Source organism: Anabrus simplex, chromosome 1, assembly GCF_040414725.1.
Source record: "Anabrus simplex isolate iqAnaSimp1 chromosome 1, ASM4041472v1, whole genome shotgun sequence".
NCBI lineage: Eukaryota > Metazoa > Arthropoda > Insecta > Orthoptera > Tettigoniidae > Anabrus > Anabrus simplex.
The window spans coordinates 163202962-163275050 of NC_090265.1; positions in this window are offsets into that span (position 1 = coordinate 163202962).

The window sequence follows — 72089 nt, forward strand, 5'->3', positions numbered from 1 at the left end:
TCTTACACTCTTGTCATTGTCTTTTCTTCTTTTTACTGCTATCGCCTTTAACCTGGCTTCTTCTCTAACTTTGTGAAGTCCTGGTGAATTAACTACCTGTACATTTTTAATTAAGGAATCGTCGGTTTAAGAAACATCAGAATGACTGAATTTTTACTTGGAGGGGGGTTTTGTTAGTAAATTTATGCATATGGATATAACGCTTTTAAGCTATATGGCTATGATCGGAATACACAACCTTATGCACAAGAAACGAGAGCTTAAGCAACTTAACTACTGAGCAGGTACTTATTTTACCAAATGCCCATCAGCCAGTTTGAAACCAAATTATTTTTCTTACTTTCTTCTACAACCGCTATTGTATACAAAGAAGCAAATTTGTACAACACAAAAAAGTGTTTATTGTTGAAGTTTCTTACTCTGTACAGAATAAAAGTTTCTCTAACTTGCTTCTTTTGCTGAATGCACATTACACCCGTAATCTGAATAACCTTGAGGATGTCTTGAAAAAATGATTCAAATATACAAATCTAACCTAATATGTTCAATAAGTTTCTCGTTGCCAGAACACAATGCAAATCAATATCCCTATAACTGACTGCCTAAGTTGATCATGGGAAGAGTTCAAGCAGAAGTCTTTATAAGTTTACAATCTTAATATAACTGATGTCAATAAAGAAAATGTATCAGCTGATAGAGCCATGCAAAGAAGATAGGATGAGGCCAGAGAGCTTGTCCCGAGGTGAAACATCCCGGCTAGCGTAAGTCCACCAGTTCGGTGCTCATTTTCAAGAGGCGTGACCTCCGTGCCCGACTTACGGTGTAGGCTAATCGTTAGACAGCAATTAACAGTCTGCCTGTCTCTTCTCGCTGGTAGCGACACCGCGCGATTCCCCGAAAGGGGTTTGCGTGGTTCAATAGGTTTGCTGGGACCGCCGACCTTAATTAGGTCCTTCGTCCCAAAAAAACTGGTGGTTTCCTTTGCCTGGGGCAACTTTCTTCAGGAACGACGTTTCCTCTTGTAGTGAGGCGTGGCGAAGTTTTGATTGCTCCTTACGACTGGATCATTTGTGTCTTAACTTCCAATATTTCGGGAAGGTAGTGACAGGTGCGAGTGGGAGCATTTGAAATGTGGCGGTGTCGACATTTGATTTGTGGACGAGGGGTGTGAGGGTATCAGCATTGGAGGCAATAGAGATGTAGAGGAGTTGATAGGCGTGCGACGGTGTTGTAGTTGTTGTTGGGGAGGCACACAGAGCTTACGTGGGGGAAGTGGTTTAGGTTTGGGAAGGTTGATTATGTTGTACTGGTGAGGAAGGTGAGGGGGCTGAGGGTTGGGTTGTGGTTGACGGTTAAGGTTGTACGTAGGAGGGGTGTTAAGCTTTAGGCTTAGTAGCGACAATCGCATATGGTTGGTCGGTTGAGGGTGGCGTAGGTGTTTGTTCACAAGGTAATGGGCTATGATTACTTTTCTTGAGAAATGGGCAGCCAGTTATAGGAAGCGACGTGATTGCGAGTGCAGTTGGCACACTTGGCCTGTTCACTGGGGACTGGGCAGGTGGTGTGATGGTGATGGTCGCCGCATCTGTTACACCGGGTCTCGTTAGTGCAGGTAGCAGCAGTGTGATGCAGTTCTAGACAATTATAGCACATGTCTATAAGATAAGATTTCGGGCGAGGTGTGGTGTGAGAGGTGCAGGTTCGATTGGGAGGGGAAAATTCGCTGATAAGGGGAGGGGATATTTCAGGCTGCAAAATGGGTGTAGCTGGAGTAGTTTCAGATTTAGGAAGATCAGTTTGGGTAGGTGTTGTGGTTGTAGGATGAGTGATTTCAGGGTCAGTTTGAGAACTGATGTCCACTAGGGACAAAGGTGGGTCGGTTTGGATGCCACATTCCCAGAACGGAAGTTCTCCTGTGGATTCTTCATCTTCAGCTTCTTCAATGTCCTCATCTTCTTCTTCCTCGGTTTCTTATGGTCTGGGTCTTGGAGGGAGTCTGAGGGGTTTATCATTATAGGGTTGGGGATATCTTTGAGTGGGATGAATCTCTGTAGAATGTTTTTCATGAGATAGTCTCGAATGGGGGTGATCATGAGAATGTTATTGTGGGTTTCTTCTATTACTGCAATATGGGTTGGTATGATGTCTGAAATGGCACCAAGTATTGTGCACCTGCTGAGGGGCACAGATCCTTGGATACTGAGAGGGATCAGGGCTATACTGCATTTAAGTGAGACTGGGAATATGGATACCAACCTTCCCATCTGTCCACAAGGCCCCTGTTCAGCAGAGCAGATAAGGCAGCATGGGCGAGGTACCGGTTCCCCTTCCTAGTTGTATCCCAGATCCACTACCCTTGGGGGTGGGATCCCTCGCTGAGTTGAAGGGACCCTGGAAGGTAAACAGATAAAGAAAGAAAGAAAGAAAGGCTTTTTTCTACTCTGCAAGATGTTGTTTATCAGAAGTAGGGCCGAATTCTTCTGTAATTCCATTCCTTTACTTGTAGACAACTGAAAATAAAAAATGTCATGAATTGTGATTCTGATAAGGTTATATCTGTGTTTAATTTTACATATTTTTACACATTATTAGTAATATTACATAGTTTTACATATTATATGAAAAATGTAACATTTTTGTACATTTCTAGGCAATTAAAAGTTGTCACATCATAATATTTACATACTGTTGGTTAGGCAACCCACTGATCAGACTTGTCATGCGATTTACTTACCTTCTCCTATATTCTTTCTTTCACCCTTCTCACTCGCTATGCCGAACTACCCATCAGATTTCGTTCAAACCACTTCCTAAACCCTCCCAGTGATAATAAGAGCAAACTGTTAAATTTTCAGTGAAATCGGTCCAGTAGTATTAGAGTCCATTTGTGACGTACATACAAACATAAATTAATTTATATGTATATAGATTCCATGATGCAACAAATCCATAATAATGATGGCGTATGGTCTCCGTAGAGGTCTGATGCAGGTCTTTTTTCTTGTAGAGGCCTATAGGGACCTGCATGTCTTTGAGGATGAGACCTACCTAAGATAATTTCTACTTAACACATCACAAATCACGTGATACTCCGGTATCTGCAGACTTGGCAGATTTGCCTTGACAGCCTTTAGTGGACCCATGAGACTTGGGTTTGTTTCCCTGATGTTTTGTTTGGAAATGACGCCTGGATAAGTTAATTTTGAGGGAATTTGAATTAATACGAGCAAAATACGGAAACCAAGCCACATTAGGGTACTCACGGAGAGTTGCCGTAGCATATGAATTCAACGTTCCTTGACTTCTCACGGAAAATATTCAAACCAATGGACACTGAGTAGACACATAAATAAATACAAGAAGTATTAATCTCCCATAAAGAGAAAAGACTAGATGGTAGAGAAGGACTAATTTCACAGAGAAATGTTTCACAAGGAAAGAGAAGATTGAATGAAATCACGAGGGACAGGATACAGCCAGCACCTTGTTTAATCAGACAAGCAAGTCGTAGATTGGGAAGTAGGTTACCGTGAGATGAGAGAACAGCGGATATGTAACCCGCACATTCGTTCCTCCGCTTTTCCATTTCCTGCAGCTCCCTAACGGCTTAGCTTACGTCTTGGCTAAACGATCTCGCGCGTTTGCTTTTGCGCTTCTCCTTTTCTGTGTCTTCAGCGTCTACTCTTTCAGAAATAAACAATCCTATCATGTACAGTACTTCACGTGATCCTATTAGACTTTTCTCCGACTGATCGACTGCGCTAGACTACATTGCACTTGAGAAGTCGAGAAGTTGGCTACGCAGTCTGTTTCGTGTTTGTTAATAAAGAGTTCAAGAGAATATGCGGTATTTCACCGACAAGATAGTTTACGGTCTACCGAGATCGATAGCTGCAGTCGCTTAAATGCGGCCAGTATCCAGTAATCGGGAGATAGTGGGCTCGAACCCCACTGTCAGCAGTCCTGAAGGCGGTTTTCCATGGTTTCCCATTTTCACACCAGGCAAATGCTGGAGCTGAACCTGAGTTATGGCCACGGCCGCTTCCCTCCCACTCTTAGACCTTTCCTGTCCCATCGTCGTCATAAGACCTATCCGTGTCGGTGAGACGTAAAGCAACTTGCAAAAACAGTTTACGGCCTTTGTGTTGTTCGTGATTATTGCGTTCAAATATACCACTGATGGCATACGGTCGAGTTAACCCAATATCTATATCCCGATATTTGTACTTAAATTCTCCGGTGTAGTTTAATTAAAAAATTATTAAGAAATTATTTTAGCTATTCCCCTTTCCTTCAGCAATTAAGTGCAGTTCTAATTTTCGTCACACGTAGTAGGAAAAATTATGCCGGTAGCAATAATCTACCAGCTGTAATAATCTGTCTAAATACTTGGCTTTAACCTCATTTCTATCATGTCCGTTAACTTGTTGAAATAAAAATACTGTTCTCTTAAGTGCAGTGTAGAATTTTAGTGTAGTTATTTCATTAGACATGTAGTATCCTGCTTGCAATCTTTACTGTTATATAATTCTTGTTTACTCCTTTCAATACTCAGTAATTAATGACAGTTTTCCTTTCCGTTATCACACAGTAGGACAATAATAATAATAATAATAATAATAATAATAATAATAATAATAATAATAATAATAATAATAATAATTAGCCAAAGTAGAACTTTGCCGGCCCCGCGGTGTAGGAATGGCGTGCCTACCTCTTATCCGGAGGCCCGGGCTCGATTCCCGGTCATGTCAGGGATTTTTACCTGTATCAGGGCTGGTTCGAGGTCCACTCAGCCTGCGTGATTACAATTGAGGAGCTATCTGACGGTGAGATGGCTGCCCCGGTCTAGAAAGCGAAGAATAACGGCCGAGAGTACTTGTCGTGCTGACCACACGATATCTCATAATGTGCAGGCCTTCGGGTTGAGCAGCGGTCGCTTGGTAGGCCATGGCCCTTCGAGACTGTGCCATGGGGTCTTTGCTTTGGGTTTGGCTAAATAATGTTTAATGTTAGTATACAGTATTGCTTACCTCATTGTCGTGTGATTCTAGTATAATATCTTGGACAATATTTCTTTCCTTTTATTTTTTTTTAATTCACAGGATTTTATTTTTGCTGATTTTTCATTCTTCAATAAGGAAGAATAAAGAATTCCTAAGAGATGCCGGAAAAGGGACTGTGGGTGTGACCGGGCATTCAGGAGTATGAGGGAGCAGTTGGAGAGTTTGATAGAAGTAATTAGGATTCTCACGGAGGACAACAACGAAGGTAAGTCTCCGTCAAACAATGTACAATGTGTAGAAGAGGGTTGAGAACAAAAGGGATAAGCTGTAGAAGAAAGGTACGTTAATTTTTAAGGGGGAAGAAAATTGAGGTTAAAGGGCTCTATTCAGCGTCAGAATTCCGGACAAGTATCAGTGAGAAATCGGTATGAATCATCGGAGGTAGAATAGCAGAGGGAAGATAAAGAACAGAGAACTGTTGGAGATGAGGAAAGAAATAGGAGAGAGAGAAGGTAGGAAAGGGAAATGTAGAGTAGAGGATGGGAAAAGCGAGGGAGAAAGGAAAGAAGGAAGTAGGTTGTGCAGCCGGCAGGAAAACTAGCGGTGCCCAGAAGGGAGGGCATCAAATGAGGTGGGTGGGGTTGAGGCTCTGGTCACAGGGTTCTAAATTATTTGATATGTTGGGAAAATGGGTGGTGGGAAGGGAATCAGGATAGAATGTTATCCAGGAATTACGTTAAGATAGATGTTGAGGAATGTAGAAGAGAAGGAGTAGGACAAGGAGAAGGTGGCAGTTTTTCACGTGGGTACCAACAATGTAAGGCAAGCAGGTAAAGTACCAGAATAGGTGGGGATGTGTGAGAGAAGATTAAGGGAGTGGAAATTGCCATCAGTTGAATGTGTAGGAGGTATATTGACTGGAAAGTGATCGGGTATTTAAATGAGACTATAGAGTGATTATGTGGGAAACTAGGTGCGACATTAAGCCATTTTATATCAAAAATTAAGTTCCCAAACCATAATTCAATTTCATCGCTTGCAATGTTAAAGACATTCAAGATCTTAGGACTTCACAATTGTGAAATCACCAGCATTTCGCCCCAGTGTGGCAGAGGGCTCATCAGCTGGATGGTCACCCAATTTCAAAACGTTGGTGGCTAGTGGGCCATTGAGACACTATTACTACTAAAACACAACTCTGTCTCTCAGGCCAGAATGATTTGATTCGGAAGGAGATGTTCGGAGAAGGTAAGAGTGTTGGCGGCCGTGGCCTACACAAAGGAATTTTCCGACATTTGGTTTAGCGTAGGAGAATAGAAAACCACGAAACACCATTCTCGGGTCAGCCGTTGGTGGGGACCAGCCCTCTGCAAGCCACCTCTGTAGGACAACGTGACGCGGTACGTACTTCCACTTGTATAAATGCCTACCTTTAACTTGTATATAAAAAATGTTCCCAAAAGGAAACCAACGTGTTATTTCATAGATTGCAAATGTTAAAAGCATTAGTTTGAATATTATTAAGCCACTTACTCATCAGTTTGAATCCCAGCCAAAGTATGTGGAATTTTTGAATTAAAAAAACTTTATTTCTCTTTGTTAGTGTTTTAACAATAATAATAATAATAATAATAATAATAATAATAATAATAATAATAATAATAATAATAATAATAATAATAATGTTATTGGTTTTACGTCACACTAACTACTTTTACGGTTTTCGGAGACGCCATGGTGCCGAAAATTTATCCCTCAGGATTTCTTTAACGTGCCAGCAAATCTACCGACGTGATGCTGACGTACTTGAGTAACTTTAAATACCACTGGACTGAGCCGGGATTGAACCCACCATCTTGAGTTCAGAAGGCTTTACCACATGAGTTACTCAGCCCGGCACTAGATTTTTAACGTCACACCGACTTAGATAGTTTTCTGACGATGATGGGATAGGAAAGAGGAAGGCCGTGGTCTTAATTGAAGCACAGTCCCATTATTTACCTGATGGGAAAATATGAATCTACGGATTAATTTCTTTAGGGCTGCTGATGTCGGGATAAGAAGCATCCTCCGAATACAGGTGAATAGCTAGAAGGCCCTAACCGTGCAGGCAGCTCACTCTGTGAAAATTATATCCTTATAATTCGTATTCTACGTAAATCTGTAAGTTTCTGAACTATATCAGGATATCAAGTCATGTAAACAATGTTACTTTATTGATCGAAATGGGAGAGTGGGTAGGGTTAGTGGTGCTTTTTGTGTTAAGATAAAGTGCAACAAGATAATCATTTCCTATTAAAGCTAATTAGAGAATTTGGATTCCTCGAGGAATGAAAGAATCAGCAAACCAAAGGGAAGAATCATAAAGGATGTGAAGATGAAGACTTCTGTAGCTTTAGAAAACTAATACTCTCGGTTTGATCAAGGATGGTTCGAGAGGTATGTGGAAAATGAGGAAACCAGCTGAACTTAATGGATGCAATCTGAAACGTAGTTTTCATGAAAGAATGCTTCTAAGTAAGGCAAAATTTGTGTTAAATATGTGACGTCATATGCATACTCTGTTTCAAGACGGCGGTGTGTTGACGCTGGAGGGTAGCTGTCGTTGTGAATACATCGTGGTCAGTTGCACCACGTTCTATAGAATTATTTTTTTCTAGTTGCTTTACGTCGCACCGACACAGATACGTCTTATGGCGACGATGGGATAGGAAATGGCTAGAAGTGGGAAGGAATTGCCGTGGCCTTAATTAAGGTACAGCCCCAGCATTTGCCTGGTGTGAAAATGGGAAACCACGGAAAAACATTTTCAGGGCTGCCGACAGTGGGGTTCGAACCTATTATCTCCCGAATACTGGATACTGGCCGCACTTAAGCGACTGCAGCTATCGAGCTCGGTAATTAAATTTATTATCAAAATAATATTTGTCTTTTTATTTCTAATAATTAAGTCTACTAAACCCTAAAAACCCTGCGGCCATTACAATATTGACAGTCTACCGCCATTTTTCTGATAATAACGCCACACGAAAAAGCTCAAACTTTTTTTTTGTCGTATCACCATCCCGTTGTTGGAATGATATTCGCCAGTTCATTGTGTCAATATTTCATCCCTTGTTTCTCAGGTGGACATATCGTGGGGCTACCAGAAAGGATAATTAATGAGTTTCCACCTCACCTACCTTGCGTGCTAGTAATAGCTACATTTAAAATGCAGAAAGGAGTGAGGATTCTAGTTTCATGTTGCCCCCTTATGAAGTACGTCATTCTTATCAGTAGGAAAATCTTAGGTAACAGGAGCCGCTATTGAAATCACTCACGTTTGGACCTCCCTTTGGAAGGGAGAGAGCACAATGAATGGGATCTTATATCTCTATCTTAACAGTACTATGGACTATACTGACCTATGGACCCTTTAAGGGGCACATTGCCATGGGTTAAATAATATTTTGAAAACAAGTAATTTTACTAGAGCTGGAAATCTGTTTAACATTACCCATTCTTTGTTTTGGCTGCATTTGGCAGGTCTTGTTCAGGTGGTAGTGATTCTTGCTCCAAGCAGTAAATAACAAGATTATCAACACTTCTCAGTACTAATCACAGGAGGGAGAGTTCTGACGAATCAGCAGAGTAGATGAAGGAAGGGTCGTTGTGCTTGTAAAGGAATGAAATCGTACAGGTATGGTGAAAGAGATGCCTTTGCTGGCAAGATGTAGTGTTTACAGTGCGCTATGTCTTCTGGTATGGGCTAGAATAAAATTGTTACTTTCATTGAGCTGTCTCAGTCTCTTCCTTGGCTTTGACAATATGGCTGAGGTATGAGTGACGCTAGTAATGCCATTCCTTATGCAGCCAGTCCCTGCTACGCATGTTGTAAAAATGTCGATCGTAGGGTCGGTTGGTGCAGGCATTTCAGTGGGCTTGGCAGACTGATGTGCAATAGCAACTTCTGGCTCGGTGAGGAAAGCAACGGGAAACTACCTCACTTCTCATTTCCCTAGTACGCCTCTTCAGTGACACCTAGGTCATCTATGACAGCTAATGGTGAACCTGTTGAGGATCCGACCATCCTTCGGGATGAATACCCAACATACACAACACACATGGTGAAAGAGAACTCTGATTGAAGTAAATGGAAACAATGCCAGGCTCAGCCATATCCCAGTAGTCCCTTTTCAACGCCTCCCATATTGTCACGCTTTTGTGAGTGATTGTATAGAATACATCCTTGGTATTCTCGTCTGTATGTCTGTCGTAAATCTTGTTTATTAGCAAGGACACAGTATTCTTTCGCTTTGTCTGCAATATACCTCTTTTATTCGCCCACTGCAATGAATCAAATTCGGTTATAACAATACGAGCACCACTACAGCCTTCGTATACTCTCAGAGGCTCTCAACCTGAGAGCATGGAGTGGTGACTACCAGGTTTCTGGATGAAAGTGGGAATGCTTCCACCTACATGTGGCTTTTGTCATGCCTATCCAATCTCCTTTCATGAAATATTGTCTCTTCTGACTCTTTAAGATATTAGATTTGTGGAGCCCTGAGAGTCTTTTATTTTCATGGCCTTCATGGTCGTTCCCTTACTGTAGCCAGTAGCTTCATTCCATGAAGGGTTAAACCTTATCCTCGGTCTCCAGACATTAGACTTAAGGGAGAATGTTTATCTTGTTGTATATCTCCTAAGTCACCGCCATCACTATCACAACAGTCTTCGCCTACCCGGGTCTGTTGCCTAGAGCGATAGGCAGAAAGGTAAATCAATTTAAAAGTTTAGCTGATTACCAGATGCTCAGGGAAAAAGTCGGTGCTTCCTGCTCTAGGGATATGTTAGCCAACGATATGAGCACCAAAGCGCAATCTTATTTTATATACTAAAATATAATCTTCTATATTTAATTTGTAGCTAGATAAGTATGCGAAGCTTTCGCACTTCACTCCAACTGCATTAAAAAAGTAATTACTGCTGTGAATAGTCCATTAAGTTATTGAAATATCATATTTATGTGAAAAATACTTTATTAGAAATCAGAACACTGAATCATAACACACAGCGGTTTCAAACAATCAAAACGGAAGAAGTGCATCTGAAGTGTATTATCACAACATGTACATAAAAATATAGAAAAATATGACAGCTACCAAAGAAAACTGAGCATTTAACTAAATAATCACATACACCCCTATACGATGATATACTCTTCTATGGGGGATAAAAGATAAAAAGAATATGAATTATACTTTGTCGATTTTCCACCGCACATATTGAACCCTTGACTTACCATTCCATCGTTGGTCGGCCACAGCTGCTACAGCAGAGCAATATTGAACTCTTAAATCTTGGGGTCGTTGCGGGAATGTTTCGGTCACGATCTTAACCAAACGATGGGGTTCAGAAGAGAGCCTAACTACTTGAAATGAGGAGTAAATATGTGTTTACTAACTTTTATTAAATTCTTAATGGCGCAAAAAAATATATAAAAATTTAATTATTCATTATTAAATGTTTCAAACGCAGTCACATTGCGTAGCGTTAATTCAGTTATTATAATATCGAATAATTTTCTTCGGAGAAAATAGGAATCTCATAAATTATTGGACGGCGAAACTAAAAAAAATAGTGAAAGGAAAACCTGAAAAATCGGGCACCTATTAATCCAAACGATAACTGAGAATTAATCCACACGATCCGTGGAAAATCTGACCTTCAGCAAGTAGAACGCCTTATTTACACTTAATTAAGGTTATCCACCAGTCGAATACCATTTCGGATACGGAACACCCGCCGAATGGTCCCTTAATCGAACCAAATTGACTATCAGTTGCTTTGGATAAGTTGCGAAATATTATTGGAAAGCATGGTGTTCACTACGAGTTGACAGCAGCATTCACAATTGAAACAAAATTCCACCATATATTTGTCATTTCATGACACCCTTAAGTTATAAAATAATCCCTATGCTAAACTTGCATCACCCCAAACAGCTGTTCAGAAGGAACCAACAACGACACGATCCGCGAGGATCTTACGTTACGTCGTTCTGAAGGAACAAAACTTCGAAATGCAGGAAACACTTATTCATCACGCATTTAGAAGAAATGCCAAACACTGAAGTTAATTGAAAAGTGGTAAATCACTTGAAAAATATTATTATCAAACCGATTTTCAGGTTATAAATGGTTACGTTACGCTTAGTAAAATTACAAGTCCACATGGTAAAATAAAACAAATTACAGAATTCTTTCCTACTTAACAATGACTACCATCACAGATCCATCTACTTATTGTTTGTCCCAACACACTACCTACAAAGTTATCAATTGATCAAACTCAACTACGTATAAAAATGAAAGAACGACAAAGATCGAAAATAAAATATATTACCGGCTGACGAATCGAATCCGCATTCGTAACTCAAGTCTCACACACATACGCTGAGTGTCAACACGCATACTGCCAAAGCAAAAACGGACGTCAGAACGACAAAACAATTAGGTCCGTAAAATAAAATAAAATACTGAAGTTAATTAAACTCAAATATGCATGGCAAACTGCAGTAAATATTCAATCACCGCTAGCTCAGTATCCAAGATTGCACAACCCTCATATGCCGATAGAGGTTCCATAATCTTAAATAAACACCTTCCAGCTGTTGCGGGCTGCACACAAGCTTGGCCTCGTTATTACCGAGCTAACCCTCTTCAGATTGCGTATACTACTGCAGACAGGTCACTTCGCAAAAACATCTAATCTAAGACTTGAGTATATACAGCTGACATCCCAGACCTATCGTCGGGCCTACTTAACATATGTACACCCTAACACTAACCTCTATGTACACATACCTTCCTAATTCTATCGTTCAGCGTGAACTAGGACGTCTCATCATCAGTATACTCCTAGGATAACATGTAACGTCCTAAATCTATTGTCGAGCGGAAACTGGGTCGTATACGCTTCCCCTAGCATATCAGGCGAAATCGTAATTTCAAACAAACTCATAAATATTTCGGCTGTAAATCTGGTCGAAACTAATAACACACAACGAAACAACTCTTGCCACAGAACGAACGCAAGTCGGAAAATGGAATAAGACCCTATCTTGTTACTAAAACGTGAAATTGAAACATAAATATCGGGTGGCGAACAATACACAACTCAAACACGATCTCAGCATGCCCAATGAGTTTAGAAAAGAATAATGTCTTCCAACACACGTCTGACACTACTTGACTATCGCCCAACAATAATCATCACCATCGCGAAAATCCATACAACAGTATTAGGGTGAAGCCCTCAAATCGCCTATCGTCATTAATATTCATATCCATGACTATCCAGTGAAACGAAATTCAAGAAATTTACGCAGCCAAACATATTACTTTAATAACGTCCAATGTCTCATCCCACAATGTTTCCGATTTAATGATAAATTACCGCCTTGTAATTTATGAACTTTACTGATTGGAAACTTGTCATTACAGTCAAATAAAACCAACCGTGTATTCAAAATTCTCTTCTATCCTCGAGGTCATATTATTCTAACTTTCATTATACTGACTTTACGTGACTAATCACTTGATTTTTAGTACCAAGATTTGCAATATTCACCAGAATCGTTTTTCACTTGGGATCTTACTTGAAATTTACTGTGCCTCACACAATAATTCTCGAACCAACCATCTCAAGGTCTCATCTTTCGGATTGTTAGCGGAATATATTACAGCCTGCCACATAAATCTCACATTTAATATACAGCCTGTCTCAAAAATTCTTCCTCGGCAAATATAGCCTGTCTCAAAAATTCATTCTCATCGCCTTCTCACGGCGGTATTACGTAAAATCCAGGCTCCCTTTGCCTTCAACATTTCTACAACTCTTATCTCCACATATATAAATTCTTCGCTCTCAATCCATTTCTTATATTTCAAGACCCTCTCGTGACAAACAACTTTTATAAAAATATACCTTTTTTATTTTACTGTTACTACAACTTCCGGACCTCGAGAATATAACAATACACCGTGATTTTCCATATCATCGACATACACGATGTCACAAAATTTTACTTCCCATGAATAAAACATAACTTTATCGGATTTCACTGGAATTTTCTAGACACCCGCAAACCTTGTAGAACATACTTGTTAAATCCACTTTTAACATAGGACAATTTTATCCCACGGTAAACATTGCTATTATTATTATTATTATTATTATTATTATTATTATTATTATTATTATTATTATTATTATTATTATTTCGACGAAAATTTTCTGAATTCAAACGATATTCGAAATGAAGACATTTGCCACGACTACGTTATCACCTTCCTAAATTCGGACAATATCTCAAAGAATATTAACACAATATTTAAACGTCGCATTTTATAGTTTCTTGATGTGAATTTTACAACACTAAAGATTTTCACACGCTGACCAGAAATATAATATCTTTTCCTGATCATCACAAAATATCAACCCAACACACGCAATGAAAAATGGTAGTGACAAACAATAATCTAACTACAACATTGATACAAAAATATTCACAGACCTGCGATCGTAGACATCGTCCTGGATTCTGGCTGCATCAGCCATCAAACCTCGTTTGTTTTAGCCTCCCATGGCTATCTGGAATTTCTCCTTATATTTACACAGATAACTTAAATTACACAACACTCTACAACGCACTTTCAAAACGTTTACCAGGCGACGAGCATTCTTCTCAAATGATCACGTCCACTGCGTTCGCAAGACTGCCCCCTTCTCGCCCGACTACGGCCAGGTGTTCCAACAGATAAGAAACCAGACACAGTAGCTAACTTCAAACTCCTCTTTAACAGACACACACTGAATACCGAGAGAAATTTAATTACTCCTAAACCTTCAAAGTATCCATTAGCGGCAGCTCAGAAAATTTCTATCATCTTCCGCTTCTAACAGTATATTTGAACCATAGCCACGAACATGTAATAAGTTATTTGGAGACCAAATTTTCACACTTTTCTGCTGACGAGTGACGCGGGCTCCACCGCTCCAGTAACCAAACAGAGACTGTCAAATATACGGAGTGAGATTTCTTTTATACTCTATGGGATGACGCCACTCACACCATGAAGCATGGTTGTGTAATATGCTAATTCGGCATCCAATAGACCGATTTTCCTGAAATTTGTTTCATAACTTCGGACCGACTTACAATTTATTTCGATGTTTATTTCATAATTTTCCCATACTCGCAACAGGCGAAATAAATTATTTCTGCCCGGGCGTTTCGCGGGTTTTCTTCATCCCTCGACCTTGGCACGTGTCGCTAGTCCGCGGATCGGACGCGGATTTGTCTCTAGGCTTAAATGCATTTATATTTACCCTGGGTGTTCTGTCTTCACGTAGGGTTTAAGAATAATTTAGATTCTTTATCTCTGGATTTACTGTGTTGCCAAAATCTCTCGTTACGAAGAATTCCTTGAATCTGAAAAATTGTTGAATATTCGAAATCCACCGAAATGTCCCGGCGTTTCAGGAGCTTGCGGTCGGCTCGACACGGGGAGCTCGTTCCCACGAGACAGCCAGACTCATGAAATGCAAACATGGCCGCTCTCAAACAAGTAAATTTTATTTGAAATAAATATTGGGAAATAAAAAATTCTCATCGTAGAATTATTGGTTCAATATAGGGAAACTGTGAGACTAAACCCACCACCGCGGTTTTCGGCTCATATTTGTCTTGGCATGCTGTAGAATCTTGATCATTTCTGGGGAAAATCAGATTCGGTTAAATGCCCGGAAATCGATGTACAACAAAAGGAAAAGATTTCCAGGGTGCACTTTTCCTCCTCTCCTTCTATTCGCAATTTTAGGCAAGATATTCAGTAAAACACAACATAATCTAAATTCTTCAAACTAGTGTGAAAAAATCTACTGACCGATATCTCATTCATACGTACTGACTGTGTGTTCTCGTAGATTAAGGGATCTTTTTGAAGGTAACAATATATATGATGTATTAGCGTATAAAATTTGCTTTCGTTCTGTCCCATCTCCAGTAGGTGCTGAGAATGAAATGTATTTAATTTGGAGAGAAATGAAAAATAAATGGTATTATGCAAAATATATTACTATTCAAACTATCTCCCTATATAGCTTGTGTCAAAAGTGCACTGTGAGAGGATCATGGAACAGAGTTAAATAGTTCAATTCAATTCCGTTCTATGGAAACTTTCATCGGTTATCCTGAGAGCTTTGGAACACTGGCAAAGTAATTAATTGCTAGCTCCCTCTGTGGAACAGTGGTAGAGGATCGCCCTGTGGATTGCCAGATGGGTATTTCAAGTCCAGCACACATATAGGATATTTTAAAGAAGTTCATTCAATACTCTAAGTCGTTCGATATCATCATATAATATATCTCTGGTGGTAACAGGAATGGGTAATTTAACAGAGCTCCGGTTTCTCTGCGACCTGGCGGAGTAAGACAGAACTTCGAAAATGACACCCAGACAGTCAAAACGTCGTCATATCAAGTTGTTGTTATTATTATTATTATTATTATTATTATTATTATTATTATTATTATTATTATATTCCTATTTATTATTCATTAGTAAATTCTACGGCAATGAACAAGTCCTCATATACCAAAAGACTCTTTTTTTGTTATAATGTTGCTTTGCGTTCTTATATGGAACAGAACTTGAAGCAGATCATAGAAGAATATAGAGGAGATCTGACCCAGGAAAGAATGGAAGTACAGAGCCTATCACAAGTGGGAAAAATGTCAGACTCAGCTCGAGACCCTATTTTTGCACCCCAAGCTCCAATATTTGGGAGTTGTCCCTTTTAGTCGACTCTTACGTTAGGCAGGGATGTCTTCTCTCCCATCTACACGGGTTTAATCACCTCTGTTAATGTTGTAGTACACATTACAGCTTTCCACGTACTGGCCTACTTAAGCAAGTTATTTACACGTTTTCATGATGGCAGTATAACTACATGGTTCATTCCAAACGACAGCAGTGGACTTTCTCCGCAATGGTTTAATTTTACACGACAATGTCGAAATGAGAAACCGAAAGCGGAACGTATTGTAGCATGGAGGGTGTGTATATGATAGTAAATGATGGTACAATCCACGCCGGTAGTTGCATGGCAGAGTAACAGCCATCTCATCAAACGTTTCTTGACATCATGTAGAGGTGCCGCGTCGTACGTCATCTCATCCAGCCGCGAGCAATTGAAACATTTTACAGCGCTCGGTCAGTTTTCACTGGCTACGTCTCGAACCCCGCCCCCCCCTTCAGGGGAGGAATGAAAACATGTTTAGTAATAGAAAGAAGAGAGAGTTGAAGAATGCAGGGAAGACGGAAATAAATATAAGGATCAATTATATTTTTCGATTTTTCTCTCCCAGATGAAATACTTTGTGGGTTCGTATATAAGCCACTGCGTTAAAAGGAGAGAGACGTCGGTAGATGTAGAGTGGGTCTCGGCCCTAAAGTGGCCACGGCTGGTCCGTGGTCCGACAGCTCTGCACTCTGACCGGCCAACCGAGCAGAGGAGGGGTGGCCACGGCTCTACCGTGGATCTACACCTCTGCATTCGGGAAACCTCATGGCTGACCCCAACCGTCGGCTGTCCTGACAGTGGTTTTCCGTGGGTTTTCCATTCTCCTACACTAAGGCGAATGCCGGGACAGTTCCTAGTACAGGCCACGGCCGCCAACCCCCTCACCTTCTCCAAGCATCTCTTTCATCGGAACAAATCTCCCGGCTTGAGAGATTGCATCACCGTAAGAGGCCCGCCTCCCCCTTCAGGGGAGGAATGAAAACATTTTAAGTAGTATTAAGAAAAGAGAGGGGAAGAAGGAAGGGAAGACGGAAATAAATATAAAGATCAGATAAACACATAAACGAAAAGAGGAAAAGAAACTAAATGGGCCAAACTGGCACTTTTATCAGAGAACATTCCACATACCCTCCCTTTTGTTACGTTATCACTTTTCTTATCCCTTTGCCAGTTTTCGCACAACCTGGTTGGGTTTTGGATGCCGTCTGTGTCGCACATATGGACTTGGTCCAGTTTTACAGTCGGGTGCCCTTTCCTACTCCTACACTGTGTTGAAGGATGTATTCATCTAAGGCGTGATTCTGTGGTTGTTGGCAGTGTGATGTGTAATGAAGCTGTATGTCTTAAGACAAACACCTAGTCACTAGGAATCAACAAGGTGAGACAAAAATTCTCCAGACGGGTTGAAATCAAAATTTAGTGAACTCTGAACTGAAGGTCATTGTACTAACAATGCAGTCCAGGAGATAATCACCCTTTTGTTACGGTATATCAGCATAAAAAGTGAAGCATACGAGAAGACCCTGCTTAGAGTAGCGAATAGACCAGCATAATCGTTTCCCGTTTGAATAAAATTTATCCTTCACATTAGACTCGTCAAACCAGTGTCTTCTACCTACGTCGCTGTTACTTGGGCTTTCACTCTGGTATGCCCACAACTGCTAGCTGTTACTTGCGCCGTAAATATGCCAAATTCCGAAGCCACGTGAAAACTAAGAGCTGACTACGAGATCAAAAGTCCCTAGTGAACGATGACATCAAATGGTGGATATATATATAAAATAAGAGTTTTGTCTGTACATTGCTCAGAATTTGAAAAGAATGGTATTTCTGTATCGGTTTACTTTTCCGTAATTTCTGTCTGTCTGTCTGTCTGTCTGTCTGTCTGTCTGTCTGTCTGTCTGTATGTATGTATGTATGTATGTATGTATGTATGTATGTATGTATGTATGTATGTATGTATGTATGTATGTATGTATGTATGTATGTACATGCATCAATAGAAAACGGCTGAAGCGAATTTAATGAAAATCGGAATGTAAAGACGGGTGATGAACCGCTACAATCTAGGCTATGAATTATTTCAATCACGCTGAGTGAAATGGTAGTTTAGGGGAAGGCCTAAAATTGAATTCTCAAATATTTATATTATTAGCAGTCCTATCCATAAATATTACGTAACAAGTTATACAGAATTAAATTTACGATCACTTACTTCATACATTGTTACTATACCGGCTTTGATAACACAGATATTCATGAATTTGTATTTTTGCTGCCAAGTCCATATCAACGCCGAGCCACGAGAAAATGGGTTAACTGAATTTAATGAAGGTCAGTATATAGAGTCGGGGAATAAGAAACTACAGTCTAAGTTATAAACACCGAGCTCGATAGCTGCAGTCGCTTAAGTGCGGCCAGTATCCAGTATTCGGGAGATAGTAGGTTCGAACCCCACTGTCGGCAGCCCTGAAAATGGTTTTCCGTGGTTTCCCATTTGCACACCAGGCAAATGCTGGGGCTGTACCTTAATTAAGGCCACGGCCGCTTCCTTCCCACTCCTAGCCCTTCCCTGTCCCACCGTCGCCATAAGACCTATCAGAGTCGGTGCGACGTAAAGCAACTAGCAAAAAAGTTATAAACAATTTTATTCGCCCTGAATGAAATTGTAGTTTAGGGGAAGGCGCCTAATTTTAAATACCTATGTTATTGGTCCTGTCGAAAAGTACTACATAACAAAAGTTACAGAGAGTACAATTTCCGACCATTTATGTTTTATTCAATTTTACCGTACCGACTATGATAAGAGTGGTATTTTTAGAGTCGGAAGAAAACTAAATATGAAGGCCTACAATATTGAAAGCGCTTAACATCGATCAACAATAACATTACATTGACCATTATTTGTGATGTTCTTTGTCTCTTATGTTGCCGCTCAACTCCGTTAGATGGGATTACTGCTGCGTATCGATTATAACAGCCTGACTGAATATTGGCGGGAAATAGCTGGGGAGTTAGAAAACTTTCTTCTTTAGCATGGAATTCCTCTGGTTCATACATTTTCTGATAGCGTACTGCTGGTACGTAACTCACCGGTTCATCATAGTATTCCAGCTATTCGATCCCTACTCCGACGCGCTGTTTTGAATGAGCAGTGTGCACTCTTAAGGCAGAGACTCAGTAGTAGTAGTAGTAGTAGTAGTAGTAGTAGTAGTAGCAGTAGTAGTAGTATGATCTGGTCTAGAATTACAATTTAAGCATATTCCAAATTATAGCACCACAATTCACTAAATAACTTAAAAGTCAACCCTGAAAGGAGCCGTTTCTTAAAAAGAGCTTCTTACTCTTCACTTTTATTAAATTGTACATTCATTTTATTCATAATTAGCGGTGAAGAAGGGGTTTCTCCTCTGGCTTGGAGGAAAAAATTGCCTCCAAGTCAGATAGATTCTTCCGCCGCCAGTGTAGTGAACTGAGATTTTCCGACACATCGGGTACTCCTTGGAAACTGATTAGCAAAAGGGCATAGTTTTTGCCCTGGTACTCTCCACTATTCGACCCCACCCTTTCCGGAAAATGACTAACAGTGTTCACGGATCACGGCTGTCTGCAGCCTGGTCATTCCAGCTCTGGAACTTTGGACTGTAAGATCGGCAGCGTAGTACTCTTCATTAAAAGTGAGAAACTGTGTGGTTTTTCATTTGATTATTTCATGTGAAATCATTGCTTTTACTCGCACCATTCCTACTGACGTCATTGTAATGACCTATGTTCATTGCAGTTGGGGAAACCACTAAGAGAGTCTTTCTGAGGATGTAAAAATGCAGGTTGACAGTGACTGTCTGCCACTATAATGCAATTTCCCAACCTGATTGTGAAATATGGTAGGCAAGCGGGCCAGCCATTACAATGAAAATTCCCTAACGCAGTCTTCATTTATGAGAAAATAGACGTTTGGTGATTTCTCCGTCGTGTTTCCAGGGTAATGTTAAGGGCTATGCAATTTAATACAGTCTTGCTCACAACGTGTACACTACCTAACCTAGAATTTTGTATACAATGTAGAATTCCGTAGCGAAGCACGGGTACATCAGCTAGTCATTGATAAATATCGAAAAACACAGTGGATCCAGCACGGAACCTTGGGGAACGCCAGTGTCACATTAATTGCCAACCTGAAGACATACCATCCAAGAAAATAACCTTCTGGGAACAATGGGACAGGTATGATGTAAAGCACGAGAAAGCATTTTGGGACAATCCGGTAGACTTTAACGCGCTATGTTTAAATTACAGGAATGTAGAATGTGATGAGTTATCGTAAGGACATATGGCAAGGTTGCGCACGTAAATTACACCGCAATGTTTCCCATCCAAATTTTGTGTAAGAAGTGCGGGGTATCTTCGGACGAATAAAATATTCGTACAATAGTACAATAATGCAATTAATTACGATTACAGTTATTAAAAGGGAATATATGGGGGTAAATAGAAAGTTTTTTTTTTGCTATGGGCTTTACGTCGCACCGACACAGATAGGTCTTATGGCGACGATGGGATAGGAAAGGCCTAGGAGTTGGAAGGAAGCGGCCGTGGCCTTAATTAAGGTACAGCCCCAGCATTTGCCTGGTGTGAAAATGGGAAACCACGGAAAACCATCTTCAGGGCTGCCGATAGTGGGATTCGAACCTACTATCTCCCGGATGCAAGCTCACAGCCGCACGCCTCTACGCGCACGGCCAACTCGCCCGGTAAAATAGAAAGTAAATAATAACATAAAAGTATCAAGTTAATAACTGAAGAGTGTCTAAATTTATAGTACAATTGAACTTCATTTCTTCTGCGTCGAGGATATTTGTTGACATTATTTTACTGCGTAGCGTTAAACCTTGCATAGCATCTCACAAGAGAGCTCCAGCTGTGACTTGGATCGTTACATTGCGCTTCAGTGCGTGATAGTGAGACAGCACATGTGACATGTGAGGTGAGTGGCGAGGTTTTGGAATGGAGTTCAATGCTCTCTACCTTTTAGTGTGGTAAATGGTCTGTAAAGAGACACGAAACTAAATTAAATCGAACAACACAAATGTTAAATTCAAAGTCATTCATCGATTGGAACATTCCGTAAAAAGTTATATGTGGGTAGGCCAGCTATCTGCTATGTATTATCCTCGTCACTGACGGGTTAGTTTTTATAATTTCATTATTAATCTATCATTATTAATTGTTATCTATTGGAGGTGAGTGGCTGCAGAAGAGACAATACACACCTCAGTTAACAACAATAGTCAATCAATATACCGTATTTATTTATTTATTTATTTATTTATTTATTTATTTATTTATTTATTTATTTATTTATTTATTTATTTATTTATTTATTTATGTCTTCATAAAGTGTAGATTTTAGGGCTCTTGGCACTCTCTTACACTTAACCTCATAGACTACATTTATATTTTTAATGCATTCATTTTAAATATCATGGCCATCAATTATAATTAATAAAAACATATAAAATAAGGAGTAAAAAATAATGTAATTAATTTACGATCACAGTTAATGAAGGGAAACATATGGGTCAAATATAGAGTAAAGAGTAACAGAAAAGTGTCAAATTAATAACTAAAAATATCTAAACTTTTTCTAAGGAATATTAGGCAAAAAGAAATGAACAGAATATTACTGTTACAATTCTATTCACTAAGAAACATGTTACTATGTTAGTACCGAGCAAGTGGATGCGCGGTTTGCGCCACGTAAGCCTAGCTATCACCTTGTGTTCGGGAGATAGTCGGTTCGAACCCCACTCTCGGTAGCTCTGAAGACTGAAGGTGTTTTTCCGGGGTTTACCATTTTCACACCACGTAAATACCGGGTCTGTATCCTAATTAAGGTCACGGTCGCTTCTTTTCCGCTCATAGCTCTTTCGTATCCATCGTCTCCGTAAGAGCTATCTGTGTCGGTGCGACGTAAAGCAAAGTGTAAAATAAAAAGTGAAAACTATGTTAGTGCGTTACTTTCTCTATTCTTAGAAACCAACGCATAATCTTAAATGAGAAAAGTAATGCGTAGATGTAAAAACCTATGATAGGTACATTTAATGTACCGCATATAGAGGATACTGCTTAAAGTCGACTACATATAATCTGGAAGAATTTAGTACATGCTGTTTGAAACGTGTTAGACGAAGAATTTTAAATATCTATCGGAATCGTGTCCCGTAGCCTCGAAGTAGTGACCAGGAAGAAATGGCTGTAGGCATGTGTTCAGTGCGATGCTATTTCAAGTAATGATACAGAACGTCTATTAATTTCGTGAAATGAATAAATAAACCTAATGTTCGACGATTGAGGAAAGAAACTATTAGACAGTTTCTCCGGTCGTTTAAACGTGACTATCCTAACTTTTTGAAGAATGTTGTTAATGGTTTATTTTAAATGCTATTTGGTCGGGGCGTCGACCTACAAAGATCTTTTGTCCCTACTTGCACCATATGTGAGAAACCTGCGTGTATTATGTAAATGGCGGAAGTGTAAAATGCTGAATGTGAAGAAAGGAACGTTAAGGACGACACAAACACCCATTCTTCAGGCCAAGGATATGAATCATTTATAATTAAAAACCCCTGACCCGGCGCGAATCGAATCCTGGACCACCGGGTAGCAGGTGGACGCGTTGCACCCTACACCGCCGGGTCGCACATCTTGTTAATGTTAGTTGGCCGTGCGGTTAGGGGAGTGTAACTGTGAGCTTGCATCCGAAAGATAGTGGGTTCGAGCCCCACTGTCGGCAGCCCTGAAGTTGATTTTCCGTGGTTTCCTATTTTCACACTTGGCTGTACCTTATATTAAGGCCACGGCCGCTTCCTTCCCACTTCTAGGCCTTTCCTATCCTGTCGTCATAAGACCAGTCTGTCTCGGTGCGGCGTAAGACAAATTGTTGTTAATATCATTCTTGATATGTTTTAGAGTCTTACGATATTGTAGTCCATCACATCGCTTTCTTCCGTATCGATGGTATTAGGGCATTCGAGTTCAAGGCCTTTTCCATAATTTCTACTTCCCTCAGTCTTCGAGTAATCATTTTATCTAGTTGTTCGTATTTCAGTAGTCATGTACTTTACCTTCCTATTCAATGGCCTCACATTTTTACACGATAATTACCACTACCAACACCATTTAACGCTTTACCATAGCGAGTAAATAATCTTTCAATGTCAGCGAAGCTTGGTATTGGTCTTACCAATGAAACTCGGAATTAGTGAATATCTCCGTTGCCATATCTCATACAGAAGAGCAATACTGTATATCAGCCATAAAGGATCAAAAATTCAATGTTATACATTTTTTAAATTTACTGTCTTTATAATGAAACTAATATTTGCGGTGTTATTTACAATTTCATGCAGGGTAAAATTTATGGACGTTGGGTCGCTGTCGAAGGAAACACTTGGCTGAGGAACTGACGGGATTGGACAGGACTAGATTCCATAGTTGGAGTAAATAGGAAGCACGCTGCGTTGTCACAGTTACCACCATCTGCGGCATACAGGCTGAATGTTTAATAAAGCATCTAAGCCTAATGCAATTCAATAAACTTTGACCCGTTCCTAAGCTCGTGCTAATAATTCCAGCATTTAAGACAGAACACGTCATTGCCGATAAAATATTATGAGAGTTGATAATCACTGACAAGGTGATCAGTTTCTGACAATAACCTCAACAAATACACATGTTAAATGCAGAATAGAATTTGTAAAACTTGCCACTGATTAACTTACAAAAAATAAACTAACAACGAAAATAATATTCAGGAAATAAACACGTAAATACCTAAAGTAGCAACAACTAAGACAACTAACTCTGTACCACTCCGCATATCACAAAAGCGACTGAGAGCAAGCCAACCCACGTGAAGAATTATTCCTTAAATGTGGCATCGCTGTTATCGTTGCCATAGCAACAGACCATTTTCGAGCACCGTTAGTCATTTTTTCTCGCCGGTGGCGCTAAACGTCAGACTCAAACTCTCCTGGGCCTTAGTGTTGTTGACTCATGAGGACAGCCGAAAATCGTAAAGATTTCGCTGTGATTGTTGTCAACCTTCAGTAATGGAGAAGGCACTACAAAAAGAGAAGTGAAGAATGAAATAATTGCGAATATCTCTTGTTATTCCTCGCACGGCAAAGAAAAATTTTAGGTTCGGATATTATATTTTACACAACTTGTGTTATATATAGCCTAGTGTTTTCAGTACAGCTAATATACATTAACGGAGAACTGTGGCATTCTCTCTTTCATACCCTTAATATTGATACACTACTCTATACTAATCAAAATATCGGATACAGGCCTACCCTAGTGTACAACCTGGGTATTCTAGAACAAAAATACCAGTTTTTGAGAAATTATGTTAAGCCGTTAATAATTATAATTTTACTTACGTAGATCAATAAGAGCGAAATACTAGGACGATAAAAATGAAGAAAGCATTAATGTTGATTAAAATAAAATTTACCCTGTTTTTTACTATAGAGAGTGTAATTTCTTTCCAGCAGCTGGCTACTCATTTAGCCTTTCCTTCACCTCATACGTTTTGGTGTTATGATACATTAGAACATCCAGTTCGTTCTCATGAATCGTCAGTATACAGTGTTTTTGAATTTATGATCATCTAGGAGGAGCAGTCGGTTAGTTGTCCCTCTTAACAAAATAGTGACTTCGATCTCTTCTTAGGTAGACGGCATTTCAGAGTAATGAAATGCGAACCACCTGCGTCGTTGGCTCCTGGCACGTTCTACACACTGCCGGAAAGAAAAACATACAACATCCTCAAGCACTGTGTTCGATGGCGCCAGGGTATAATATGTCATACTGAGGGGTTGTTGTGCTAGTGATTCATTAATGACGGACACCGGCGATCAGATGGAGCTAAGAAGGTCTATCCATGCGAACTCTGTTTTGACTTTGCAGGAAGTAACTGTGCTGAGGTTAGTGTTGAACTGTGTTTGTAACATTCATTCTAGTGTACAACCATGCCCCGCCGACAAGTACGCGCTCCTGTTGAACAACTGCAGGCATTTGAACGGGGTCGCATTGTGGGCCTGCAGAAAGCTGGGTGGACGTATCGACGGATTGCTGTACATATTGTGCACAATGTATCGGTGGTGTGTCGCTGCTTTCATCAATGGTCTGTGGACCATTCCCACACCCGTAGACCGAAAATCATCTAGGAATGAAATCTGGTCACATGTTGCACCTGCTGTGTCACCAAGGATCATTGGGAATAGTCTGCTTGCAGCAGGATTACGATCACATATGCTTTCTGGCCAGGCTACCACTGACACCACGACTCCGCCAAGCACGGCTACTCTTGTGTCGTGACAGAGCCGACTGGAGAGGTGAATGGTACTCTGTCGTTTTCAGTGACGAGAGTAGGTTCTGTCTGTATTCAAGTGATGGACGTACACGTGAACGGCGTATTCCAGAGTGTATTCGCCCGCGACAACCAGGTTCCACCCCACGCTTCATGGTGTCGGGGCCATCAGTTACAACTCGCGGTCAAATCTGGTGATTCTGCAGGATAACGTAACCAGTGCAAAGGTTGTTGTCCCCATGCTACTGCCATTTCTTCGACAGGAAGATGATGTGCATTTTCATCAGGACAATGCACGTCCACATACAGCTGCTCTACGTGGTGTAAAACAGTTGTCCTTGCCAGCAAGATCACCGGATCTCTCGCCAATTGAACATACATGGGACATAATGAAGCGTTATCCAGAGCAAGCAAGAACCATTGCCGAATTGCATCAAAAGGTGTGGCAAGATGCTTAGGACATTCTATTTCAGGATGCATACGGCACATTTATGATCGTTTTCATGTGCGAATACACGCCTGTATTGCCACAAAAGGGGGTACACTATGTATTGATGCGACTTTTTTTGGGCACCCTTTTCTGTGAATTGCGTGTTTCTTCTGATCTGAATTTTTAATCATAAACTCCTGCAATGATGAACTGCCTGTCACATAGTTTGTGAATAAAATGGCCTTGTCCTTGAGGATGGTGCATGATATTTTTCCAGCAGTGTAATGATAACCTGGTGTCCATTAAAATATATAGGAATTCAAAGGACGCTAAAAGTATATAACCGGGCGAGTTGGTCGTGCGCGTAGAGGCGCGCGGCTGTGAGCTTGCATCCGGGAGATAGTAGGTTCGAGCCCCACTATCGGCAGCCCTGAAGATGGTTTTCCGTGGTTTCCCATTTTCACACCAGGCAAATGCTGGGGCTGTACCTTAATTAAGGCCACGGCCGCTTCCTTCCAACTCCTAGGCCTTTCCTATCCCATCGTCGCCATAAGACCTATCTGTGTCGGTGCGACGTAAAGCCCCTAGCAAACAAAAAAGTATATAAATTACTGTTTGGGATCTGAGGTAATGAATTCTATACAGGTGATGTTCATTTCTTATTGCCTTTCTAGTACTAAGGTAAGCGTATGTGGATACGATAGCCAAGCTTCCCAGACTTTGCAAATTAAAAGAATAATTATTGAAGAAGCTTAACTGTGTCGGTGCGACGTAAAGCCCCTAGCAAAAAAAAAAAAAAAAAAGAAGCTTAATACTGCCCTGTAGATTCTTTGAAAAATATATAACCATACCTCTTGTCAGAATTAAGTTGATTTATGAAGAAAATTACTCCTCTGAAATGCAAGAGTTAAATTGCTTAATGACATGTGGAGTCTAGGAGCTATCTTGTCGCGTAGTGCCCAAGCCAGCAATATGTACAGTGTCACCCATATAAAGTAAGACCGAACGCGCGGAGTTTGTACTCTGCAGTACGGCAGCTGCCTCAGCCGAAATTATGTCGCGCGCGGCCGCCCTGCTTTAAGCATGTATACAATGTTATATGACACTTTACCTTGTACATGCACTGTATCTGGGAACCACGTTCTGGCAGACGCGAGTGAGTTCTACCACTGTAATGTTTCTGATTTCATTCGTAATATTTTCTTTCAGTTCCTCCAATGTGTGAGAATTTGTTCGATACACTTTTTCTTTCGGTTTTCCCCACAAGTAAAAAATTACACACTGTTAAATCTGGAAAACGAGGGGGAATATGCCAGCACTGACCACTCTCTCTGAAAACCCTCCCGAGATTGTAAGAAGGGAATCTTCTACTGTATGAGCAGAGGCTGAATCGTGTTTGAACCACCCACGCAATTATTTCTTCCGTTAACTGATGAAAGAACGGCGTCTAAATGTCATTTTAGTACCTCTCTGCATTTACTGTCGTTTCGAAAAAAAAATAGGCCTAATTATTCCTCTTGAACTAACAGCATACCATCCCTCGACGCTTCAAAGAATGGAAAATACGAAGAAGAGCACGGATAATAATACCATAATGAGGGGCTTCGTAAACTCTGTTAGGATTTTCTGTACGCCAATAGCGAAAGTTATGATTGTTCACACAACCATTAAGATGAAACCAGAACGAAAATATGCTATTCCTGTGATAACTGTCTCACTATGTTATAAGCTGAGATTCAGACTGGCGACTGATGCTTACGAGGTCAAACGCGTGAAGGGCTACGCGCGAGACTCCCATAATGCAGCTTATATATCGGGGAGTGAAAACTCCACTTGACGGTCGTAGATTATATGAGAGACCCTGTATGGCGAGGAATACGTCGAAGCGGTTTGCAGAGTAGTCGTGAGGTAAGAGTGTGGAACCGGACTCAAACCTTTGACATAAAGATATAATCTAGAATGTGTGAAAATCAATCACGTTTGCATCCTTCGGCACTTCAAATAATGGAAGATACTAAGAAGAGCAAAGATAAATTTAACCTTTGAAAAACAATCACTGTTCAAGGAGATAACATTATAACTCCAAGATTTACTTAATAACATCACTGAGGTGTTTGATTGCCGAGAATCGATTAATTACTAAAAAAATGTGGATACATACTTGGAGTAACGTATTAAAAAACTAAAATTGGAAAAGTAATGTAGTGGAGAGTAGTGGAATGAAGTCGGGGGTGTGGAAAATATATTATTGGGGGCCTGAACTCTTTGATTTTCTCTTTTTTTTTTTTTTGCTATTTTCTTTACGTCGCACCGACACAGATAAGTCTTATGGCGACGATGGGACAGGAAAGGCCTAGGAATGGGAAGGAAGCGGCCGTGGCCTTAATTAAGGTACAACCCCAACATTTGCCTGGTGTGAAAATGGGAAACCACGGAAAACCACCTTCAGGGATGCCGACAGTGGGGTTCGAACCCACTATCTCCCGGATGCGAGCTCACAACTGCGCGCTCCTAACCGCACGGCCAACTCGCCCGGTTGATTTTCTCTACTGCGATAGTAAATTAATGAGTCCATGAGATCATAATATACTGTGTAGTACAAGAAAGGGGACAGATTCTGAAAATATAATTTTTCCCATCTTTTTAAGGATTCACTTATACGATAGTCAATAGAATAGTATGGTAAATAAATATGGACGTTGATTGGTGCATAAAAGAATAAAGATGACAGACATATCTCAGTTGTAGTGTGTGATCGAACCACAAATTAAGTAGTACGGTAAGTTCTTGAGAGAAGAATATTTTGGCGAAATCGCCATAGAAGGTAGGGTCATTACGATGACATATTTTGAAACATCAAGGATTCCTTCGCAGAAGTTTAGTGGCATACTTATTATTATCCATTCAGTGAAACAATGGATATACTGTGAATAACTGACATTTACTTGTAATTTTTGGATGCAATATATGTCAGCTGAAGCACAGGAAGGATGGTATTCGAGAATGTGAAATAGGTTAGAAACTCAGAATTTAAGTTATTTCGCAAAAGATCTGACATATCCTTGGAGGTTAATTTCTACCTTGCATAACATTTGAAAGGTCTGTTTCCTCAAGCGCCTTCGCTACTTTGTGGTATTTATAACTAGTGGGGACTTCAGGCAAGCCGGACGCATTCCGACGCGAACAGATAACGCCGCTCCGGGCGCCCCTAACCCCCACTACCCCTTCTTTAATTGAATTCGCGCAGGAATGCGAGGCGAGCATTGGAGCAATGGCCTCCAAAACACCATATTTTTTACTTTGTTAATTTTAGAACTTGCGTGGTTCTTATACTTAAGCAGGACCTATAAAAGATAGATGTATTCCACATAATAGACGTATGGTAAGAGAGTCTGTATCCATTACGTCACACGTTTTTAAAACTGTGTGTGAACTGCATATTTGTCTGTTTTAGCATGCTGTTTTTTAATATAGCATACCTTCTTTCTAACAATTTCTTAGAAGAATATGGATTTTTATTTCTCTGTCCTTTCCCCCCACGCAATTTTTTAAATTCGTTCCTCCTTTGCTTTGAACTTGTAAAATATAGACGTGAAAGACAAATGACAGTGTGTTAAGTACGATGTTTACCTTAGCTACAGAGCCATTATTTAAACAGGTACTTTGAGCTAAAATAACGAGTCCTTTCCGTATTGTTTACAACTTTTCATCTTCTCTCTCGCTGTGCTAATGATATAGAAAAATATGCCGGGCTTAAAATCACACTAGCTTTCTCAATCTCGTTTTATTTTTGCAAGGAATTAACTTGAAGTTGAATATTCCTTTTACTGTTGTGTTTATTGGTGTGGTTGCTAAGTGTCTGTTCACAAAGGGTGATGAATGGAGTGATTAAAAACAATTTGTGTATGCATTCTGATGGAACTCGTTATTTTGTTTACAAGACAGCCTTTCACTATAATTGTTGACATACAAAACATTTAATTACCAAGGGAAGAGTTTATTCCTCTTTGAAGTTACAAAGCCTCTCTCAATACTCTTTTGTTTAATTCCTAAAGCTGTGAGACAATTACGATTTTGTTTAATTCCTAAAGCTGTGAGACAATAACGATCAGACAGTGTATTTTTATATTATGACAGATTACTAAATGTTACTGAATCAAATGTGCGTGAAGATGTACTCTAACTAATATAATATAACTACATCACTTATGACGCCGGTAATAATAATAATAATAATAATAATAATAATAATAATAATAACAGCCATCCTCGCTCAAAATGAGGGTGGTTGATTTCACTAGGTTATGACTTGTGAAGTCACACTCAAACCATTGAACATGCGGTCACGGATTACCCTCGATGAACTTTCCACGGCACTTTAATGGAAATTTATGGTGCGATAAATGAAGCAATGGAGTGAATTAGAAGATAAGGATTCCATACCTTGTTTATTTTAGCTAGCTGGGCTAATGCATCCTTCATTGACGTGCTAGTTTTGCACAATTGCAGCAATAATGCCATCTAGCGGAGATGAGTGGCAGCAGGCCGCAATTAGAGCATGGTTCAGTGTATGGTACCAACACCAGGATTACTTGACTCGAAAAATGGAGAACATCCAAAGGAAAGGAGCACTATTTGTTATGGGTGATGTCCGACATAAGAGTAGAGTAAAATGTTGCAAACTTCGAGGTGGCAAGATTTGGGAATAAGGAGACGAACTGCTTGGCTACGCGGCATGATCCGAGCTGTCAGTGGACAGACAGCTTGGAATGCCATTAGCAGAAGAATAAGCTTGAGTAGAACTTTTAAAGGTACAAAAGATCATAATATAAAGTTGAAATTCAAGATGACAAATAGGGGCAAATATTAATTTATAGGAAGAGAAATTAGGGATTGGAATAATTTATCAAAGGAAATATTCGATAAATTTCCAAGTTACATGAATTAATTTAAGAAATACAGATCAGTGATTGATTGATTGATTGATTGATTGATTGATTGATTGATTGATTGATTGATTGATTGATTGATTGATTGATTGATTGATTGATTGATTGATTGATTGATTGATTGATTGATTGATTGATTGATTGATTGATTGATTGATTGATTGATTGATTGATTGATTGATTGATTGATTGATTGATTGATTGATTGAAGGGACAGAACCCATCTCAACAAACAATGTTATTGCTTGACTTTGAAACGCTTGCTTAAACACGTAAAATGTAATTTCCTAGAGAACTGAACTATAAGTACACAAGCTCGGCTTTATTTTGTGATAGGACTAATAATATGTCCATTATTTCTTTGTTTTAACGGATAAAACACACGATAGTTCACTAAAAACGTGCATATTTATTCACGCCATTTTGAAAATGTTATTAATAAAAAATAAGAATAGCCTGTATTTGAACTGATTACCTGAAGTATGTCCGTACCAAATTTCAGCTCCGTTGCTCGAGTGGTTTAGGCGAGAAAGAAATACAGACTATCTCACTTTTAGCTATTACATATTTTTGTCAATTATTTTGCAAATATTATACATTCAGTTGAATATCTTGAAAGAAGAAGCAGTCTTGTGACAGTTCCCTGTGTAAAGATTAATGAAATTCCTTTTTTCTATTTGTTTCACTTCGCTCTGACACTGATAATTCTTTTGGCGAAGTTGAGATAAGAAAGAACTGTGACTTGGAAGAAGTGATCGTCGCCTTAATTAAAATAGATTCCCTGCATTTGCCTGGTCTGAAAATGGGAAACCAGTGGAATACCATTTCAGGGCTGCTAACATTGGCAACAGAATGCAAGGTCCGGCGGTTTTTCTTGAATTTTTTGGGATGTGGACCGCTATCTCACCATCAACAGCTCCTCAGTCGTAATCACACACGTTGGCTGAACCTCGAACTAGCCCTTAGATTCGGGTAAAAATTCCTGACCTGGGCCTGCGGGTAAGAAGCAGGCATGCTTCCCATAGAACACGGGGCCGGCTTTGGCATGCCACAGTTAGTAAATTCAGTAAATAACTCCCAGATCGGGCACGGGGGCGGTTTTCTATGCTGTCCCCATTCACAACACCTTTTCAAACGTTCGAGAATTGAGCCAGCAAGAAAGAGTGTGCACATGGAAATAAAACCCATATAGATGTCGTGTTTAGAAACAGGGCAAGTGGACCAGATCTTAATAATATTATGTTACTGACAGCAACGATGACACGATCAGATTACTTGATTTATGAATATTTATAACAATACATAACAGCCGTAATTATTGCGCAGAATAGCAGTGATATTGTGGCTGGACTTAAAATCTGTCCTAGAATGTTCTGAAACAGTGCATATTATAATTGTACAGGAACCCATTTTGCAATTTTGAATATGAAATTAAATACATTTGTGATTTCGCAAGTGATAACGTACATAAAAAGCACTCATTTCGAGTTATTTACGTTGTGGTGCACAAAACATTACTTATTGTGAGAAACACGTAGCATAAAATCTAGTTTCCTTGCTCACATTTCAATTACAGCCTCTTCACAGATCATATTCTAGGGTGTTTTATTGAAAGGCAAACTTAACTGTATAAAAATCTCTGCATTCTTATGGAGATTAAATCAGTGTTGAATTGTAATACAGATAATTTTCAACTCCATGTTATGGTTTAGTAAACCTGGAACCTAGGTCTTTATGTTTAGTGCTGAAACTTAGTTTATGAATGTTACTCATACGATGGAGGTGAGGAGCCTACATTCGCCTTATAACGATGTCTTCCCCGCATTCCATAGCTTAAAGTAGGTTTTCGCAACTCTTATGAGCCTTTAGCCTAACAACTGCTGTCTGGTTTATGGCCTGTCTGGCTCCATGGCTAAATGGTTAGCGTGCTGGCCTTTGGTCACAGGGGTCCCGGGTTCGATTCCCGGCAGGGTCGGGAAATTTAACCATAATTGGTTGATTTCCCTGGCACGGGAGCTGGGTGTATGTGTATTCTTCATCATCATTTCAACCCCCTTCCACGAAGCGCAGGTCGCCTACGGGAGTCAAATCAAAAGACCTGCATCTGGAAAGCCGAACTTGTCCTCGGACACTCCCGGCACTAAGAGCCATACGCTATTTCACTTCATATCACTTGGTTTATGGCCTATGATAGATGCACGTTTAGTGCCATAACACCCGCCTAAACTTGAACCAGGGTCATAAAATCATGAAACGATTATATTCTATTTATCTTTACTAACTCGTTTTGAGTTATGGAGAGAATCGGTAATCGAACGCAGGATCTCAAGAACAGCAGTTGAAAACGTTTGCAATTATGATACGATTATGATATGATTCGTTTTTAGAGGAATTATAAAAAATATATCACAAGAGGAATAGTGTGTAAATGTTAACAAACTTCCGAATTCTTACGTTGAAGAGTTTTGGATTTCTGATACGGATGTGCTGGATATTCTTTGTTCCTATTAGTAATTATTGATAAAGTTTAGAATAGGGCTTCTACTTTGAGTTAATAGCCCTAACCCAAATGAGGTTTACAGAATGAATAAAGCGGAAGGTGGAAGAGAATGCAAAGTAAGCTTCCTCTTTCACATGCCTATTGATATCGTGATTATATCCATTAAACATCCAGTTTTATATGTACAGCAATCCACAACGACATGAGATTTCATTTCAAATGTTTCGCATGTACTGGTGGGATTCTACTCCAGTTACTTCACTAGGAAGCTTATAGTGATGCTAGTCAGCTATTACTCCCTCTGTGGAATGTTGAACTTTATTCATCCCTTTAAAATAAATGTAAAAACTCGTACTGTCCTGATGAGCATTGGCCTGCCAAGCGACCGCTGTTCAGCTGGAAGGCCTGGTAAATTACGAAGTGACGAGTGGTCAGAGCTACGAATTTTCCCGGCCGTTATTCTTAGTTTTGTAGACCGGGGCTGCTACCTCACCGTCAGGTAGCTCCTCAGTTGCAGTAGAGTGGACTTCGAACCTGCCCTCAGAAACAGGTAAAATTCTCTAACTTGATCAGGAATTGCACCTGGGGCCTCCGGGCAAGAGACAAACACGTTACCCGTATGAAATTAATCATAGAAATGTAGGGAATCAAACAATGAGATTCGGGAAAAGTTAAAGGATGCCTTTCCCTGAAGCGTGGCGTCCCTACCTCTTACCATATCTTGTCTCGGATTTTAATCCTGACCAGAGAATGGGTATTTGTTTCACTGATTGTTTAGGTCGGGAAATAAGTCTCACACAAGGCAGCTAATGAGCCTTAATAAGAAAGCCACACAATATAAGGAACCATGTCACATTCCACAATTTTCAGGTGATCCGGTTGAACAACAGTCGTTTTGGCAGGCAATCCAAGATCTTAACTATCTGCGTGTGTCGCAGCCTTAGTTTGGTTTTGGTTTACTGAATGGTTTCCCCTATTAAGATCGTATTCATGAACAAGATTTTCAGCGGATACAAATTGACTTGGATAGGGAAGTCTAACTTCGCTCAAAGTCTGTTTCATAGACGCTATTTTCTCCAAAATCTACTTTGGCTGAAGTAGACTTTGCAAAATAAAGATTTAATAAGCTGTATTTGAGATTGGCAATGATAATATCTGCAATTTGTAATAACAGAAAGTAAGAGAAGAGCGGCTTGCGTCAAGAAATTTCACTTATTTCTGATCAGGCGTAACGTATCGTAAATTTTCGTCGTTTTCTTCTTTTCTCAACCTGGGAAGAAAAGAAAAAGTTTTCAGCGTGTGATGATTTGACAAACTGAGGTCTTTTTCTGGAAATCGGTATAGATGCTCTTCTGCTGACTGTTGGCTGGCTTGCACTTCCTAAGTCAGCAGAAAATTGCTGAAAATTATCCATAACAAAAAATGAATCAGGCCTATAACTAGAATATTGCGCTTATTCATTTAACATAAGCTCATTGTTATGTGTGCCGGCCCCGTGGTGTAGGGGTAACGTGCCTCCCTCTTACCCGAAGGCCCCGGGTTCGATTCCCGGCCAGGTCAGGTATCTTTAACTGGATCTGAGGGCTGGTTCGAGGTCCACTCGGCCTACGTGATTATAATTGAGGAGCTATATGACGGTGAGATAGCGGCCCTGGTCTAGAAAACCAAGAATAACGACCGAGAGGATTCGTCGTGCTGACCACACGACACCTCGTAATCTGCAGGCTTTCGGGCTGAGCAGCGGCCGCTTGGCAGGCCAAGGCCCTTCAAAGGCTGTAGTGCCATGGGGTTTGGTTTTTGTTACGTGTACAGGCATTACACTAAATAAATTAATAAGTCACTTACACATGGCATAATATCTTAAACCAACTAGCAACTGTATCATTGGACTTTCTTTCATTAGTACAACTTCGAACACCGCGAAGATGTCTAATATATTTCGTTTATCGAATCTGCGCCTGGTTTTGCATTCACTATCACTGTAGGACTCAATTGTATTTTGCGCATCTCGTTTAACTTGACAAGAAATGTGCAGCTTGAATAATCCCCTGGATATCTTCAAGATCTTCCACACACTGGATTATGTGTAGAAAGTCCGCCACTGTAATATCCTCTACAGTCGAATGGATGAAGTCAAAGTTTGGGCTATTGGCGACTTCGAAGCGAAGTCTCGGCCAAAGTCTACTTTGCGCAAAGTCTCGACTATGAATAGGAAAATGGTGAATTTGGTGAGTACAAAGACGACTTTGCCTCAAAGTCTTGTTCTTGAGTACGTCCCTTAATACCAAAATCAAGTAATACGTCTTGATTCGACTCATCCTGAACTGGATTTTTGCTTGGTCGTACTTCTCCTTAAAAACGTTTATCACCACCACTACAGACTTTTATTCATCTTGTTTGTTAAACGTTACCTAGTACCATTATCAAGAAGAAGGAATAGATACGGCATCATTTTTTTACATTTAGCCTGACACTGAAACAGACAATCTGTTGGGACTGTACCTTAGTTAAGGCCAAGGCGCTCACTACCTTCCTAATTCTATCTGTTTCCAATTCCTTTCGTCGCCGAAAACCTGCCTTATGGCAGTGTGAGAGTTCTTAGGAGAATCTATAGAATATTGCAGGTAAGCGGCCTTAGATGAACGAATCGAAACAATAGCTTTTGTTCTTGTAAAAACAGATTATAGATAGAGCCTTGTGCGGGTATACCAAATATGATCCTCATCCGCCCCGCATCCGCCCCGCATCCGCATTTCCAACATCCGCGTCTGTATCCGAGGATATTGCAATTATTTAACTACGTTACACTCAAGGTATTGAAACGGATAGATCTATCAACACAATACAACAGGCCTGATTCCTGTCACCAGACCGTGTATAGTCACAGGTTTACGAGGGATTTCTCCTCGCAACAACTACCGACGTATTGAGCGGTTCCCTTACGGAGCCTTCGTTCCTTCCTTCCACTAATTGCGAGCAGGAGCCAGTTAGGCTTAAGTCAGATTTATCGGCTTTATAGTTTCATATTTATCACCATTCTCCCATACCAATGTCAAGGGTCGCCTAACCACAAGCAAATATAAGTGTATACCTGAGTGAAAATCAATAAACTTCATTATTTAGAAATTATCAGCAAAATTATTCGCACGGCCATACAGTTTGTGTCCGCCAAAACCCTAACTTCGGGGATATCCGAAGATAACATCAACATATATCCGTATCTGTGTAGGGCTCTATTTATAGAGAGGTGCACTTTTGTTTCTTATATTGTGTTTGAAGTAATTCCAAAAACAATAATATTCACCTTCAACTACTTAATGCTAACATTAGATACATGTAAGTAGTTCTTACTAATTGCCCCCCCCCCCCCCACATACACACACATATACACACAAATTGAAAAGTATAACGTTAACCTCACCCGACTGATAAAGTCATCAATGAAATACGAGAATTTGATCATCTACAGCGTGATAGAGGTAATGTAATCTGTGTAGTGGCCTGCGTTATGTGCTGGCACAGCAAGTACTACATCACCAGTCCCCCTCAATCAACATCACAGGCTATTTATCACATGGTCGCTATGCCAGTTCGTCGACAAATATCATGTGGTATACAACCTCTCCGGGAACAGGTAACGTTTGCACAATAAACCGAACTACTGCTGTATCGAGTGCCACAAGAAAACAGGTTACCTGAAAGCCAAATGAGCACCGTATTAAATTTCAGTTAGACAAATGAGGAAAATATAACTCGGCGCACACTCAACCATTGAATTGTAATATCACGGCAGTGTTTGGAGGATAGAGAGAAATATATCTGGTGATGTTTGATGTATGCAAAACTATCGGAGTACTACGGAGCGAACAGACTACATGTTACTGCTTGTGTAGCTATAAGTTTGCATTCGGGAGATAATGGGTTCGACCTCAGAATGCTTCTGTATTGCCACTTCAGACAAATACTGGGGTTCTACCTTAATTACAGCCCTGATTCCTATCATCCCTACCGGGTTGAGTGGCTCAGAAGGTTGAAGTGTTGCCTTCTTACTTGGCAGGTTCGATCCTGGCTCAGTTCGGTGGAATTTGAAGGTGCTGAAATACGTCAGCCTCGTGTCGGTAGATTTTCTGCAACGTAAAAGAACTCCTGCCGACAAAATTCTTACACCTCGGCGTCTCTGAAAACCTTAAAAAAAGTAGTTAGTGGGACGTACAGCCAAAGACATGCTATTCCAGTGTCGCAGAAAATCTAAATAAAATCAAACTAAACCAAAATACATGGCACTACAGCCTGGTCGGCCTTAAACTACCAAGAAACCACCCGAAGGCCTTCAGGTTACGAGAGGACGCGTAGTCAGCGTGGCGAATACCTTCTGCCGTTATTCTTGGATTTCTTGTCCTGGGTCGCTACCTCAACGTGAGATAGCTCTTAATTGTTCACATATAGGATAACTGGTACTCGAATCAGCCCACAGGTGAGGATAAAAATCCACGACCAAGTCAGGGATCAAACCCAGAAACTCTCGGTAAGAGACAGGCTTGCTACCCAACATTAAACAGCTGACAAAGGAAAGTATTAAAAGTGTACCGTATTGGAGTTAAATGAAGATTTACTATCTGTTCGGAGAGGAATGTTGAAAATGCATTTCTTTATCAACGCAACGCATGGTTACATTTCAGTCATATTGAAAATCCAGTATTTTTAATGATCAAATTTTCACTTGCACTTCAGTATCATTTATATATACGTGTGTGGAAGGTAAGACGATTCAGGATATCGGAAATGTAATACCACGGGGTTTCGAAGAGGGCAAGAGTTGACCAAGGTAAGTTTTTGAAGAAATTGTGGAATCAGCCCGGACCTCGTGGTTACCAATGCCCCGAGTTCGATTCCTGGCTGAGCCGAGGATACTTAACTGCGTATGGTTAGTTCCTTTGGCATGAGCATTGGGTGTCTATGTTCGTCTTAATACACTTCTATTTATCTACATACAATACACCACACTACCAACTACCACAGCAACATTGTGCTGCCCCTTATTACCATCATATCTGACTTTCTGATATCGCATTCTTTACGATGTCATAGATCAGTTAGTTGTAACTGGCTGGTATTCAAAATGAATAATCTGACGTGTATTTCATCCAGATTAGACACATGGCACCTTATGTAACGGAGGATTGTCAAAGCACTTCTTTCTAACTTATCTTTGATTCGTATGATCTCTGATTGGGGGACAATAATGGCTTTGATGAAAAAGATGGAGACGTTAGTCTACGAGATGATTCTCCTCTCATTTAAATGGTACTGTACTTCAAAAGATCCATACTTTACCTTGCATGGCTCTCTCAGATCAGAGTCAATAAACATGATTACTTAGAATCATTGCGATTGATTTCTCCAAATTCCAAGTAATTGCACTATTTATCCTTCCTTTGCTTTTCATAGCTCAATCAATCAATCAATCAATCAATCAATCAATCAATCAATCAATCAATCAATCAATCAATCAATCAATCAATCAATCAATCAATCAATCAATCAATCAATCAATCAATCCATCCATCAATCAATCAATCAATCAATCAATCAATCAACCAATCAATCAATCAATCCTGATCTGCATTTAGGGCAGTCGCCCAGATGGCAGATTCCCTACCTGTTGCTTTTCTAGCCTTTTCTTAAAATAATTATTTTAAAGAAAATGTCCGACTCGTTGGCTGAACGGTCAGCGTACTGGCCTTCGGTTCAGAGGGTCCCGGGTTCTTTTCCCGGCCGGGTCGGGGATTTTAACCTTAATTGGTTAATTCCAATGGCACGGGGGCTGGGTGTATGTGTTGTCTCCATCATCATTTCATCCTCATCATGACGCGCAGGTCGCCTACGGGAGTCAAATAGAAAGACCTGCACCTGGCGTGCCGAACCCGTTCTGGGATATCCCGGCACTAAAAGCCATACGACATTTTTAAAAAGAAATTGGATATTTATTGAACAAATCCCTTGGTAAGGTATTCCAATCCCTAACTCCCCTTCCTATAAAGGAAATTTTTGCCCCAATTTGTCCTCTTCAATTCCAGCTTTATCTTCATATTGTGATCTTTCTACTTTCAGAGACACCGCTCAAACTTATTCGTCGGCTAATGACATCTCTCCTCTGACAGCTCGGAACATACCACTTAGTCGAGCAGCTCGACTCCTTTCTCCCAATTCTTCCTAGTCCAAACTTGGCAACATTTTTGTAACGCCACTGCCTTGTCGGAAATCACCCAGAACAAATCGAGCTGCTTTCCTTTGGAATTTTTCCAGTTCTTGAATCAAATAATCCTGATGAAGGTCCAATATACTGGAACCATACTCTAGTTGGGGTCATACAAGAGACATACATGCCCTCTCCTTTACACCCTCATAACCATGTGCAGAGATCTGTACACTTTATATACAATCCAGTTTACGTGATTACCTCAGTGAAGATCTTTCCTTATATTAACATCTAGGTACTGACAGTGATTGTCATAAGGAATTTTCACCCCATCGACGCAGTAATTAAAACTGAGAGGATTATTCCTATTTGTGAAACTTACAACCTGACTTTTAACTCCGTTTATCAACATGCCATTGCCTGCTGTCCATATTACAACATTATCGAGGTCATTTTGCAGTTGTTCAGAATCGTATAACTTATTTATTACTCTATAAAAATAACATCATCTGCAAAAAGCCTTATCTCTCATTCCACTTCTTTACTCATAGCATTTATATATATATAGGAAAACATAAGTATCCAATAATACTGCCTTGAAGAATTGCCCTCTTAAATATTACGGGGTCAGATAAAGCTTCGCCTACCCTAATTCTCTGAATTTATTTTCTATAAATGTAGCAGCACATTCAGTCACTCCTTTGTCTAGTCCAATTGCACTCATTTTAGCCAGTAGTCTCCCATGATCCATTGTATCAAATGCTTTAGACATGTCAATCACAATACAGTCCCTTTGACCTCCTGAATCTAATATATTTGGTATATCTTGGTGGAATCCCTCAAGTTGAGCTTCAGTGGAATAACCTTTCCTAAACCCGAGCTGCCTTATATCGAACCAGCTATTAATTTCGCAAACATGTCTAATATAATCAGAATGAATGCTTTCCCAAAGCTTACACGCAACGCGTGTCAAACGTACTGACCTATAATTTTCAGCTTTATGTCTATCACCCTTCCCTTTATACACAGGGACTACTGTAGCAACTCTCCTTTTATTTGGTATAGCTCCTTCATGCAAAGAATAATCAAATAAGTACTTCAGATGCGGTACTATATCCCAACACATTGTCTTTAGTATATCCCCGTACATCTTATCAATTCCAGTCGCTTTAGTAGTTTTCAACTTTTGTATCTTATTGTAAATGTCACTGTTATCATACTTAAATTTTAATTCTTCTTTAGCATTAGTCACCTCCTCCATCTGGACACTATCCTTGTAACCAAGAATACTTACTGCTGACTGAATACTTCTCCCTTTTGAAGATCCTCACATACACACACCCCTTGTTCATTAATGATTCTTGAAATGTCCTTTTTGGAACCAGTTTCTGCCTAAAAGTACTTATATATACGGTTTCATTTTTCACTGAAATTTTTATGACTGCCAATTATGCTTGCCATCATGTTATCCTTAGCTGACGTCTTTGCTAGATTCTATTTCCTAGTATAGTGAGTCTTTGCCATTCCTTACCACCTTTAAAGGAATAAACCTGTTTTCACATTTTTTTACAATTGCTTTAAACCCATCCCCGAGTCTGTTTACATTTTTATTTATCGTTTTCCACCGATCATAGGTACTTTTTTTAAACCCTCTCATGCCTATTTTATCAGCCATATGGTTCTGCCTAATAGAATAGTCCTGCTCTTACGACCTTCCTTTCTATAACATTTATTTTTAACAAAAACAGCTTCATGATAACTAATACCATCTATATCTTCGGTTTCTCTATAGAGCTCATCAGGTTTTACCAGCACTACATCTAGGATATTCTTCCCTCTTGTTGGTGTCATCACATCCTGAATCAGCTTTCCTTCCCATATTATTTGCCATTTCTTGGTCATGCTTCCTGTCATTTGCATTACCTTCCCAATTGGCATTTGGTAAATTCAGATCCCCTGCTACAATCACAATGCTTTTCTTGTCGTTTCCCACATACCTGATTATCTTACCAAATAATTCTGAATCAGCGTCAGCGCTACCCTTTCCCCATCTGTACACTCCAAAAACATCAAGTTGACTATAATCTTTAGAAACGAGCTTTACACCTAGAATTTCATGTTTGTCATCTTTGACCTTTTCATAGCTTACAAATTCTTATTTTATCAGAATGAATTCTCCCTCTCCCATCATTCCTATCCTATCTCTACGATATACACTCCAGTTCCGTGAGAAAATGTCTGCATCCATTATATCATTTCTCAGTCATGATTCAACTCCTATTGCAATATCTGGTAAGTATATATCTATTAAATTACTTGATACTATTTCTTTCTTTACAATACTTCTACAGTTCAACACTAAAAATTTTACGTCATTCCTACTTGACTTCACCTGTACCGCTCCCTATAACCTTTCTAAACACATTTCCTAACCTATACGTACCACTGCGGTTTAAGTGAAGGCCAGCTGAGCGCAGATCCCTATCTCCTACCCACCCATTAGGATCTAGAAATTTCACTCCAAATTTCCGACATACCCACTCGATGGTCTCATTTAAATTCCCAATCTCCCTCCAGTCAGGATCCCTCCTACACAATATTCCACCGATAACAATCTCCGCTTCCTTAAACTTTACCCGTGCTGCATTTACCAGATCCCACACATCCCCAACTATGCTGGTACTTATACCAGCTTGCCTTACGTAGTTGGTACCAACGTGAAACACTACCACCTTCTCTTTCCCCTCCTTCTCGTCTTCTACTTTTCTCAACATCTGGCTCAACCTAATTCTTGGATAACACTCTATCCTGGTTCCCTTTCCTCCACACACTTTCCCCACTTGTCTAACTATGGAATCCCTCATGACCAGGGACTCAACCCTACCCACCTCTATCCCCTCCCCTCCTGGTCAGCCCTATCTTTCCTGTCAGCTGCAGAAGCTACTTCCTCCTCTCTTTCCTCCCTCCCATGGCCATATTCCACCTGTCCCTTCGTATCATCTACTCTACATTTCCCTTTCCTAACTTTTCCTTTCCTCCTACTTCCACACTTCTCAGCAACAGATGCATGTTCCTCATCTTCCCAATGTTTTTCTTTCTGCAGTGTCTCGTACCGATTTCTCACAGACACCTGTCCTGAATTCTGATCTTGACTAGAACCCTTAGCCTGCAATCTCCTTCCCCTTACAATATTTGACCACCTGTCTTTCTTTCCCATCCCACTTTTACATCTTCGGTATCCTGTACGTTGTTGGAGGGTGTCCTACCTTCCTTACTTTCTTCTGAGAAAATCTTAATTATCTCCTTTCCATCTCTCCAACTCCTCCCTCATTCCCCTCAATGCCTAGCCACACCCACAGTTCCTACACTTGCACTCCTTATACATTCTTTACGGAATGAAAAGAAAGAAAAAATAACTTATTTTGTGCTAGAAAAAAGTAAAGGAAAGAAATATTGTCTAGGATAGTACACAAAGATCGCACTACAGTAATGTATTTAATATACTACTACACTACAATACTACTTAGTCGTATTATATTTTTATCATACGTCACCCTAACAGGATAAAAATCAGCCGTTAATAACCGAATGCCGAAAGGAATACACAAGAATTACACAATTCTAAACTGCAGTTAAGCCTATCCTAATTACAAAAACAGAATTATATTAAGAAAGTTTCTACGGATACCTATATTATACTTCAAAAATTTACATTAATAGAATAAGCAAGCTAATTTCTAGTAAGATATTAGTCGTATACTACAGTACACTACAGTAATTTTAAACTACGTTCAGACGTATCATAATTATGATATGATAGAGTACTACCTAGGCACAAACAGAAATGAAAATTGCAAGTTTGACATTTTGCAAGAACCACTCAAAGATTACCAACAAAGCAAAATGCCTATACAAAATTATTATTAGTACTATTTTGTTCTTCCATGCTCTAATAGATACCACGAAATACACACACACAAAGACTCACGCGAATATAGCAGGCAAGGTAGGGCCCATCTAAATATACCGTATCTACACTACAATTCTCAACTGAAATGTGGTTATATACAGTTTTTACAGCTGGTGCATTACTGTTATTTTCTGTATCACGGGATGGAGAATAAAAGTGTCCTTAAATATTGAAAAATAAGAGGCTGTCAACAATAATTTCTGTCAAGACTACACCGGGGGTTTGAAGTGGAATATTATAGGATATAGGAATTTGATTATTAACTTTTACTCGATAAATAAACGAAGGTGCAAAGTAAAAAGTATGACGGGAAATTAGACTACAAATTATCGGATTACAGTACTCAGCTGATTTCTTGTATTTGTTTACACAATCACCATGTGCATATACTATTTGATCACGTCGAAATGCAGCAACAATCGTCAACAATCCAAAGACTGTTGAGTACTTATTCAGCGAAATACCGTGTATCCTCTTTAACTTATTTTTAATTCGATGTTTACTCGCGTATCGTTGATTTAATTGACTAAAATATTACCTTCGTGATAGTTTCAACGGATATCTATACGTAATACTGGAAAAGCTGCAGAAGTTACAACTCCTTATGATAATCTACCTTTGTAAGTATTACAGTAAGTTATACCAATGAACCTACAGATATTTAGAAAAATGAATATTGTTACCTAAATTGAATGGATGAAAACCATAACGGTACAAGTGACATTTTAAAAAAATGAGTTAAGTGCAGGATGTAACCCCGGGAGGATGTATCCTTTCACCAGCAAAGGGATACAAGTGATATCGGTAATCTTCTGCGCTCTAGTGATGGGTGGTATAACTACAAATAGCAGGCTTTATATGAGTGTTAAGATGTTTAAATGCCTTTTTCTCTGAATGACCAAAATGCTACTTATACCGATGTGATGTTCATCCATTCAATTATTTCCTAACCTAAATTCGAAACAAGGTACACCTAGCTAGACCACATAACCTAGAAAACGTAATCCACCGAACAGCAACTAAACTACTTGTTATAAAATTCAAATAAATATCACTACTCCCAATTTCTACCAACAAGCACTATTCATCAATATATAAATAGCACTAAGGATCACACACACATAAAATTAAACAATGTCAATAGGTTTTGGTTTTGTTTACTGAGAGATCCTTGTTCTGTGTATTATTCTTTTATTTACTTGCTGCAGACTTATTTCAATGCACTTCCCTTTTCTTCATGTCTGCTTATTATGTTATCGTTCCTGCGTTACTCAAAAGGTAGCACTGATCCGATTGTTTGGTGTGTGTGATGATTTTTTGTGTGTTTTTGATTGGAGACCTTTTAATGCTCTTCTGCTTCAACGACTGGCTTGAGCTTATGTTCTGTATTATGATTTAATGCTGATGCTGTACTATTCATGTTCGCCTTGATGTCCGATATGAATGTGTCATGCGGCGTGTATGTTATTTTCGGTTATGGTGTTGACTGGGTGAGCATGGCCTATTTGCTGTGACCCAGATATCTGATCTGTGCTCTCAGATCAAGCTCATGAGCCATCGACTGTTTCTTGACATGCGGTTGAGATTCTTATTGTAACGTGCCTGGATATTATATTATTTTATTCATTCTACTTCGCATATTGGGTCTCTCTCTCTTCCTCACTCTCTCTCTATGCGGGTGGGTGTTGTATGATTATCGGACCTGCGTTATTTTTCACTATCTTATGGATATTTGCTTTTATTATTATTATTATTATTATTATTATTATTATTATTATTATTATTATTATTATTATTATTATTATTATTTTATCTCACTTTTGTTCACGGTTTCCTCAACCGATTACTTGCTTATTTCGGGATTATACTCTCAATTTTACTTGTTTCATTTGACTCATGCTTGTTTGCTTTCATAACTATGGCAACTCCTTTTGACCTCCTTGTGTTCCATATTTGTTTTCTTTTCTGCCAGCATTGCTTCACCGGCATCTTTTATTTCTGGGGATACAGTCTGTATGGAGATTGTTGGGAGCCAAGTTTCTTTTAAAAATTAACATAGCCTTGACTTTATCTTGGGAGCCGCGATAATATTCTCTTGCGTGAAAACTGGTACTTTCACCTCTTTATGACGTCTGGTCCCTAGAAAAGAAACACTTTGAACCAAATTGTAATTACTACTGTCTGGTAATGATTGGATGTAGTTGAATCGCCTTTGTTGATGCCTCTATTACGACATTGTAGATATTTCATGAGATCCAGTTTGATGAGTCTAACGACTCGACTGTGATTGATATATCTTCACGAACTAAGTATGTGAGTATTCGACTCTGTATTTCCCCATTTTGCTTGTTCTATGACCATCATTTTATATTTATTTTCTAAGCATATACTAATAAACCTTATTCGTTTTAATTGACCTCTGCTCTATGTTATTTTCTCTCTGATTTGGGACATGCCTTTTACACTTTTCACTAGTCTAAGAGGCCCGGATTCAGCTCCTGCCAGTTTCTAGCCAATTTTGACCAATCTACAGTAATAGCTAGGTAGGTAGGCGGTGTAAATAGTAGAGCAGAGAGTGGTTTTGGTCGGAATGTTTCATCGAAAGATTGAATTTCGGTGAAGCAGAGCTGAATTCGTTCATGACCCAAATTTCTCTCACGTAGTGTCTGTACGTCGTTGTCAGTGTACTTCGAACCAACATAGTTTCTCTGTATGCATGTTGTTACGTCCTACGCGTAACCTTTGTGGTTTTCTTTTAGTTTTCATTAATGTTTTGTGATATTCCCTTTGTGCTGCCCCGCCCACTTTATCTGTGAACTACAGGAGAATGAAAGTGATACAATATCCCAGTGTTTATCCATATAAGGATAATGATATGTCGAATGATTGTGCCTCCCTTCAATCCAGTGCGAATCGCAGCAATGCTGATGTCATGGTTAACGATTGTTGCAACAAACTTATCCCTCATACGAATATGAATGTTCTAGACCAGATTTCTCATTCTGTTACAAGTAGGCTATCATATTTTAGTCCTTTCGACATTGTTCGTATATGGAACTAAAATTCTCTGTAGAGGAAAAGGGTTTTTCAGTCATAGAATTCTTGGAAAGGGTTGAAGACATAGCGACATATATCTCAATGTCCCTAGATCTATTAGTTCCCGTCATTTCTGGTATGTTAGAAGGGAGTGCTAGTAAATGGTTTCGGCTGGGCTGATTTCGCAAAAGAACTGAAGGTTAGGTTTGGCCTAACTGATATGGATTTCATCTTTAAACAAGAGATGCCTAGGAGAATGATATATTTCAGCGAATTATTAGGAGAGAAGGACAAATGGAAGTATGGAGAATGGATGAAGCTCGTATGGAGAAATGTAGAAGTTAGTATACATGAAGGTGATAAAGACATATCAATAGAGGAAGTACAGGAGATGATAGGTAAACTTAGGGGTAGATCGGTGGGTGGGAGGAGCGGTATAAACAATCAAATTTGGAAAGAAATAAGCAAATATAGACAAATGGAGGAGGGAAGAGTAAAATTATTTAACAAGATATTCAATGGTGGTAAATTGCCAAAAGAGTGGGAAATAGAAATTATTTGTCCAATATACAAGAAGAAAGGGAACAAAATCCTCCCGAGCAATTATCGATGGATATCTCTACTAGATTCACTGAGCAAGATCTACACAAGAGTTCTGGCAAACAGACTAAGGGATTGGGCCGAAGAGAAATCGATATTATCAATGTTTCAGGTTGGATTTAGAAAGGTGAGGACGACAACTGATAATATCATGACAGTAAAGATGATAATAGAAAAATACCTAAGCAGGGAAAGAGGCAGGGTATATCTAGCTGCCATATATTTTGAAAAAGCTTTCGACACGGTGAGCAGAAAAGCGTTAATAGAAAAATTAGGTAGGATGGGAGTGTCAAGAAAGGTGATCCGTGCGATTGAAGCGATATACCAGAATGTACAGAATATTGTTGTATAAGACTAGAAGAGAATCTAATTAGTAGCCTGATAGATTGCAAAATTGGGTTGAAACAAGGATGCAAATTATCGCCGATATTATATTTATTATTCATAAATGACATGTTGGAAGGGCACAGATGAGAAAATTGGGTAGCGCCGGTAGTCCACAAACTAGAGATCCCAGGATTGATTTTCGCTGACGATGTAATTCTAATGGCTTTAATAGGAGGGGAATTACACAGAAGTTTGAATATTTCGGAATACGCAAGGTAATGGGCACTGAACATTAATAGTAATAAATCGAAGGTATTAATAATACGTAAGTATAGGAGGAGGAATGGAGGGAAATGGGTGATACAGGGGGAGAACTCAGAAGAAGTGGAAAAGTTAGAATATCCAGGAGTGCTGATAAATAGAAGAGGAGGATAGGAAGACCATATTAAGACAGTAAATGGAGAGGAGTTGCAGCCCTCTCTGTGGTTAAAATTTTAGAGGCGAAATTCCCAGGGAAAATTTATAAGATACTGAGATTAGTGTTAAAGACAATAGTATTAAGCAGAGTATTATATGTAGCAGAATTATGGGGACTAGAAGAAAAAAAGTTATTTTAAATCAAATTATATAAAATTTAGTAAGACGATTATGAGATTATCACAGTGTACAGCGAATTTGGGGGCGATATTAATATGCGGAGAGTATTTAGAAGTAGAATGCGTTAAAAGTGCATTGAAATATCGTAGGGGGGGGGTCTTAGATCTGCAAGAAGCTTGCAAACAACAATTGAAAAGTATGCATATCGTGGAGAATGTGGGAATGGGTTATATTTGGTTCGAGATTTGGAAGGGAATCTGTAGTAGTAGTAGTAGTAGTAGTAGTAGTAGTAGTAGTAGTAGTAGTCAGAGAGCGCTGATATCAAGAATTACGTATTTACAAATGCTAAGACAGATATAAGAATGTAGGAATAGAACATCGCTTAGTTTATTTTATAAGGCGTTCCAAGTCTCCAAGATAAATATAAGATATGGGGATAGAATAATGAAAGGGGGCTTACTATGGTGGTTATGGGGTTATACAAAAATTGAATTGAATTGAATTGAATTTATTGATAATGATGATATACATGCCACTGAGGCTGAAAAGCCCCTTTATGTAGCGTCTACTTATAACACAATACAAGTTTATGAATATACTAACTACATTTTAGAATATTAAAATATCAAATTAAACATTAAACTGAAAATTAAACTTAAAATTAAAATACAGATACCAATTCCAATAAAGTTAAAACATAAATCATATAAGAAGTAGAAAAGCATATCATTCGATTTTTTAATATTTTAGGCTACAAGAATCTCAGGAATATAAAAAACAGAAACAATTTTCTTAGAAATATACATATTTCTTATTATTGGACACAAGAATACCTGATCTCAGCCCCTTGCGTACTCCTCCAGGAAGATAGATGTTAAGGACTGCTTTAGTTGGGTGCAGTTCCTGTCATTTGCGAAACGGTGAAGGTTAAAGACATTGAAGATACGGGATGCAGTGCAAACAAAAGATTTGTTAAATTTAGTGGTACGATGAAGGGGAATTTGAAGGGTAGTTTTTGTAAACCTATTATCTCTGTTATGTACTGACTCCATAGATTTAAATGCATTATATAGGTAGGGTGGGGTCTTCAGTTTGAGAATTTTGTGCGTAGCAACGGCTACTGAGATTTCCCGTCGTTCATGGAGTTTCAACCATTGCAGCTGAATGTAATAGGGTGTTATGTGTTCATCACGCCTGGCATTTGTCACGTAACGAACACATGCGTTAGGAATAAAGAAAACCCACAGTGTATTTTGCGTTTGAATACGACTGTTGACCTACATTTAGGAGGTTATTGTAAGGAAGCAAAAGGGATACGTTTCTAAGTACTAAGCAACAAGAGATGTGCAGACAAAGTGATGAGCAAAAAATTATAGCGTGGGTTACGAAAGAGTGAAACAATGGAGGAAACTTGAATACGTTTTTAAGTGCCGTTAAAAATTCATGTATACGAAAAGTAAAAGAAATGGTCTTATAATTTAATGGGTTAGGGATATAACAATATGTATAATATAGGTTAATTTTAAGAAGGTCATAACAAAGGAAAAGACACAAAGCGGACATGCATTTAAATGGTAGTAAAAGCAAGCAGTAGTGTGTATTGTATGAAACAGTCGAAGCTGCCTAGATTGTTAACTGGAATGTGAGAGAAATTAGGCCATCAATGATACGCACTTAGCGGATTGTAATGTTATGATTGAGTCAGCTGTAAGTGGCACATTTTAAAACCAGACAAGCTGACCCAATCAGATGAAGGCTGGTATGTTCGCCTCGTATGGAAAAGCGGGTTGTCCATCGCATTTGTGCGCAACCTTATATACCAGGGATAACGACAAGAAGTGGGTCAACGCCAGGTTATATCTTGCAGTTATTAATGCTGTTGCTTCCTTATGTTTTTGTCTTTTCTTTTCTTCTGTTACGTAACCTAGATTTTACAGGTAACTTTACTTATTTTACTTTCGATTATTTACCGAGTTGCTGTGGTTCGCTTTTCCATATAAATGTAGTTCTGATTAGTTTCTTAGTATCTTATATTCGTAGAGAGAGTTATTGTTAATCTTAATAGTCATAGCTGATTTTGATGTGTACATTTACATATAACACAAGGTCTAACAAATGGAGGAAATCTCTTTATAGACTCATAGAAATAAATAAATAAATAAATAAATAAATAAATAAATAAATAAATAAATACTTAGGAGAACGCAAGGTCAAGAAGAATATATCGACGAATTCGCTACTGGTGTTCTAACCTTATTCAATAGCCTTGGTGTTAGGGTCCACGAAGCGGAAAATTTCGACACTTTCTATCGTAACTTAGACTCACGGTACAAGTTCTTCAAAGAGGTATGAGGTAAATTGTGTGGACGACATAATCAGTCTTGGTCGTGAATTCGAGTCGACCCTTCACTTGAACAATCTATATAAACCTCCTCCTCCTCCTCCTCCTCCTCCTCCTCCTCCTCCTCCTCCTGCCTGGGCTCTTTTCCTGACACCGCTTGCCGTACCGTGTCAAAATCTGTCTCCTTCGCTAGGTCGCCTACCCGTGTGCAATATGCTGATAAGTCTGTTGGTCGCTTTGAATCACCTCGTTCCTCTGATCGCGTAGCCGGTGCCTTTCTAAATCAGAATATATCTCGTGGTAAGTTAGCGAATTCGGTCAAGTGTTGGAACTTTGGGAAGGATGGACATGATTTTAGACAATGTAACTCTAAGTCTTCTCTAAAGTGCAGTCAATGAGGCTTGACTGGTGTGTTTCGCAACATCTGTCCGAGGTGTAATATAAATCAGGGAATCTGACTTCGCACCAACGTAACGGCCCACCGTTGGTGCCCAGAAACTGTTCAAATCGTAGAATTTGTGAACTTCCTTCAGCCCCACCCTGGGCCAAAGTTCTTTCTGGTTCACGCTCGGTATACGCCTTACATGACACTGGGTCTTGTAGTTCTTTTGTGAATCAGTCTTTGATAGAGGGGATGATCTTCAAGTACCTTCGAGATTGTGATTGCTCGGAAACTTACATGTCTGCCGATGGTCATCGCGTACATCCTACAAAGCGTGTCAGAATTCATATGAAAATTAATAATTTCTCCTGGGACTGGAATCAATGTTGTCCCAGAGTTGACTGTTCCTCTCATTCTAGGTTCTGATTTCATGCTAGCCACCGGATTGTCTATCGATTTCATTAGTCGATCCTTTGCCTTTAGTTTTAGATCCAATGAATGTTTCCCTTTTGAAAATCCTTCTGGAAACAAACCTTTATGCTTTTTATCGAACTACAGTACCCTTTTCGATCAATCTGATCTATCTAGAAACCAAGACCCCGTGATGAACAATCTTCTCGGAGAATTTTCTGATGTGCTTACTGAAAAAGTAGGATGCGCTAAAGAGTTCCTTAATGCATCGAATTGAAAGACCGTACGCCTGTAAGACATTTCCCTTTCAGCTGTTCCCCTCCCAAACTCGCTGCCATGAGGAAATATATCAATGAGCTGTTGGAAAAAGGTGTTGTAAGTCCTTCGAAGTCTTCTTTTAGCAGCCCCCCTACCTTAATCCCCAAGAAAGACGGCCAACCTCGTCTTGTGGTAGATCTTTGAATCGCCATGTTGTGTTCGATAGTTTTCCTCTTCCCACTATCGATTCTGCTTTACAGTCCTTTGGGAAGGCCCAATTCTATTCAGTTTTTGACTTCAATTCGGCATATTTTCAGATATCTCTTGATCCTAGTTGCCGTGAATGTACGGCCTTTGCCACTTTTCGACTTGTATCAATTTAACAGGGTACCTATGGGCATTTCTCTAGTTGGTCAGGCGCTGAGTCGCATACTCGATTCAGTCTTTGGAGATCTAAAGCTCTCCTACTCCCAGCCCTTTCCTATCCCATCATCGCCATAGGACCTAACTTTGTCGGTGCGATGTTAAGCAACTTGTAACAAACTTAAATGTACTTAGTAGTTCGAAACCAAAAAATTCAAGACGACATTCCGGGTATTTTTGGTTGTTGCACAGAAATGGTGTAATATTTTATCCATTATTCAAGTGAATCTATATATATAAAATAAATTGTCCTGACTGACTGACTGACTGACTGACTGACTGACTGATTCATCAGAAAGAAATAGAAAGAAATAAAAATAGAAAGAAATAAAATTTTGGTGATACATGTAGATGCTCGCTAAGGGAGGATTTTTGGATATTCGGTCGCTAAGGGGGTGAAAAGGGGGTTGAATTTTTAAAGTGAGGATATCTATATCTCAAAAACTTAAAAGTTTACAGACATAAAAATTGGTATTAGGAATCTCCTTTAAAAATAAAGAAATACGTATTTTTTTCGGAAAATCCTATTAAGAAGGATAAAAAAGGTGGAAAGGGGGTTGAACACCTGTTATGAGGAGACATATCTCAAGCACTGAAGATGTTACAGACATGAAAATTCTAATTTGGTATCTCCTTTGAAAATAAAAACGTATTTTTGTGTTTTTTGATAATCCAATGAATAGGGGGTGAACATGAGTGAGAAACGGAGTGAATTTTTAAGAACAATATATCTGCAAATTATCTCAGATACGTAACATATTACAGATTTGAAAACTGGTGTTTGGAATTTCCTGTAAAAGTAAAGAAACATAAATAGTTTTTTTCGGAAAATCCACTTAAGGGGAACTGAAAAAATTGGTGTTTTCAAATTAGCGTATCTACAGTATATCTCAAAAACTTAACATGTTGCAGTCGTGAAAATTGGTATTTGGCATCTTATTTAAAAATAAAGAAACATGTATTCTTTGGTTTTCGGTAAAACCCTTAACAGGGGGGGAGTGTTGAAAGAATTGAAAAATTACCTGTAGTTGAATTATTTGTATGAGTATATATATATATATATACCAAAAATTTTAAAGATGTTACAAACGTGAAAACTGGTATTTGGAATCACCTTAAAAATAAAGAATCACTCATTTGTGTGGGTATATATATTGTGCCCTTTTAAAGGCACCCAATGCGGTGGTCTTCTTTCTTGATATGTGCGCCGGCTGCTCCTGTAAATAATGACATTTAAAAGAAATACCTACCGCCTCATGTAGGCTCTTCTCCTCAGGCGTGGTGCGTCCGTGGATCCCTCGGGTTGATGGGCCACACGTCGATCGGGGGTTGAGGAGATGAAAGATGGGGTAAACTAAAATATTAAATGACGGTACTCAAAGACTGAATTAAAATTTAAATAAATAAAGTGGTTTATTTAACAAAATTTGCAAAGTGAAAAATGAAAGCGAAATGGTGTAAAATAAAATAATGTGAAATGAAATTAAAATTTTAAAAACTATTAAAAGATCTGCATTACAATAAGTTAATTATCTGCCTTAATAAATTTCGATTGAAGGTCGATTAAATTTTAAATATATAGGAGTGCATCGAACCACTGTCTCCATGACGATGACGTGACCACATTCAAACACTGGTCAGAAATACAGCCTCATTTGAATAAATGATTTACAATACCTTGGTAAATGTCTTCTCAAAATAAATTTGAGTAATTAATTAATTAATTTTGTTAATTCATTCAATTGACATTGACTTTAAGGTGTCTATCAAATATTTACCTCATATTCAAATTTAGTTGAGAAAACACCCAACTCTAAAATAATAGTACAATACACTAACCATGTGTAACAATAAAAGAAAAGAAAGAGAGAAAAACAAAACAACCATGAACATGGTACTTTATGCGTTATATAACCTTTGCCACATATTTAAACTACCCGTGGCTGAAAACAAGAAAATTTATTGAACTGAACATCTAAGTGCTACCACCATTCATTTAGTTTGTTAAACCTTATTTACTTAACTGTGATAGTCTGGACGCTTAAAATACTTAAATTAATTAGGCCAAGTGCCTCAAGTTTGCATCTCAAATGAAAGCGATCCCTTTACATCGTTAACTTTACCTAGTTTGCCGCTACCTACATTTTCATTGTGAATGCATATTTGTGTCGTACCAACTCTAGATGGAGGCAGATCCCAGCGTATTTATGTGACTTATTTGCGGCATTGGTGATACAACTGCTTATTAAAGATCATTTCATTTGCCTAACTGAAATGTAGTGGATTTCTAAGGCTTGGTGATTACTGACTGTCTTTTGGTATGAGCATACCACTACTATGGTTTTGACTATGAACTAATCGATGATCTCTTACCCTAACACATGAAATCTTATTTACATAAATGAACATGTCAATGGAGAAACACTGCTCCCAAGAAATACTGAAATTAAAATAACCTGACTACACCTATTTTATTTACATAAATCAAATACAAACACTATTCAGTATAAGATTCTAAAATAATACGGTGACAAAATATATACAAAGAAAGGATATCATAATAAAAATCTAGATCCCAAAAATCGCTGCTTAATAAAATTTAAAATAAAATGCGCAATATCGCAGTATAAAATATTACCCTGATTCACGTAGCAAAATTATATGAATTTGATGGCAATCTTCTAACCTCAGACTAAAATGTCTGGACATGACCCTATTCAATCTTTACGGACAATAATTAATGGTATTACATGTCATCAATGATTACACATGACTGTCGAAACACACATTGATCGGTCGCTCTGTTCACAATTTACCTCGGACTCTAAATTGCGTATTCCGAGCATTTATTTTCCCTGGAAACTATTTGAAACAATACAGGTTTTCCGCCTACAACCATTACACATGTCGTCGCATATTTAACATTCTCGGTTAAATTATTCATCTCTCAATTCTATTTATTCATCAGTATTCTCGACGTAGTAACTCATAGTACGGCCTCGCTCATATCAGGCGGGCGAAATAACTGTGTCGTTCACACATCCATTTTTACGACATTATTCGGGACATGGTCCAAATATCACATTTTCCATTTCTCAACGCAGATCATCAGGGATATTACTATTACTTTGCTCGTAATTTTGATCATCCACCGTTTCACATATTATGAAATATCAGAGCTAACTTATCAATGGCTTCCTGTCACTAATTATTTAACTGAAATAACGAGATTGCCTCTCAAAAACACGGCTATCGAAATGTGTAACCACGTTACATAAAGAAATTAACTTTCGCGTATCAACCAAATTGTCACTAAGTACAAAGTATGAGAGCTACCGGAAATAGTCATCTGAATAATGATTACATAACATGAAACAATAAACTGAATGCGCTAGCAGCAAAAGTAAACATTTAAACTAACATGGAGGCATCTACAAAATCAAAACGTCAACAAAAATACCGCTCCTTACCATGTTATTATTATTATCATCACTTTAAATATCTGCACTACACCGTATGTAAATTTCTTAGGAAAATAGGATTCTCTAATGTCAAAATGACTTACTTCAAAATGATCCATAAATAATATGAAAAACATTAACTTAAGGAAACTGCGCAAATAACACTCGCTAACACTTATTTATTATTATTATTATTATTATTATTATTATTATTATTATTATGACCATAATCTTTATAATTACGATTATTGTGACACTATGGCATTTATATTCCGAATCGCCAAATATAATTGTCGTAGTCTCACGTTTAACTAAAAAAATGAAAATGATATTAAACTACAATTAATACCATCCGAACCGTGAATTATTTACAATTATATTCTAAACTACATTTTTGATCATCGATTGTCCATAGGCCTACCTATTTACATATTTACATTCTGCTCATTTACCTTATTTGTGCTGGAGGCAGGTCAGATCACCCTCCGGACTCCGTCATGATGAATTTAGCACTTCATCTTCAAGCTGATGGGGTTATCCAAGAGGTCACACACGCAAACTTGATGCATTTTTACAATAGCGTTGCACACGTCCATATTTATATTAGCACTCGCATTTTTAACACTCGTACGAAGAATATTCAATGACACTGCATTGAGCACCTGACGTGAAGTTGAAAGTCTGGACTCCGCTACCTGCCTAGCCTCCTGCTGTCGCCTCTTTCACCCCTCTCAGTTTGTTTGTGTAAAGGATTATTGGTTATTCACCTTCTCTGACCATAACACTGGACTCAAGGTCTTAGTGCGGCAGCATTCCACTTGTGAAAACAAAGTTTTTCTCCCTGTAACTGGCTTGACTAATTCTGCTCCCAAATATCTCACTTGCAATAATAGTTCTATGAGAGTGTGGAAAAATTTAAATGTAATGTTCCGGATGGTGTGGAGAATTTTATAATAATCGTTCTCCAAAATATGACTTTTCCACGAAATATACAAGCTACACGTGAACTAGGGAAATGTTATGTAGCTACGTGTTACGAAGAAATTCATTGTTCATTCCGGTCCTAGGACGTTATAAGTTCATTCAAGGCAAGTGTTGAGAATATAACTACCATTGTCATTTGTTAATTTAATTGCCTGATTATCTCTGCATAAACTAAAGTTGAATAAAAGTTTGTCAAAGTGTTCATTTCGGCTAAGATATTACTCACACAAATAAATACATTACTCACTCGGATGCCAACAACTGTACTAGACTGAAATTCTCCAAGACTGAAAGTTCGTACAAGACTGAAGATTCACCCCAAGACTGAGGTTCTGACGAGACTGAAGTTCACCACACTGGTGTCGTCGTTTTTGTAAACAGTCCTCCCCCCACTTCGAAAATAGTTCTGTGGAAGGGATGTGGCGTAATAATCCTGCACTTGGGACCGATTTATCATACGTCCGTAGGTTAGAATTTTAGGAAATGTGTTCTAAACATTCCTAATTTTGGTCCGGTTTACGTGTTACATTGCGTTATGAGAAACGATCACAGGTTAATTTATACGACGGCGCGCGTCACTGGCTCTATTTTCTACAAGAGTATGGCGCCTTCCCGCCATGGCTGTTCATTTCCTGGGCGATACCACTCTTCCATGTAAAATTGAAAATTTCTTATTTAACCACTGATTAACCACACATTTGCACTGATAAATCCTCAAATATTGTTTGGAAGTCAGGACACAATCTTTCACAGCTACTTCGGGCACCAAATCGCGAAATACTAGCTGTAGATTCCCGCTATGACAAGACATTAAAATTTGCAATTTTGTGATTGGCTGAGACGTTCGCGCTCTTAGTGGCTTGGATTCTTCCATTTTCTGCCAAGGGATGACGGGCATTATTCGTTTCTCAGTCGCTCTCCTGGGCAGGGCGCATTCCGATGTGCGGATTCCCGTGGGAACTGGATAGAAAGCTTCCACTTCTCGTCGGCATCGTAAAACATAATTGGACGTACCACTCAGGCTAGCTACTTCCTGTTCGTGCCTTAAGACGTATTCTGTGGATATATTTTCAGTCTGAACGGCGCCTGACTGTTGCTTTGTGAGACTGCAAGCTTTTCCCAGCCTACTGCAGTATTCCCATATGCGAATTATTAAACATTTAATTTATACATTCATTATGCACATTCACTTATGGGTGCAATATATATATATATATATATATATATCAAAAACTGAAGATGTTACAGTCGTGATATTTGGTATTGGAAAGCTCTGTTAAAGAAACGGGTACTGTTCGTTTTGGGAAAATTCACTAGAGTGGGGAGTGTGAAAGGAAGTAAAAGAATGAGTTTTTTCCTCGAGAAACTTATATCTCAAAACTGAAGGTAACAGGCATGGAAAGTGGTATTTGGAATCTCCTTTTAAAATAAAGAAACCAACTTAAAGGACGGGGGTGGAGTGAAAAAGGATTTGAATTATTTTCATGAGGATTCTTATATCTCAAAAACTGAATATGTTACAGACATGAAAATTTGTATTTGAATTTGCTTTCAAAGTAAAGAAACACGTAATGTTTTGTCTTTGGAAAATCCGCTTAAGGGGGGGGGTATTAATTGAAAAATGAGTTGAATACTTTCTATGAGGATACGTATATCTCAAAAACTAAAGATATTATAGACGTGAAAATTAGTATTTGGAATCTCCTTTAAAAATAAAGGAACTTGCATTTTTCGTGGGAGGTATCAACTTGGGGGCGGGGGTGGTGAAGAAGGTGTTTAATTCCTTTGTATGAGGATACATATATCTCAAAACTGAAGATATTGTCGTGATAATTGGCATTTGGAAGCTCCTTTACAAATAAAGAAACAAGTTTTTGGTTTTCGGAGAATTCGCTTAAATGGGGGGAGGGGGAAGAGTGAAAGGAAATGAAAAAATTCAGTTCAATTTACTGAGAAACTTTTATCTCAATAACCTAAGGTTACACACGTAAAAATTTGTATTTGGAATGCTCTTTACAAATAAAGAAACACGCATGTTTGGAGGGGGGTGGGGGGAAATCAATTTAACGGGCTCGGGTGAAAAAGGAGTTGAATTCTTTTCATGTGGATACTCTATCTCAAGAACTGAAGATGTTAAGAGGCATGAACATGTGCATTTGGATCTAATTTCAAAGTAAAGAAACACATGTTCTTTTGTCTTTGGACAATTATTTGAATTCTTTGTATGACGATACTTATATCTCAAAAGCTAAAAACGTTCAATACGTGAAAATTGGTATATGGAATCTCCTTTAAAAGTAAGGAAACACGCATTTTAGGGGAGGGGTAATTAACGGGTAGGAAAGGGGGGAGGGTGAAAAAGGAATTGAATTACTTTTATGAGTATAATTATATCTCAAAAATGAAGATGTTACAGAAGTGCAAATTAGTATTTGGAATCTCCCTTAAAAATAAAGAAACACGCATTTGGTTTCTTTCGGAAAATCGACATAAGGGGTGTGGGGTTGAAAATAATAAATAACGACTTGAGATATGTTTATGAGGATCCTTTATCTTAAAAACTGATATCTTAAAAACTGAAACTGTTACAGACCTTAAAGTTGGTATTTTGAATTTCGTTTCAAAATAAAGAAACACGTATTTTTTTTGTTTTTGTTTTTGGAAGTCCACTTAAACCGGGAGAGGGGTGGAAAGAAGTCAAGAAGAAGAAGTTGTATTATTCTTATGACTATACATTTTTCTCAAAAACTGAATGGGTTACAGACGTACAAACATGAAAACTGGTATTTGGTATCTCCTTTAAAAATAATGAAACACGTATTATTTTGATTTCAGAAAATCCAGTTAAGGAGCTGAAAAGAATTTGAAAAGCGGGTGAATTTTTAAAATGAGTACCGGAATATCTACGTTATACGGTATGTCAAAAACTTAACGTTAGACACAATAAACTTGGTATTCTTTAAAAATACAAGAACATGCACCTTTAAGTTTTCGGGGAACGCACTTCCGGGGGGGGGGGGGTGAAAAGAAGTGAAAAATAGTTGAATTATTTTTTATGAGGATACTTTTATCTTGAAAACTGAAGATGTTACAGACGTGAAAATTGGCATTTGGAATCTCCTTTAAAAATAAAGAAACACGTATTTTTGTTTTATTAAAATACACTTTGAAAGGGATGGGGTGGGGGAACGAATGACCAAAGGGTCGAAATCTTTTTATGGGGATGCTTATGTGTATCTCAAAAATCGAAGATGTTACAGATGTGGGAATAGGTACTTCGAATCTACTTTAAAAATAAGGAAACATATATTTATTTTTTCGACTTGAGAGAAGACTGTTTCTCACATGTACAGTTGTATGTCGCATGGTCGTCTTAGCCCCAAAAGGTATTACCACAAACATGGTTTACAAAGAATTTCTGGGGTAAATGAAACTCCATTTTTGGGTGAGTTTTTATACTTTAGGAATTTTCAGATAATTTCTTAGTACAATGCCGAGGAACGATTGATTTTATCAAATTACGAAATCCACGCGAGCGAAGCCGCGGGTAATTGCTAGTAATTATATATATCTGATCTCAGTCCGTCATGAATTTCGGTGGGTACTTGATATTTAATCATCCTCATTTTCTTCATGCACAAGAGTGTGATATTTGTGCATTTCAAAAAGCAATTCAGTCAAATTCAAATGAAGCTCACACACACATACTACTCGTGCAGCAAATTCATACAACTCTCAAAACATTTAATATGGATTTCTGATTTCAGAGTTGTCATGTACCTAATTTTATTAAGTGTAAAAAATAACCCAGGCTCATGAAATGAAACGTTGCTATAGTTCCTCCCTAAGCTGTTAGACTCAGGGCGAGTCCCGCAAGGGTTGCCGTCCTTCCTGTATGTCGCATGTCGGTAAAGGTGAGCGTGATCACCGTTACACTGTTTCCTTACGCTCGTAGAAACCCATCAATGTCGATACATTGATAATCAGATCAATAAACAGCGAGAAAGAAGAACTTTCTCCATTGCGTTCGGTTTAAAATTGCCTGCAGGCAATCGTTGTAGCGCGTGATGATATTCTGGTTTTCCCTCTGCAATTTACCCTCACGAATCTTCAAAATTTCGATATAAAACGCATTTCTTGGTTTTCTACGGTTCGGGGATTACTTCTGTACGCTCTGTCCTTCAAAATACCCCACAAATAGAGTCACAAGGTGTTAAATCGGGAGAGCGAGATGATCATAAACCTGAGCTAATTATACTGTACTCTTTCCGAAAATATCCCGCACTGCATTTATTGAATTACGAGTGGTATGTGCTGTAGAAATATCCGAGAAACATTTCCTGTTTAACCAGTTGAAGAAAAACTCGTGCAGTATAATGTGTGGGTCAGAATTATTATTTTCATTTTTAAAAATTGGTCCTACACTTCTTTTAGCACTAATAGCGCACCAAACTCCTATTTTTGAGGTCATGAAATGCAGTTCCAGAAGTTATTCTTGGATTTTTACGTGGATAATACCGGTTATTTGCAAACAAAATCACGGCTTATCAGAAAGCAGCACTAATTCAGGTTTTACTTCACCACTGTTGACAGACTGAAGAAGCCAATGGCAAAATTGTTTACTTGTAGCAGGTAGCCTTGGGTTTAAACTGTGCACTTCTGTGAATTTGTCTTAAATTTCAGTTTTCTTGTAGTCCACCGTGAAGAAGAATATGAAACCTCAATTTGCTCAGCCAGTTTCCTTACAGAACTACGGATCACTCAAGTCCTGATTGTTTCGGTTTTTAATACAGTAGATGTTTAATTCATTTTTTGATTTTGCATTGTTTCATTTAGCACTGCGCTACAGTTTTGAATTCATTCACAATGTTCTTAATTCTCTAACACGTTAGCACTTGCGCTCCAGAAAATAGTTCATAGAAGTCTCTTCTTACTGTAGCAGCAGATTCGTGATTTGAAACTACAAAACACAGAAATACGTCGTTCAACACTTAATTCAGAAGGCATAAAATGCACAAAACCGATCAGTTTGCTGTATAAGAATCAATTACTCTGTACGGAATCTTATCGCAGCCTAGCTGAGACTATGACACCACTGTACGAGCTAAATGAGCCAGGCGGCTATTGCATAATCCACTCACGCAGATACGGCCTAGGAAATAGCCAACAAATTGACTGAAGCTCGCACTGTATGCGTAAGTTACTGTAGACAAGAGCAGCCTAATTTACAGGTATTCGCCGATCACGCTTACAATATTTCAGGAAGCGTAGAGTGGCATTGCCGGATTTTCATACAGTTGGTTTCATTTTGTCAGGTAAACATCGAATGGGTCACCAGAGATATCTTACATGCCGTCAACGTAAGATATGGACAGCTCAATGGACTCATTAGTCTTCCTTCCAACCGGGTTTGAATCTGCTATTTGGAGATTCAGAGGCCGACGCAGTACTACTGGTCAACAGAGAGAAACGCTATGTGATCTTTAGTGAATTACAGTATTACTATTCCAGTCCTGTTGTTTCTGGTCTAAACAACACCTCTCTGGTAGCTCACAGTTTAAATTAAATTACACTGCTACTAATACACTGTGCGACTGAACACATGGACTGCCGCCGAGACCCTGAGCTGAGACAATGTTTCCTAAATATAAGCCACGCTACCCTCTGGCCCCATTATCCACCTCTTCCTCCTTCCACTCTGGATGCTTGACAAGTAATGCTGCTGTTTCAAATATAATCAGGTGAACTAAACAGGGCTAAACAACCAAACAGATACAGAAAATAAAGTCTGCAGGCGGTTATTAGTTGAAGTTTCAGGAGAAAGAAGTTAGATAGAAGGGTATTGCATAAAAATCCGTGAAGACTAGCCGAAAGTTCCAAAGAATAGACAGTAAGTAGGTCCTGTATGTTGCAAGAGAATGATTGTATGGCTGGAATATATGAAGCGGCATGGGGATTCTGTTTAGATAATTAAAGTTGAAGTTCATATGGAAGTAAATGAAAAAGTAGCATTTAATATTAAAATTGTACCTTAATAAAGAAAGCAAAATTACAAGCCAAAATGGAGAGATTTTCTCTTCATGAAAGACTGAAAACACATCCTATTAAAGCAGTTTATTATCGAGGGTCCTTTATGGAATGAAGAGGAGCCAGAGAAGCCATAATTCGTACACATATCCTCTGTCAAAAACGATTTTACAACGGTTGGACTTAAATTATAACAGGATGACTCTCAGTAAAGCGTAACTCAGCATTTCCTAACAAAGGAACAGAGAATGTTTCACTCATTGCTTGAAATCAGATTAATATACGACGGTTACATCTGGCGACGCTTTATTTGTACGATGTATTCTGGACACATGAAATGCATTAAAATGGTATTATATGGTAGGCCTACACGAACACTGTTATAAGGAAATTGTTGAATGTTCCATATTTCATGATATGCTCTGTAAACACAGTCCTCTCATTCCTGATGAGAACTGACACGTCAAAATAATATTCTATTTTATGGAGCCACATTTACAGGCACCCCATTGTTGTTTTATGAACAGTTCAAAGAAATTCAGCTATAAAATTAGTGGAGTCAATTCGAAGGAAAATGATTGATTTTCATTCCACATCATAATCAAATGTTATTGATTAGGTGAATTGCGCAGGAACTGATTTGTTGCAAATTTAAATGACACCTCTGCCGTTCACAGAATTCTGACCAAAAAAAAATTCTTCCTGTTGACTTCAAAAAGAAAGCCTTGTTTTAACACAATTGTTCTTCCACCAAGTGCATTCCTTTACTTGTTAATCTTCAGTGTTTTTTCTAAATTTTTAACATTGATAAATGTACGAATGTATTGTCTCCATTATTCAAGAAGTGACTCATGAAGAGCCCAGGCATATGTTTTTGAAAGGCTTATTTCCAATTTTATTTAATCATGACGGATATTTTATATGATTGTTTTATAATTATTTTCAGTTTTACATCATATACGTTTCTACTGTATACCAATTCATTCTTTTAACACGTGGCTGAAGAAGGCCTAAATATTGGCCGAAACATGTACCAAAGTTTTTAATCATGACCTGTCAAGTACTTGTTAATACAGGCTCTAGTGAATTGTAGTGATTAAGGTGAATTTTTAGTTTGCTATTTTCAAGCGAATTTTGTATATTATACACCGTCAATGCGGATCATTTTGAATATGAGATTCGTAAGCTGTAGCTAAAATTTATGTCATAACATTTGGACAGAATTTCTATGGCTTTAGATGTTCTCCAAGAAAATTATCCTCATCTGGAACGCACTTCTTCAGTGAGTCCTTTCTTTATAATTGCTGAAGCCCTAAGAGGAAAGAATTATACAGTCTACGAGGAGGTAGATTGATTGTCTCAGGCTGGGTCAAGCCGGTGGATTGACATAATAGCTATACCACCGGGCTCAATTAAATTGTTCATAATAGACCCCACAATTAGAAACGAGGCATCATCCACTCAACCACACAATGTACACAAGGAGAAATGATATATATATGAACTTACAATTCCATATTACGCTGAAAAATATCGTCTGGCCTCCATAGGATGATAGGAGCAAGAGGCACCATCACTCACATATTTCACAACGTTAATAAGAAATTTAATTTGGATAACAAATTTATTCAGGAAATTGGGTTAGCAGCCCTGAAAGAATCGTTAACCATAGTAAAACATCATTTATACTCTTAGGTATATCTTTGTCCTTAAGGAGTTCCTCGTAGATTTAAAATTAATGACTGATACTATTTTTATTAAGTAAAAAGTAGGCTATAATACGGCATACCAATCATTTATATATGACCCTTGTAGTTGTCAATCAACTTTTCATGTAAGGTTTGTCTTTCTTGCAGTCTCCAAATGGGGAAAGCAGAAATCAATGCATTTCACTCCCTCTAGTGAAATACTGAACAAGAGAAAGGCCCACGAGACGTAGACAGCGACTGGCTCATTTTTTTAATAATACTCTTTTACTTTTAATTGTAGTTAGATAACGTAAGTGCATTTACACTGCCGAGCAATTGGCTAGTAGCGTGTAGCGGCCCTGATGACGTCAGTGACGTGGCGTGGCATGGATTCCATAAGACATCGAAGGCGTTAGGGAGCCCTCCTGATCTAGGACCGCCGCACAACCTCCCAAACTGCACGGAGATTAGTCGTAGCAGGGTCCAAGATGGGCAAATCCGTCTCAGTTGTATCTCAGATGCGCTCAATAGGAATGAGGTCGGGTGACCTTCGGGGCAAGGCAAGCATTCTAATGTCTGTAGGGTGTTCAGTGAACCAATCGGCCGAACTTCGGGAGCGGTGGGCCGGCACGTTGTATTGCTTCAGGTAAAGGTTTCCTGCGGGGTACTTGAGGCCAATAAATGAGTAGACATAACTGAACAGCTGGTTTCTGTAACGTTCGCCGTAGACGGACGTTAGGAGATATACCAGGGTTCCCATATCCTCCCACGTCAACAGTCGTCATACGAGGATACCGCCACTACAGGCTCAGTTGTAACCTACTGACGAGAGGGATCCATTGACTAATGTGCTGTTTGATGCACTCGCCGTGTACCAACTGTTACCTCAACTCATCTGACCAAGCGACCTTTTTCCATATTTCGAAACTCCAAAGGCGGTGTTACTTTGCCCGTGTCAGTCTGACTTGCAGTGAGCAGAGGTACCCCTGTGGGATGGTGACCCCTGTATCTTATTGCGAGGAGATGGTCCTGGAATCTACAGTTGCTCACACTTCGTTGTCCAGCATTGAATTCGCTATTGATCTGCAGCACTCTAGGCCCTTCTATCACTTTTTACCAACCGAACTAGCCGACGGTGATCTTCGTCATCAACACGTTGCTCTCTACGGCAGTTGACTCTGGTGGCGGTTGTATTTCTCGAATCCACGTACTCATGGATCACTCTTTATACGGTGGCCCGTGCTCGACTTAGGAGATGGAATGATCCATAGGCCAGACACCGATAATCTGGCTGCAATGAAATGCGCAGAGATCTCTTGTCTTGCCCATCCTGTGGTCAACTGTTATTCACACGGTCAGTTCGAGGCCTAACATCACAGCCACGTGCTTTACCGGGTTGACCACACATCAAATTTGCCAAAATAATAGCTAATGCAGTTGCTCACTAGTGTAAATCTGTGCTTCCAGGGACATATTATTTTATTGAATAGGGAGTTTCTCATGAATTAATTTTCCTTTGTAATGTATCCTAATGAAGTAAATTAACGCAAAACTTTTAGCAAAACAAATAGAATTTTTTACTGAATCTGATTTTCAGCAATCAGACATTTTGACTTTCCATAGTACAGTAAGTTGAAGTGATACGGCACTGAATTTCTGTTTTGTAATGGTGAACAGATTCTACTAACAAGTTTTGATCTAGATGGCGCGACAGATGTAATTTTGTGAATATAAGCCTTGCCCTTTTATGAGAACGAAAAATTCTCGAAATACTTTAAAAGTAATTGGTAATAACGAAAAAGTCATTAACGAAAGACATCATCCCTAAAATATTCTAAAAGCCCATTCATCGGAATTCTGTTTGCGAAATGTTTTCGTTCCTATTCGTTTTATACTTTTTGATTTCATTTGCCTCTTTGTTTGTTTGTTTGTTGTTTGTTTGTTTGTTTGTTTGTTTGTTTGTTTGTTTGTTTGTTTGTTTGTTTGTTTGTTTGTTTGTTTGTTTGTTTGTTCTTTATATGTTGTTTGGGTCATCAGTCCGTAGACTGGTTTCATGCATCTCTCCATGCTACCTTATCCTGTACTGACCTTTCCATTTCTACGTAACAGCTACATCCTATATCTACTCTAATCTATTTGCCAGTGGCGTATGCTGGGATCAAGACGTGGGCTACCACTAAACTTAGGTTACCCCTTTTCGATAGTTGGTTTAGTGAACATCAAGCTCTAAGCGCTCTGAACTGCAGCCAGTAGACAACGGAGTAGCCTGCTGTGTCGTCAGTGCTGTTTCACAAGCTACTGCCCTGGCCTCTGCTACTGTCAATAATTAACACCTGATCAGTGGAGATGGTAGCCCAAGGTTAAGCAAATTAATTAATTTGATAATGCGAAAGTACACAGGCTGCGCCCAATTACGTTCCTTCACGACATATAGACTTTAAACTTTAATACGACAAACAAAAATAATAACAGTAACAATAATGGCCAGAAGTAAAAGAAGAAAATGAATAAGCAGAACACAATTTAAAAATTAATACTACAAATGAAAAACATAATAATATAGGCTATACATCAACCATAGAAAATTACTAAATAATTTAAAAAGAACACAATCAATAAAAGTACATTGCATTCCAGCAAAAAGGAAAAAGCAAAAAGGCTTTGTGGCGAAATGGATAGAATGCTTGCCTGTGGTCCGATGGACCCGGTTCAACTCTCAGAATCAACCCCCTCATACTCTTTTTAATTCCCTGGTCTTGGAGACTGGCTGTTTATCACGTCTTAGCCATTCATTTTATCCTCACTAGGTCACCACCAAGCCTATGCAGATTTCATGCACCGTTATGATGATGATGATGATGATGATTATTATTATTATTATTATTATTATTATTATTATTATTATTATTATTATTATTATTATTATTATTAAATGTAAATTTTGAATTTTACAGGATTACCAGCAGTCGTACCCATCATTCACTTGGTTATTAGCTTCTTCGGGACATCAGTGGTGGTGTCCGACCCTTGATCACAGGTTCGATTCCAACCAACCAAAGAGAGCACTAAACCTGAATGAGTGCATTTCATTTTAGCAGATCTGCCTATAAATAAAATTGTATTACTCCTATAACAGTAGCACTACGATGTCTTTCTACAAGTATGTAGAAGCAAACGTGAATGAAATACCAGCACTCTGTTATCTGTATAATGAAGTCAGAAGTACGAGGTGAGGAAGTGTATATACGATGAGGAACGAATGTGTCAATTCGGGAACATCCGGAGAACTTCGAGTCTTTGAGCTATTTCTCCTTCGTTAGCAGTGGCGATCTGACGGACCGAAGCCTAGAACACCTATCCCCCCCCACTCCGCTCATCAGGCAGATATCCAGCAGCAAGCCGTGCGAGGTGCGGCGAGGAGTGAGGGACGCAGTGCCTGGACTACAATAACTTTCTCCGATGCTTGCACTCAGAAATGAGAGTACGTTTTATCTCATTGCGTTCAAGTTTTTTAAATGGAACAATGTGCCAGATGCTTTCAATATAATGTGCTTTGGATTTTCCAACGTTCTCCTTTGAGGTTAGGGTTTCACCGATAGCCTTGGTAGCCCTCAGTGTACGTCATCGCTATTTGCCGTATTCATACCTTGGTCTACCGCTGACGTTTTTGACACCCACATTTCCCTCAAAAACTAACTGAACAAGACCTGGGTGTCTTAAGATGTGTCTCTGCTTCTGATCAAATTCCGCCAAGTCGTTCTCCTTTCGCCAGTTCGATTAAGATAACATTTTTTCTGTCTGTACTGTTTGAATACAAAACTTGGTGTTTATTCCGAATAGGACAAGTGATTGATTACTACCGGTATTAGTTTTCATTCCTCCCCTGAAGGGGGAGGTGGCCTTTTTAGACGGTGACGCCGTCTTTTAGGCCAGAAGATTTGTGGTAGTGTTGGGGATTTGTAGAGGTGAGGGGGTAGGCGACCGTGGTCTATATTAGGAATCGTCCCAGCATTCACCTTAGTTCAGGGTAATGGAAAACCAAGGAAAACAATTCTCAAGGTCAGCCGACTGTGGGGGCCAGTCCCTCTCCGTCCCCCGAATGCAAAGATGTACTGTAGAGCCACGGTAGGGCAGTGCCCATCCGTTCTCTGCTCAGTTAGTCGGTCGGAGTGCAAAGCTGTTGAACCACGGCGTAGGCTGGAGCCTACTCTACAATAGCCGACTTGATGGGCTATGACGTGTCCAGTTTAATTGTTGTCTGTATCTTACAGCACCATGGGTGAAAAGATAGATGGATTTTCATGAAACTTGAAATTTAAGGATAAGAGCGAGTAAATGTTAGCCATATGTTGTTAAAAAATTAACCAGCAATCAGGGGTTTTTAGAGGGTATATAGTCAGGGGCGTATCCAGGGGCTGATTACTGGGGGTTAGAACAACCCTCTCCCCCCATGGAATTTTTAAAAGTAGAAAATATACAGAAACTGACAATAAACAATAAAAATATACATTCAGAGATATAATTGCAGAACCAACCGAACTTTAATTTACTTATATCAGTGTCCTTGTAATGACAAGTCATTCATGCACCTTCATTGTGTTCTACCATCATTTTGTAACTACAAAAACCCCTCCATCGGTCGATCCTGACTACGCTACTGTACATAATATGTAGGGCCTAGACCTATGTAGCGTGACATACGTTATAATACAAAGTCTGGAAATGAGGCGTGAGACAACATTAAGCGATGGTTCAATTTCGTTCTGTACTTTGCCACTACGTTAGCTTCTGGGCGCCCTTAATCGTATCATTTGCATGCATATTGTGTCCCTATAGCCTATTTGGCGGTAAATAAGGTTTCCTAAAAAGTGAAAAAGTTTAGGTGTATTTAAAACTGACTGGTGAAGCGTGTCGTAATATAGAGAGCACTGGAATGCCGTTTGACAGAGAATGAGATGAATGCTAACTGCTCTTTGTGAAGAAAATATAGTGAAAGAGCTATTTTCCGAGTGAATTAGCGTACATGTGACATGCATTTGCGGTGAAAACCTTACAAAAAATCATGCAATATTTTTTGTAGAGTCTTTTATGAGTAACATTTTCGCAGTGTTCATATGGAGTGGGGGTATGTGGATAAAGGATATCATTGAATAAATCCAGCTATAATTGCAAATACTGTCCCCTGTTGATGGTGATTCGACCGTCGGATGGGGACGTTAAGCCTTGAGCACAGCTCTTAGTACTATTCAAGAGGAGTAAGCTATGTGCCGGAACGGGGTTTTACTCTTTCCCTTTCTACAGTGATATATCATATTTCATCCCAGTAACTCTTCTGATGAGGTTAACGTCAGTCGTAAAAATTCGCTACAAAGATTCATCTCAGTTCATACCCGACGTGGCTTATAACCGGACTGAGAGCACCAACAGAAGAAGAAAACTTTGTCAGAGGAGAGATTTGAGCACAGGCCTCCGAATTGACAGGATCTCCCTATAGCAAGTTCGCTACTGTGACACCGGCTGAAACGCACGGTGTGTTTATATTTTTCTTAGCATCGATCTCAAGCCGGCCCTAAACCACTTTTAGGTGATCAACACCGCCTTGCAAAGCTCATTTTAATTCACCCGCAAAGCGATCTGATTGGCTAACTTCAACAGTTGATAAAAATAATGACAATTATTTATCGATTTTTTTTTTCAGATTATTTATGGTATGATCAATCCTCTAGCGCGTATATCCGGTTCACTTTATTTAGTACCACCCTGTAAATTTATACATAAGTACATTATGAATGTGGGGATAAGTGAGTGAGTCACCCAGCACTATTCAGACACAATGTAGAGTGTGTGGCAGAGGAAGTTAAACACGCAATACTGATGGATCTTCGTGTATCGTCGTTTGTATACATCATCGCGACTAGTGAGCATTAGCATTAGCATTAGCATGACAAGGACAGAGGTTTAATGGTATTTCGTTACTGGTATTAATATAAAAGAAATCGCCGTGACAAAGGTATCATCTTACGTAAGAGCAATGGAAGACTACTTGAGTTAGAAGCTGGAGGTTCAGGCACTTCTACAAGAAAAGTTATCGTGTAGTCTGCCTTGAAGTGCTTTTTGATGACAGTGTCGATCTGTCCCTATGGTATCTTGAAATGGGAAGAAAGTTACGACAAATCGCTCGGACATCTCCAAAGTTACATATATTCTATATGAAACGCCGTCAATACGTCGGCCTCCTTCGACAAAAATAAATCGAAGGCATGAGTAATACGCACAAGTTAGAAAGAGTCCTTCATTCACTAAAGATTTATACTTTTGATGTATGTGGTGTTTGTCTGAACACCTGCTTTTTCAGCTCATATTCACGCTAGAAATGAAAAAAGTAATAACGTACGTGATAAACTAGAACAGAAATGTAAGAACTGCGATGTAAAATTGGGTGGTCCTTATTTGGGTCAAGGTGATATCCAGAAGCCGTTCCTAGAAGCCCCTTCCCATCAATTATTTCCACAATCATTTTCATAATTACTTACCTCTCCTAATTTAATTATTATAAGTTAGTGGTCTGGGAAATCTTTTGCCATCAGCCGGGTTCTAAAGTTGAATGAAGTACTATAATCATTTTCGGCAAATGTAATGAAAATGCTAATTTCTGTGAAGAGCTAAGATAAGAAATTAAGAATGTTGTTATTCACGAACTCAACAACAACAACAACAACAACAACAACAACAAGCTGAAGAGACTTGAAACTTCCATATGCAGAAAATGAAACCTTACTTTTTTCAACATGTGAGCTCCAACTGAGATGTTTCTTGTTCGGTCGTAGGCATGTGCGTTGCCAAATCTATATCTATATCTATCTATCTATCTATCTATATATATATATATATATATATATATATATATATATATATATATATATATATATATATATAAAATAAGAGTTTTGTCTGTACCTTGCTCAGAATTTAAAAAGAATGATATTTCTGTATAGGTCATGTCCCCAGTAACAAGGAAATGCACTTTTTACTTTTCCGTAATTTCAGTCTGTCTGTCTGTCTGTCTGTCTGTCCGTCTGTATGTACACGCATCGCTAGAAAACGGCTAAAGAGAATTTAATGAACATCGGTATGCAAAGTCGGGGAATAAGTCTCTACAATCTAGGCCATAAATTTAGGGGAAGGCCTAAAACTTAATTTTCAAATATTTATGTTATTAGTGGTCCTATATTAATGAAAAATGGTATGCGAAATCGGAGAATAAGTCGCTATAATCTAAGCTATAAATAATTTTATTCACGCTGAATGAAACAGTAGTTTAGGGGAAAGCCAAAAATTTAATTATTAAATATTTAAGTTATTAGTGATACTATCTCAATGAAAATTGGTATGCACAGTCGGAGAATGAGCCACTACAATCTAGATTATAAATAATTATACTCACGCTGAGTGAAATGGTAGTTTTGGGGAAGGCCTAAAATGTAATTCTCAAATATTTATATTATTAGTGGTCGTATCGATAAATATTACATAACCAATTTTATATAGAATTAAATTTCTGACCGTTTATGTCTTATACATTTTTACCATACCGGCTATGATAACACAGTTATTCATGAATTTTTAATTTTGTTGGTAAGTCCATATCAACGCCGAGCCACGAGAAAATGGGTGAACAGAATTTAATGAAAATCGGTATATAGAGTCGGGGAATAAGAAACAGCAGTCTAAGCTAGAAACAATTTTTTTCACCCTGGATGAAATTGTAGTTTGGGGGAAGGCACCTAAAATGTAATTTTAAATACCTATCATTGGTCTTATCGAAAAGTATTACATAACAAAAGTTATAGAGAATACAATTTCCGATTATTTATGTTTTATTCAGTTTTACCGTACCGACTATGGTAAGAGTGGTATTTCAGAGTCGGAAGAAAACTAAATTTGAAGGCCTACAATATCGAAAGCGCATATTATTGATCAACAATAACATTACATTGACCATTGTTTGTTGTGATGTTCTTTGTCTCTTATACTGTCTCTAAACTCCGATAGATGGGATTACTGCTGCGTACCGAGTATAACAGTCTGACTGAATACTGGCGGACTGACGGGAAATAGCTGCGGAGTTGAAACACGGCCGACTTGATGCGTCGCTCTAGCTAGTTCCTTACCGGCCTTGACAATCGGATCCACGCACTGTAATCGGAGTAGTTACACAGCTCGAGACGTGGCGCTGGCAGCCGACCTATTTGCGGTAGAAATTCATACTTCTT